The sequence below is a fragment of the Octopus bimaculoides genome, chromosome 5 (genome assembly GCF_046866305.1).
Source record: "Octopus bimaculoides isolate indiv1 chromosome 5, ASM4686630v1, whole genome shotgun sequence".
NCBI classification, from domain to species: Eukaryota; Metazoa; Mollusca; class Cephalopoda; order Octopoda; family Octopodidae; genus Octopus; species Octopus bimaculoides.
The window spans coordinates 108,067,193-108,128,140 of record NC_142932.1 but is presented as its reverse complement, the minus strand read 5'-3'; the positions used below and the strand labels follow the sequence as shown (position 1 = coordinate 108,128,140).

The window sequence follows — 60,948 nt, the reverse complement described above, 5'->3', positions numbered from 1 at the left end:
TGAAAACATTGTCTTATACCTATACATTTATTGAATTGTAAACGCACATGCATATGCATGTTTCTACATGGTTGTATTCCTGTTGTATCCCCTTGTCTTGCTCCAATTTATTATAAGCACCCTACCTTTTTTCTATTATATTTTGTCCCGCCAGCCTTTTCTCTTCCTTTTATCAAGCTTTTCTTCGGCTATATATTTTGCTTCTTTCTTTCCAAACCATCTTTCTCACTTGTCTCTGCACCTTTGACGCAATTTTTGTAATCAAGTACATGAATACACACACTATGATATAATAAAATATAACATACATACACACACACACACACACACATACATACATGGTTCCCAATTCAATCACACTCTCTGCTTCTACTACAGTTCTTGGTTGACCAACTTATTGTCAATGAAATTTGGTAGATGGAAGCTATGTGGCAGATAGCAGATACATGTATGTGTGTGTATAAAATCTTATTGGTTAGTCAGAAAAAGAATACAATCACTATGAGTAATACAGTACAGATCATTGAGACAAACAAGGCAGCTATAAGTAGAATGCTGCCAAATATTGAGTCAATTTGATCAACTGTTTCCTCAATAGAAAAAGATTATTTAGAAGCTGAAATCCTCCTACTTCTCACATAAAAAATGCTATATATCTCTGATCTGAATATTTAAGGTAGTGGACCTGTTATGATGTTCCCAATTACCACTTGTTTAACAATGTACCTTAAACCTCTTTCCAGCAGTTGATAAGGGTTACATCTTAACCTTTTCCTAAAAACTTACATCTGTTATGTATACCTGTTAATATAGTCACAAATTCGAATTTCAAAAAATTGCATTGGTGCTAACACGAAAACATTTATGTAAAATCAAAAAACGAAACAACTTTAAAATGGGAAATTTTCATAATGTGGAATGTTGGCCGGCGCAGACCATTGTTAGTTTCCTTGGTTTCTTATCTGTTTTTGAAAACATTATCGACGATCAACATTCGAAATCCGTTTTCACAATGTCACAAAGGCATTTCTTAATTTAATTATGATCTACAAAGACTATAGCAGTTAAAGTTAAACTAAAGGAAACTTCATGTTTATAATGTCATACAAGTTAAAAGATTCACGAGCTATCGTCTTCAAAGGGCGATGACGACAGCAACGATGACAAATAGACCCATGTACGACCATTTTCGATTATCAGGCCGTCACCGTTATATGTAATGGTAATTCTCAGCTCAAATCCCTTAAAGGTAATGTTGTAGTTTATGTTCCTAATTAAATTCACAAAATAAAGTTTTGTTTAAATAAAAAAAAGTTTCATGGTCTTAGACATACAAACCGATTACATACACAAACGCATTAATGGTCACTTCAGTGAAAATTTTTTGATTTTCTTTCTCGTAATTTCTTTCTTTATTTTATTTGCTTCTCATGCAATGTAAGACAAAACAGTATAATTGTTTAGTATCTGATGAGCTTTAATCAAAGGACCTATAAACGAACGCTTTCCAACCACATCCGTTTTTTTTTATTATTGTATATCTAGGATTACACAGAGATCGCGGAGCCCCCAATTTTTCAGTAAAACAATACTGAAGCACACTATCAATCGCTGGATTCATTAATTAGCATTAAAGCTTTCTTTGACATCTACTTTTCACTTAAACGTGCTTGTGACTAAGGTCGATTCATCTTTCAACATTAATGTACATTTAAATTAGCAAATTTAAAAGCCATAGATGTTATAAAATGGGTACTACTAAAGCAGCACGGTCCCGAACGCGCAGTCGTACAGTCGCGCGTTCGCGCTAGCTAGTCGTGAGTGGTCGACCCTAACCCTTAACACGTATTCATTTGCACACGCGGGTTAGGGTTAGGATCAACCACTCACGACTAGCTTGCGCGTTCGGGACCGTGCTGCTTTAGTAGTACCATAAAATGTTTTAAGTCTTCACTGCATGCTAACATTTATTTTATTTTATTAACCCTCCCACTCATAAAGAGCTCCTTAGTGCCTGCTACACTGTTAATAAAATGTTGGTATCAAATATTACTTATATCCTTTCCTCATTCAAGTTAACTTTCATTTTGTTTATTTTCGAACGTAAACTACAATATTATCCACAGAAATGATTGTTTTCAAGCTTATTACCACATATAGAAAACATTTCCAACGAATTCAAAAAAATATCTTCTTCATGAGTACCGAAATATCAATCCCACCAAACTCGTCATGTTTTTTCTACAGTCCCTTACTTCTCAAGATTAATACTTGAGGTGAAATAGTCACCAGATAAAAAATTCGAACCATGCAAAGATGGTCGCTAAGGAAAACTGTTTAGGTCCCAGAGCAGTAACTAAGGAAGTAGATAAGAAGCTTAAGAAATGCAAGAAAAATAAGTCACATGAATTATTTCCCTTATCACCTTATTACGTCATCTTTTAATTTTTAGTTCTTTTTGTTTGTTTTTGAGAGATTAAAGTCAGTAGAGACTCCTACACATTTTAAAGCTATTTCCGAGAAAAGATTTTGTCGGTTTTGGTATGATTTTGTCATTAATATTAGTTGTGTTTTGTTCAGCTGAAATAGATAGTCCTTCATAATACCGATAGTAATCCATTTATGTTGCAAATAAGGGAGGGGAACAAAAATGCCAGAAAATCTCACCCACCACCTATGTATGTAAAATAAACTTAGTGGTTTCAACGAATTTCAGTTGAATTCGTTCGTGGGAATTGTATCTGCACTATGCTTTGTTTCGAAAAATAATAACATTACAAAAGCAAGTGTGGGTTTAGTTAGGTTCTTTAAGTTCAAAAGCCACTTGAGTCTATATCTTAAATTTATGTATAACACCAGCAACTCATTTAACGGCAATGTTAAGATTTGCAATTGACACTAGAAAGGCAACATAAAATTTACTCAATCCATCATACTGTAAATAGCTACCATATGGAGGTATATAGTTTACCCATAAAGAACAAAAGCTATGTATGACTGATTTCTTGCATTGACAAAAGGTTTATACATTCGTAGGGTAGCAAAGTATTATAAATTGAATCCAACTCAGTACGGGAATGGTGCCTATATATACGCCTTCCCAACCCCTGAGATGTAGCACACAACCTCTTTCTCTTTTCCTGTGGAGCTTTTAGTTTATAAAGTAGAGGAACCATGTCAAATGGCTCTTTACTTCTTTATGATTAACAAGTGTTTCTTTAGCTGTTAGTACAGTGATATAATGTTGCTGTGAGAATGAAGTAAGCAACAGAATTCCACTAATGTAACTCCTTTTGAATAACATTAAGAGCTTTTTCACCGACACTTTAATGACATAATGGATTATAAAACATTAAGGAAACATATACAAGGAAACATATATAACAAGCTTCAAGGAACCCTCCTCCTCGTCATTTGTCATCATCATCATCATCATTACTTTTTCATGCTTGCATATATCAGATGGAATTTGTTGAGACAGCTTGTCTGGTAAGTGGATTTGGTAGACAGAAATTGAAATCTACTTACCAGACTTTAGACAGTCCTGAGCTATAGTAGAAGACACTTGTCCAAAGTGCCATGAGACCAGATGGCTGGAAAGCAAGTTTTTTAACCACACAGCCAAGTCTAAGCCTATCCCAGTCATGCTTGTGCTATTCACAGTCATACTTGTGCATATCATAGCCATGTCTCCACCTATTAAAAATAATAAGATAAGGCAGAAAATGAGTGCACTTTTACACAATAGTTTGACTAGCTAGGAATAGTAACCGAATTTCCCTCACACCATATAGTCTTGAAAGGGGAATAGATATTTGATGATGCAGTTCTGAATGTACACTGATGAAACATTGGCAAAACAGTGAAAAATGTTAAAAGAAGATGGGATGGCCAAGGCTGGAATACCATTTATTATAGATGTACTCAATCAGGGATAACCTGGGGCTAAACAACAACACAATTCAGAAAAGCTTTAAGGCTAATTGTTAATATATTTATCTAATGAAATTAAGGATGTACTTAGTAAGTCATGTGTGGTATGTGAATTTTTTTAATTTTACAGATTAATAACTAAGCTGCAAGTTGAAATTTATTGCATAATCCTCATCCTCATCTGCAGCAGCATTAGAATATTATTTAATGTGTTCAAACAAATTTTCTGAACAATCTTTTGTGTGGAATTTTTGGCGATTATTAACAATTCAGAAAAAGGAAAAGATCATTTAATGAACTATGTTTGGCCTGAATATCTAAATCATAAAAATAAGCACTGATAATCAATTAAAACAACCAATAAATAATGCATGAATCTGTTGACTAATATTGCATATTTTCTTTTATTTTACTGTTTCTTCAGAAAGACATCTGTCATTAATTTCAACACATGCATTTCTTCTTGTACACAAAATCATGAAATTGTAAATAACAAGTAAGTGTGAACTCTACTTTAATCAGTTGGTTATAAAATATAATTTATAATAGTATTTTATCAGAAATAGGTAAAGTCAAACATTACACAATAGACTTCTTATTTCATTGCCTTGTTTACTACCACAACCGGCATTTTGGGTACCTTTAGCAGAGCCCATTCTGTTGCAAGCAATTAGGTGAGGTTTCCAACTTGAGGATACCTTCCTTTCTTCCTCCCACCAGTTTCATAGACCCTAAAATGGATCATATGCTCTGTCCTTCTGACTAACTGATAAAAAAGAAATTCTCAAATAGCGGATTGACAGAATTGTTAAAATGTCAGACAAACTACTTTGCATCATTTGGTTCCAGACCTTTATATTCTGAGTTCAAATCTCACTAAGGTCATCTTCATCTTTCATCCTTCTTAGTTTTGATAAGATTAAAACATCAGTCAACTACTGGGATTGATTTAATTGATTTAATTGATTGAAATACATTTGAAGGACACTTCCTGAAGACTTGAAGAAGATAGTTACATTGACATGAAGCAAAGCTTCTCTTGGATTCATGACCACTACATTACACTTCAAAGGCTGTACATTTGTAATCCAAGAACAGGAGATTGCTACTAAATACTCAATCAACAAAAGAGACAGTAAAACCGTTGGAGCTCCAAAGTGCAATTGGAAATGTAGATTATGTCATGTGTCTGTGGAAGACATATGATAAGCAGCTGCCCAAAAATGTCTTCAAGATACTACCTTGTCACAAAAACAATATACAATGTCATTCAGAAAAAAAGACTGTTCTGGAATAAATATAGAGAATTCCTCTGTTAATGAATATAATGACAAATATCAACACAAGGAATACTGGTGGAACATTCCCATCAAAACATCTGTTAAATCTATACATAACAGGCTAGATATTGTTGTTTGGGACAGACAAGAAAAAATATGCACCATCATGGCGGTCAGTTGTCCTGCTAATGTGAATATTTCTTTGAAAATCAAAGAGAAAGAGGATAACTACGGACAACTGCTTTGAAATCTCTCACTTCTATATCCAGATTATAAATTGACATTTATACCAATAACAATTGGTGCACTTGGTTTTGTGAGTAAACATAAACACACACACACACACACACTTATACAACAAAGCTGTTGTATTGTTTATGTGAGTGCTTGTGTTTATGTGTGTGTAAGTTGACATCTCACTGGTTCACTTGTTATTGCTTGAATTAAACAGTGATATGATGTTTACGTTCCTTGTTGACTTTATACCAGATGCTCTGCACTTTCTAAGACCTGTGGAATAAGGAACAAGCAAGTGTTGGCAACAAGAAGAGCATCAAACCACAAAATCCAGTGTCAAATAAGTTCCTCTCCAACCCATACTAGCATGGGATAATGGATGTTATACAAATGAACAAATAAAGGACACTGTGTTTCCTAGGTTTCTTCAAACAATTGATTTCAGCTGAGAATTCCAAACAAATCTCTTTTGTTCTGTATTCACTGGAATAGAAGATGAAATGTAAATATCGATGACACTACAGTATTGTCATGAGGAACAGCTATTAACTATCCCTACGGCCAGACATATTTCTTGCTGGTTTGAATCAAACATCACTTGAATGATGGTGATGTTCACTTACAACCATCACATGGTGTCAAATCAAGGTGGGTGCTCACATACACACCCACTCAAAACACTCTCTCACACACACACACACAAACACACATATATATATACTTTCCACGCTAGCATGGGTTGGACTTTCAGCTTCTGTCTATCAAATTCACTCACAAGGCTTGGGGCTCTAGCAGAAGATGCTTGTACAAGGTGTTACACCATATAACTAAACCTAAGATCACATGGTTATGAATCAAGTTTCTTAGCCATGCAGTCATACCTCTCTCTATAAAATAACACTTTATAAAAAAAAACTTGTCATTTATAATGCTACTGCATATTAGAGCCATTTGATAAGAAACCTATTCAGGGCCTCACATTGCAACCATGTAGTTTTGGGCCCATTTCCACAGTACAGCACCTTGGGCAAGTGTCTTTTACTATAGCCCTAGGATAATCAATGCTTATGAATGAATTTGGTTGACAGGAACTCTGTTGAAGCTTATCATCTACATGTATGTAAACTGAACCACAAAAGAAATGCTGCGTATATACTAAATAGAAACTGGTTTATTAACAGAATGCCATAGCATTGATTGAAGAGTGCTAATTAAGAAACTGTTCTTTCCTAATGATAAAACACCATTTCCTGAAACATGTTTGACGTCACATGGTGTCACATGATGACGGAGTGTCCTGGATCCAAAGAGATGAACTCAATATTTCATGTGACCACCGTTAGCATTGATTACCACCAAGCATCTTCTGTATACTGAATGCACCAAATGATTGATCAAGGCTATGGGTATAGCAGCCCATACTCTGTTAAAACTTGCAGTGAGTTGTGCTGCAGTCGTTGGCATTGGACAGATGTCATTTAGCCTTCTTTGGACTTCATCCCACAAGTGCTCTATGGGATTCAAGTCCGGACTTAGGGCAGGCTATGGCAGAGTCTGGATGTTGTGCTGTTGGAGGAAGTCTGTTGTCAACCTGGCAGTATGGGTACGGGCGTTGTCGTGTTGGAACACGTGATTCCGATGATGGGTAAAATATGACACAATGTGAAGCCTCAACACTTGGTCGATGTAGTGAGCAGTGGTTACTCCATTGCCCTGGCTGCAAAATTTTTTTTCCTACAAGAGTAATGAACTCATTTGCATACAGCCAATCAGAGCTCACCTTGAAAATCCACATACTGTATACTATTAGAGTACAGCCAATCAGGCATAGAATGGTGTATGCCACTCTGTGAGTACAGCATAGCAGGTCTCACATAAGCACCACATTCCCACCACCCATCATTCTCATACATCAACTGAGCACCATCTCTATATAAAGATAAGTTTAGCACATTAAATTAACACATAATATCTTCAATGACGCTACCACTGAATTTAGGACGTTTTTATTACTTATGAGGTAGTCTATATTTTTCAGCTAAAGTGTAGTTTTGTCTCAAGGGGATGGTACAAACCTAGCAATATGTGTTCTATAGTGAAAACAATATTTCCATTCAAATGGCAATTACTGGACGATTTTCTGTTTGAGTATAACTGTTTTAAGTCATTAGGCATATGAATATTGTATAAATTTTGTAATTGAAAAATTTACTATATTTTGTACATATGAGTAAACTCTGCCAAATCAGACTGGAGCCTGGTGTTGCCATCCGGTTTCACCAGTCCTCAGTCAAATCGTCCAACCCATGCTAGCATGGAAAGCGGACGTTAAACGATGATGATGATGATGATGAGTATGCCAGCCTGCGGGTGCAATAAAATGGGCTCGCAGGTGCAATTACACCCATGGGCAGGAGTTTCCCCACCCTTGGAGTACAGGATTATCTCATAATCATGAGTTCAAGCTTTACTGTAGTCATTGTATGCTTTCCTGGGTGTGTCACGAGCCCTAGGAATCATAAGACAAGAGTTTAACCTGGTTTACATAGTGTGTAAGTGACTGAGATGACAATACTCCCCAATGTGTGGGTTATCAGTCTATTGCTGGGTTAACTCACCTGCTATTGCTGGGTTAACTCACCTGCTATTGCTGGTACTCCTTCATAGCTGAGTGGATGGAACAACGTGAAATGAAGTGTTTTATTCAATAACACAATGTACTTCCTAGTCTGAGAATCGAAACCTTGATCTTATGATCATGAGTACAACATCCTAACCACTAGGCCATGCACCTTCACATGCTTTTCTAGGCGAAGCACATAATTCTACTTTGCTCAGTTTGCCTAGCTGATAGTAGGTTGAATGGCTTGCGGTTGAAAGGGCATCTTGTTTTAAAACAATTGCTTCATCAAATATCTCTTGTACTTAAACAACTTAAACTAGCATGGAGAAAGTAGATGTAAAAATGACAGCAAAGAAGGCTTAGCAAGTAACAATATCAAGAAACTTCCAGGAGATAATTAATTATACATCCATATTTCAACAACTCATTGTATTTACTTACTAGAAGTGATAAGTGATATTATGTCAGATGCTGTAGATTTCTAGTGACCCTCATGCAATAAGTGATGTTTTAGTCATGCACTGTTTTTCACCAGTTTTATTTGCCAGTAAAAGGAAAATATTCCTGTAGTTTATTTGGCTGATAAAGCAGAAAGCCACATACAATGTCATATCTTTTGTAGTGGGTTTCATTTTGACTAACAATAGTATTTAACAGCCACTTATTTAACTGAATATAGAAACAAGAATGAAGGTGAACTCTGGCAGGGTTTGCCCTCAAATTATAAAGACACATAACTAATCATTGTTTTATATTAACCGACCATTCTACCAAGCCACCAGAACATTACCAACAATAACAATAATTGTTTCTAAGATAAAAGAGAAAGTTTGAAATTTGGGAGAAGGGGTATAATTGATTTTATTGACTCTAGTTCTTGACTGATACTTTAATTTATGGACCCCTGAAGAATGAGGCAAAGTTAACTTTTGAACATAGAACTGAAAATGTCAACAAATACTGCATGACTTTTTTTTTTCAAAGCTCTTATAATTCGGCCAATATATCCTCCTCAATGATATTTCCTGTCTTAAGTAGAAGACCTCAAGTTTGGGAGAGTGATTATATCAACTCCAATACTTGACTTTATTTCATCAATCCTGGAAGGCTGAAAGATGAAGTTGATCTTGGCTGCATTGGAAACCAGAATATAAAGAGCTGTTAAAAATAACAGTGCTCTAACAATTCTATCAATCCACCACTATTCTTGTTCCTGGGCAGTAAGTGTTATTTGCTAATTTCTTGTGTTGATAAAGTATAGAAAACCATTATTACTTCCTTTAAAATTTGCTTTTGTGATCTGGATAATGATAATTCGAAATTTACTAATTTCTTATGGGGAATTTGTACATTTTCATTTACATAAGGTTTGAAGGAGTGGCTGTGTGGTAAGTAAGTAGTTTGCTTCCTAACCACATGGTTCTGGGTTCAGTCCCACAGCATGGCACCTTGGGTAAGTGTCTTCTACTATAGCCTCAGGCTGACCAAAGCCTTGTGAGCGGATTTGGTAGATGGAAACTGAAAGAAGCCTGTCATATGTGTGTGTGTGTGTGCGTGTGTTTGTGTGTGTGTGTGTGTGTGTGTGTGTGTGTTTGTCCCCCCAACACCATTTGACAACTGATGCTGGTGTGTTTATGTCCCCGTAACTTAGCGGTTCGGCAAAAGAGACTGATAGGATAAGTACTAGGTTTACAAAGAATAAGTCCTGGGGTTGATTTGCTTGACTAAAAGTGGTGCTCCAGGTGGTGGTCAGAAATAAGATAAAGGATGACTCGTCCAAGAAAATAACATTCCTCCACTGCTCTAGGGACCAATTCTGTAGGTTTTTACTCCACTCTAAATGCTTTGCAACATTTGTATTTGAAAGTAGTGGTTTTCTGATTGTAGCCCTCCTGTAGATCTCTGATCAAATTGTTGAGGTATTTTTGGTTGTTGTGTAACTCCTTAACTGCACCTCAGAAATTGCGATCTGAGCCTACATTTTTCCCCATTCTGACATGCTCTCTGTTTCTCTGTCTCTGCCCCCACTCTCTCTCCTGAAGACAGCTGTTCTGTGGCAGACTGGACACAAGAAGCTCAGGGTAATACATGCATATAGTTGCATATCTAGACATGCGCATATATATTCAAATGATAAACTTCTGGAAAGTTTTACAGATTTTTACAATTCCAGTGATGGATTGGAGCTATAGTCCTTGAATTAGCTTTCTCCTTTCTGGTTTTGAGAAGCCTAATTTCTCAAGATTGGTATTTAAGCAGTGTGTTATATATGCCAGGGCCCCAATAATTACAGGTATAAACCTGAATTTGTAATCTGGATAGAGTAACTTCAGATTTCTCAATAGTTCAGCATCGGTGTTCTCTTTTTCACTGATCTTCAGCTTTATGTTAACATCCGCTGGGCAGCTAATTTCCATAATTGTGCACAGTTTCTCTTCTCTATCCCAAATCATTATATCAGGTCTGTTGTTCTTACATTTTATTGAGGTCTTCACTGGTACATTCCACCAGTATTCCTTTTTGTTATGAGCAACTATGGCTTCTACCATATTGTAAGTTCTTATTTCTTTGTCCGAGGGAATATCCTTCCGACGAATTTCATTATAGAGTGTCCTAGCTACAACATCATGTCTCATCGGTAGATAATACCATGATGACATTTTCGGACAATTGCTTATGATATGTATGTATGTGTGTATGTATGTATGTATGTATGTATGTATGTATGTATGTATGCATGTATGTATGCATGCATGTATGTAAGTATGTATGCGTATTTGCATCATTGTTTCTGTTTTGCCCCTTCCCTCACTTGACAACCAGAGTTGGTTTATTCACACCCCTGTAACTTAGCAGTTCAGCAAAAGAGATCGATAGAATAATTCCAGGTTTAAAAATATGTACTGGATTCAATTTGTTGGACTAAATTCTTCGAGATGATGCCCCAGCATGACTACAGACTGAAACAAGTAAAAGACCAAAGCGGGCAAAAATTATGTCTTAGCATCTAAAATTTTTTTTGCTGTGCTCACAGGTGAAATGAGATTTCCAGAATTTGCTTCCAAAATACCAAAATATGCCTTGTTGACTTCACACATTTTAGTGGATAGTGCCATAGAGTACTTTTTCATTCTTGTCTTGATAAATTGGCCAAAACAAAATGCGTCTGCCAGATGCTTATAACATCTTGGCAGCATTTCTGATAAATGCAGATAGCCTTACCCATTTAGGTAGCTAGAACTGAACTGGTGAGCTTAAGGCCCTTTTATTTGAATTACTAAGAAGTTCTTGAAAATTCTAGAAAGTTCTTGAAAGTTGTAGGAAATTCTAGAAATCACTTGAAAAATTCTCCAAAATTCAAGAAAGTTCTCAATCAGCCACTCAGCACTGAATCTATCTAGAATGTTCTGGGAAATAGGTAAATTTTAAAATATCGCTACTAAGGTCACGAAAGCATGTTTTAAACATATGGAGAAAGGAAATATCACTGCCTAGTAACAACAACAAAAAAGTAAACATTTTATTATATTTGTAATTGTTTCTAACACAGGTACAAAAGCTGAAATTTGTGGGGCGGGGTTGAGTCGATTTTATCGACCTCAGGACTTGACTGGTACCTTATTTTGCCGACCCTGGAAAGATGAAAGGATAATAATAATAATAATAATGATGATGATGATGATGATGATGACGATGATTATGATTTCCTTTTATTTTAAGACAGACAGCACAACATAATAACTGCTTCGATCGGTATTGAAAAATATAGCTGAATGTTTTTGTAAGGGAGTTAACTATTTGGGGGACGGGAGCGACCTAAAAATTTTTGTTGTACGCAAGCGACATATTACTGTTTCCTCTGGTGCAACTACACAACAATTTCATTTAGAGTTAATAGTATTTAACAAAATACATCAATGTGTATAATTCTACAGCAGTGTACTTAAAGCAGACATTACATTCATTTATAATATATCGCATGATAAACACGAACGTACTCTTGTTTATTTACATATAACTAATACGATTACAACAAAAATATAGGTACTGGTGACTTAATATGAAAAGAGGTGTGTATAAAACGTTTTGATGCATTTAGAGTGTGATGGAAGAAAGTGAATTCCTGCATAAGATTTCTGATGAAGACGAACAGGATCGTGATTACACTTGCCGGTTAGATATAGAGCCGATAGCAACGTCAACAACATCGCCGATAACAACATCAACAGCATTGCCATCATCACAAACAACATCAATAACACCAGATGTAAGTTGCAGCAAAGCGATTTTTCAATCATCACTTTCCAGCTTCGAAACTGATTTTGAAGACATTCCTGTAACACCTGCGGACTGTCAATTGTCATCTAACCATGATTCAAATAGTAAGACATTTGATGTGCGACAATCTGACTCTGAAAGAGTCCGAGGTGCATTGTGTCGCGTTTTTAGCCAAAATTATTCCGAAAGTGACTCGATTAGTGTCAACTCGTCACTGGTAACATCATCTTCATCATCCTCATCACGCGTCTCTCCGAAAAGAATGGCTAAAAGTGATTCATTCTGTGACTGCTATGCTCTTGGTCAAGAAAAAGAATGCCTGTGTGGAGAAGAAGATTCGTGTAAGTATACCTCAACGCTTACTCTACCACATGGCATATTTTAAAACCAGTATTGTAAATAATGATAGAATTTGAAAACTGGAAACATTTTTGTTTATCATTTCGATGAGAAATGTTTTGCTAAATTCGTTGTTGAATGCATTTTGTAGTAAATATGCAAGGGACGTAAATGTTATTTTTAATGGCTTTAGAGCATTTAAAGCATGAATCAAATATGCAGTTTTGGGCAACCTATTCTATTGTTTTTTATTCTCAATAAAATGAAATTACGTTTTAAAGAGTCATCAGTTGCGAAATTAATGATGATAATCATTATAAATGGATCTGTATAATTAGTTGTAATGAAAGTAACTGCATTTGCTTCTCTTACTCCCTTTACATCCCATTAACGTTATCTAAATATTTTTCTAAAAGTTCATTGTTTAATCGCGAGAAAACTTTTCATGTTGAGCTGTTGTAGAAATTTTTTTCTAATGAATTGTATAGTTATTAACGGTAAAATACAAACGGCAGGCTTTGAAGGAGCAATATTAATATTACCCCCATGAGTCATTATTGGTTAATCAAATTTTTGATGCTCTTAGAAAAAATGTAATACCAATGTTTATAGTTTCTGCAAAAAATAAACATAATGTTCCTTCATAACTATTATGCCTATTTACGTGAATTTTACTCTTGTTTACGATCTAATAGTAAACAAAAATTACACACCTGTAAAGAACCATTTACCTCGGTATTTGTGAAATTACTCTGTAAGAGGAATGACGATTAATTGTCACCTTGATCTTGGGTAAAATGCTAACTAAGCTCTGATTTACCTTTATTTACCAACTTGCTCAATTCGCTTTTGTTTTCTAAGTTGCCTTTTATTAATCATGTGTGTATATAGAAGGGCAGGCGTGGCTGTGTGGTTAAGAAGCTTGCTTCCCAGTCTTGTGGTCATGGGTTCAGTCCCACTGTGTGACACTTTGGACAAGTGTCTACTACTATAGCCCCTGGTTAACCAAGGCCTTGTGAGTGGATTTGGTAGATAGAAACTGGAGGAAGCCTGTCGTATATATATATGTGTGTGTGTGTTTGTGCCCTATCAATACTTGACAACTGGTACTGATTTGTTTATGTCTCTGTAACTTGGTGATTCAGCAAAAGAGATTGAAAAATTAAGTACAAGGCTTAAAAAATAAGTAATGGGGTTAATTTGTTCAACTAAAACCTTGAAGGCAGTGCCCCAGCATGGCTGCAGTCCAACGATTGGAACAAGTAAAATGTAGAAAGTAATATAATCTCTGTCTGTTGGAAATTTTTATAGATGGAGCCTACTTCTGTCAAATGTATATGTTTTATGTCTTTTAGTTTTACATTTAGGTGGTACCTGAGCTAAATGATGTTTGTTATCTGAGATGTAGGTATTTCTACTTGAAAATTCTGCATATTATTATTATTTGAATATTATTTTTAATTTCAGTTTTTGACTGGGTCTGGGATGAAGATTCTAAATCTTCTGCTTGCCTACTGAAGCAAGACCACAGAGAAGTATTATTTCACATGGACTATAGCTGTGGCACAGCTGCCGTACGGGGTACTACCCCAATGAAAGACAATCAACATTATTGGGAAGTGAAAATGACCTCCACAGTCTATGGCACTGATATGGTAATGACATCCATTTACTTTTGAATCTATATCTTACATTACCTTTATGATTTGAATGATTTAATCTTATTCATTTGGCACAGCTAATTACATTAGAAAAGCACAGAATTCTAATTACATTTAGGGAATTAACTTGCATATTTTATTCAGTACTGGTTTTATTTTTTTAAACCTAATCAAAGTCAGGTATATTTGTGGGAAAAAATAAATTGAGAAGTTGTACAGTAAATAACTCTTCTTGACGACTCTGTATTAGTCAGTCTTGTTCAGAGGAACATAAGCTGTTGCAGTTTATTAGAAGAGATGAAGAGAAGGCAGAAGTTAAAGGATACTAAGAAGAAAAGGTTTACAGATAAGTCGAGTGGTATTTTATTGATTTATATTAAGAATATCACTAACTGATGGCAGTTCTTTTCTGTAGTTTCAGTGTTTTCGTTTCAGAAATGATTTAGAACAGAGACAAGTATTAAAGGAAGCTCAACTCATCTATTGTAACTACTTAATTAGCTTAATATAACTGAGTCTGTTAGTTAATATATTTGGTTGTCCAGAAAGTTCATGCCGATTTTTAGTCGTTCATGTTCCAACACGTTAGAACATGTCAAATTTATTGACACATATGCTTACATTTCCAGTTAGCGCACACTTCAAACTATCTCTTGAGAAGGAAAGTTTAAAATTACTTAATTCATGTCAATTTTGCATCCCTATGAAAATGGAAGATTATAAGGTGTATTTTAAGCACTTGATGTTTTTTTTTATGACTGTAAAGGCAAAAATGCCTCACAAGCAACAAAAAAGATGTGCTGTGTACAGTGAAATTGCTTTAGCTGACAGAACTGTACAGAAGTGGTTCACTAAGTTTAGAGTTGGTGATTGTAGCCTTATTGATAAAGAATGCTTAGGCAGACCCCTCCCCACTACAGATGATGACCAAATCAAGACATTGAAAATAATCTGCATTACACAACATGGAAATTGGCAGAAACACTTCCACCATCTATGTGCGCTTAGGTACTCAAATTGCTACGATGTTTGGGTACCACATGATATGAATGAAATGAATCTTTTGGATTGCATTTCTATCTGTGATTTGCTGTATTAATGCTATGAAAATGCACCCTTTTTGAAGCAAATTGTGATAGGTAATGAGAAATGGATTGTTTACAACAATGTTCAGTAAAAAAAGATCTTAGGGTAAGCGATATGAGCCACCTTTAGCCACCCCAAAAGCAGGTCTTCATCCTAAGAGAGTCATGCTTTGCATCTGGTGGGCTTGGAAAGGAATCCTGTATGACGAACTTCTGCCAAGTAACCAGTCATTTAATTCTGAGAAGTACTGCTCACAACTGGACGATTGAAAGGCAGCAATTCAAGAAAAGCACCCAGAATTGACAAACAGGAAAGGCGTTGTTTTCCATCAGGATAAAGCCAGACCTCACTTCTTTTTGGCAACTTGTCAAAGATTGTTGCAGCTTGGCTGGGATGTGTTACCCCACCCACCATATTCAGCAGACATTGCTCCTTTGGATTTTCATTTATTCAAGTCCTTGCAAAATAATCTCAAAGGTAAAAATTTTAATTCTTTGGGGTTATAAAAAACCACCTTAATGAGGTCTTTGCCAAGAAACCACTGAAATTCTGGGAAGACAGAATCTTTAAGTTGAAGGAAAGATGGAGAAAGATTGTGCAACAAAATGGTTCGTATTTAGTTGAATAAATATTTAATGGCATAATTTTGTTTTTTCTTTTAATTTCCCTTAAAAATCGGCATGAACTTTCCAGACAACCCAATAAATATATTTATGGTCTCAAAGAAACTTCAGTGTTATCAACTCTATGGGAGTCATTGACAGAAATTTAAATCATTTCACTATTTGATAGAAAACATTGAAATATTCTGGCAGTTACTATTTCAATGACAGCATTTCACTTTCTGAATTAAAATAATATTAAAGTGTTTTGCATGGATAAATTTGAGGAGGTTTTGCTTAATACATAGTGGCTTTTTTTTTTTCAATAGACAGTTTTTTTCTCTTGGCTGCATATTTATGTAATTGTGCATACATTCATGCATCCTTACCTGTATTTATGTGCGTGTGTGTATCAACAAAATGCAAAATTTACTATCCTGTCTGTTGTATTCTGCTGAGACTACACACAGTGTATCAAAATGTTGTTGAGCTGCCAGTTATGCCATTTACAATCTATAGTGAACATTTCTTTGTGAGACCACATCTTTGACCAGGAGGTTTTGCAACATGCAGACATGCCTGATGTTGAGTCTATCTTCTTGGAATTGCAGTTTCACTAAGTAGGAGATATGGTCTATGTAGAGAATACTAGAATCCTCCAAGGCAGTGCTCTGAACTGTGCTGAAATGAAAGCCATTGAAGAGAGTACTTATAATCTTTTCAAAATCTTGCAGCACACCTGAACTAAAAATATAACTAAAAGTATAGGGAAAGATTATATTCTGTTATAGTGATGCCATCAAATGATATCCCAGTGAAGTGAGTGTCCTCATTGCAACTGCAACTGATTGCAAACAGTGGTGGAAGGAAAAAGCAAATGTTGCTGAGCCAAACCAGATAAAATAACAAGAAGACGAAAATGGAAAAAGGCTAGAAGATCCTTACTCTAGACCAGTGCTCCACAACCGGTATGCCGCGGCACACTGGTGTGCCACAGTGTAACCTGAATATAATTTTTCTCCTATACTTTTAGTTATATTTTTAGTTCAGCTGTGTTGCAAGATTTTGAAAGGATTATAAGTGTACCACAAGTGAAAAAAAGGTTGTGAAGCACTGCTCTAGAACTATCAAGAAAATTCTGCAATACCTGTAGTCAGGATTTTACCAGTACCTTCAGTTTACAATTCCATGAAAGAAAAAGACATTGTTGTTAAAGTGCCCTTTGTATGTGTATATATATATATATATATATACATATATATATATATATATATATATATATATATATATATATATACACTCATATATATATAGGTGAGTTAAGTTAGAGGTTATAACAACCATCTAAAGGATACTTGTATCCAATGAATCAACTGGTGTATTACTTATATTTGATCATGAGCATTACTTTAATGCTTAGAAATGATAAGTAAGGATAAGAATAAATGGAAGTTTACCAATATTCAAGGACAACAGGAAATGGAGATAAAATTGATGAATAACAATTGATCTACACCATTTGTAATTAATTACACAAAGACAGAGAATCTCATCTTACAGCTGTTTCTGTTAGCGGTAACGGAAACAGCTGTAGGATGAGATTCTGTTGTTTTGTAATTAATGAATAAATGATAATTAGTGTAGATCAATTGTTATTCATCAATTTTATTTCCATTTTCTGTTTTCCTTATACACACACACACGCACACATATATGACTGGAGCCAATGAGCCTGAGAGATGCATCAGGTTTCAGTCTGATTTGGCATGATTTCTACAGTTGGATGCCCTTCCTAAAGCCAACTACAGGCCAGTTACTGCAGAATTTGTTCTGAGATATGCCTTATGGACTTGTTGTGTTAAGAATGCAATAAATATCAAAAAGAAATTAAATTCATCCCAGCAGCTACAGAGTGCACCAAATGCATTTTGGCCTTTTGGGGCCTTTTACAATGGTGTGTACTTGTAGTAAGCCACATACTTCTCTGAGCAGCAAATCAATAAGAGATGTTATCTCAGGACAAATACTGCACTAACTGGCCCACACATTTACTGCAGTATTTGTCGTGCTTTAAGTATGATATATAAATGGCTATTTTAACCCTTTAGTATTCAGATTACTCTGCTAAATGTAATGTTTATCTATATACATTGCTTTGAATTGACCTATTGTGTAGCTTGAAGATTTTGATAATGTGATTGTATGTTTTTAGAATAGCATGGTAGGATAGGTGTGAGAGGGTGAATGCAGCCAGTTTGAACATAAAATAGGTAGAATATTTCGGCTCAATATGGCTGGTTTAAATGCTAAAGGATGAATTAAATACTGCTTCAGGTGTGTATACCAGATTTTTTTATCAGCTGAGCAGGTAATCACAACACCAGGAGTGTTTTATTCAGTTTATCCTATAGCAAAGACTGAATTCTTGTCTAAGCATGTGGCTTACATGATGTTTTCATTAATTGTATATCTGTTTAAAATTAGCTTGTTCTGTGTCCTACTGTCTTAAATAAAAATTGTTACTTTTCTTTTCAGATGGTTGGAGTTGGAACACAGAGTATTGACTTGGACAAATATCGTCATGCATTTTGTAGCTTGCTGGGTAGAGATGAGGACAGTTGGGGTCTGTCTTACACAGGTGTCACGCATCACAAGGCTCAGAAAGAACTATACACATCTAAATTTGGCCAAGGAGATATCATTGGGGTCCATCTTGATATGTGGCATGGAACAATGTCATTTTATAAAAACAGAAGACCTTTGGGTAGGTTTCAGTTTTTCTTGCTCATCATCATCATCATCGTTTAATGTCCGCCTTCCATGCTGGCATGGGTGGGACGGTTTGACAAGAGCTGGCCAGGCAGAAGCCTGCACCAGACTTCTGTAACTGTTTTGGCAGGATTTTAACAACTGGATGCCCTTTCTAACACCAACCACTCAGCTGAGTGGACTTAGTGTTTTTTGTGTGGCACAAGCACAGGTGAGGTCAGTTTTGGCAAGGTTTTTACAGCTGGATGTCCTCCCAAATGCCAACCACTTTTCAGTGTGGACTAGGTGCTTTTAAGTGGCACGTGCACTGACAGGGTCGCCAAGTCCTTGCAAGACAATAAAAAAAAGAAAAAAAGCTCTTTTGAGAGGGGAGGGGGCATTGGAGGAGGTGATCTTGTGTCAGATGATGATAGGTTATAGTGAGGCAGAGAGATAGGAACAGGTGTCTTGCTGTAGAGGAGGTACAAGGTTATCTGGTCGGAGAGAGAGAGAGAGATCAGGAATGAAGACAAACAGGTGCTGTTGCAAAAGAAATACATATTTACCTGACCTGAATGAAGTGCAGGAGAAGGAGAGAGAGAGAGTGGGAGACTGCAGGATAGAGATGGTGGCAAAGTACCTGACATATGCACTGATACCGTGAGACAGGGCATGGGTGGAACACAGGCTGGAAGCTAGCAGAGAGCAATGATACAGTAGCACAGGACCAAGAGGGCAGGATTGGGGAGTGAGAGGTAAACTGAGTAAAGGGTAGATTATTCATGATTATCACTACCATCAACTTATCAACACCATTATCACTATCAAAGTACTAGCTCAAAGGGAAAGAAGTTATTGTAAGATTTAGAAGAGAAGAAAGGACATTGTGTTGGCAGGCTAGTAGATTACTGGGTATTGAGCTACTTATTACTGCCTCAACATCTCCATACCAGTCAGGTCCATCTTGGATGTTTATATATGCAGCAGTTGCTTTGAACCAGATATATGAATATTGCTCTCTTGTGAGACACACATGTACCTTGTACAAGTTCAGAAATTATTCCTGGGAACTGGAGTGGAAGACTATCCTTTGAAAGTTTTCAGCAGTTTGTTGTTCAGTAATAATAGGGTTTATTACTGTGATGTATGTGTAGTGACTATGACTTGGTGCTGATGGATTAGATTAGCTATTCATATTTCCATCATAATTTAATTTCTATTAATAGATTTTATTCATACCCAATGAGAAATGCTTAGGTTTATATGTGGATGAAAGCTGTAACCAAAAACACCATTAATTAGTAAAAAGTGGTATAATCTACAGAGGTGTATATGGATAATGGTAATAGCCAGCGTTTCCTCAATGAACAGAATGAAGAGTGTCTGAGATATAATCACAGCCTGTGCCATGTATGACTTAGATATTTCTTATATGAGACTAAGTGGTTAGCTAGCAGAATCATTTCACATCAGACAAAATGCTTAGCAACATTTGAGTTTAAATTCAACTAAGGTCGACTTTGCCTTTCATCCTTTCAGGTCAATAGAATAAATGCCCGTCAAATACTGGGGTCAATGTAATTGACTTATGCTCTCCCCTAAAATTGTTGGTGTTGTGCCAAAATTTGAAACTATTATATGTTGGACCGGTCTGGCAAGAAACCACCAATCTAAGACATCAGTTGGATTGTGTGAGATGTAATCAGGGTATGAGTGGTATAAAGAGTGATATATTTGTTTTACCATAGTAATTTGGGTCAAGAAATGTACTTTGTGTGACACAGAAGAGCAACTCTTTGGGAGATTTATCTACCATTAGCTCATCTTTAATATCCTTTTACCCCACAAAATGACTTTGTTTTACATTTCATGAAGGTCTTCTAGGATCCTAGCTGATAGATAATAGCTGTTAGCTGATTCCTTAACTACCTAATATAATAATCAGACTTGGTTTTCATTATACATAGATGATCTTTCTGATAATCATGTATAACTATCATAGAACATTTTAGAAGAACCAATTGAGTTGTCTCCACCTTAATTCTTGTTTGCTTAGATATTGCAGTGGAATATTTAGTTAATAAAAGAATGGATGGACGTCGGGCGAAATGCTTAGCAGTATTTCGTCTGTTTTTACATTCTGAGTTCAAATTCCGCCGAGGTCGACTTTGCCTTTCGTCCTTTTGGGGTCGATAAATTAAGTACCAGTTTCATACTGGGGTCAATCTAATCGACTGGCCCCCTCCCAAAAAAATTTTGGGCCTTGTGTCTAGAGTAGAAAAGAATAAAAAAATGGATGGAGAATAGTTTGAATGTATATAATAGTTCGTGTATATACAGCATTAATAGGCCAGTTACTATGGTATTCATCCTGAAATAATACCTCTTACAGATGTGCTGTTAAAAAAGTACTAAATATTAGAGGGAGACAGAAATTCGCCCCAGCAGCAGCCAGCAAGAATGCCAGATTTTGGCTTTTTGGGGGCCTTTTCAATGTAATGTTCTTGCATCTAACCTCATGGAATTTTTGCATGATTATTTTCCTTAGAGTAATTATTTTTGTGTTTGAGTGTTACCTGGATTTGTCAAATAAATCAACACAGAAATAAAAACACAAAGAAAATGGTATGTATTGGAAAAACACACCCCTTAACTATAGATTGTATTTTTTGACAAACAAATTTACAAAGATGACATATTCTCTCTACATAACACTTGCAGAGTTGGAATTTAATAAAATTCCATTTGTATGTGAACATAAAACAACAAAAACTATGTTAAGAAAGTTAATATGTAAATCTAAAATTTTAGTGTTAGCTAAGGTGGTGAGCTAGCAGAATCGTTAGCACACTGGGCAAAATACTAAGCAGTATTTTGTCCATTTTTACATTCTGAGTTCAAATTCCACCAAGGTCAACTTTGCTGTTCATCCTTTTGGCATTGAAAAAATAAATAACATTTCAACACTGAGGTCAATGTATCTGACTTACCCTCTCCCCAAAATTGCTGACCTTGTATGAAAATTTGAAATCAGTATGTATATCTATATACTGAGGAATTGAAAAGTTTGACCAAATCTTGAATTAGCAAACCTAGATCTTTCTTAAATGATAATGGAATTACTTGAATTGTTAATCTTATTTTTTCATTAAAAAAACAAACACTGCATTCTGGATATAGTTTAATTTCTTTTTGTTATTTGCTGTCATATATTTGTTCATGTGATTAGGTTCAAACATTTGTAGATATATTAATGTACATATGTTTTACAAATATGTGGTATTTTACAGAAAAATGCAATTGTCAGTCCAAAAATTGTGTCCTTTCTTGAAAGACTTTTACATTTTCATATTTCATTCTAAAATAAAATGAAGGCTTGTAATGAAATGTCATCATTATTGAGTATAACTTTATGCATGTTTAATTTGACTACAAAGTAAATGAAAATTAAAGTTCGGATTAAATAGATGAAACAATTCTAAATATATTTTATCTGAATGTGACCAGTTGTATGAAACATTGTTTTATTCTGAAGAGGTTTTGCATGAATTTTTGATTAATTGGGAAATTGTTTTAAAATGATTTTAAAGTATTGTATTTATTTTCTATATCTATAGGTATTGCATACAAAGGACTTCAAGGAAAAAACTTATACCCAGTTGTATCCTCCACAGCTGCTCGAAGTGGTATGAAAGTGGTCAGATGTCAGTCATTTCCAACATCTCTTCAGTTCATGTGTTGCCAAATCTTACGCACACATATCCCAAGCCACATGGATGTTTTAGAAGTTGTAGATTTGCCTCCTGGTTTGCGAACTTTCCTCCACGACAAAGTTGGTTGGTTACTGCAATCCTGTCGTTTATTTGTCAAAGATGTTGTAACTGCTGGTTCAAAACGACCATGTCAATCTCCTTATGGATATTATGAAGATGATGATCGGCGGAAAAGGCGCTGCTTATGGCCTGTTAACTCATTGCCAGAACCATCTTAATATTAATTTTGTGCAGTGGGTAAATGAAATTTGAAAATTTTCTTTAGAATCTTCTATTGGATTGATACAAAAGAAATAGTTATTGCTGTGAGAGCTAATGGACTCATTTGGACCATCAATACCTACCACTGACTATGAAGTGGAACCGAACCTGTGATAAAAGTTATTTTGCATATGGATGTTTTAAAAGGAATAACCGATTCTCTAAGATAATTTGTGTGTGTACAAGTCTGTGTTTAAATACACATGCATTCAAGAATATATTTATATCTCTTCTTTTAATTACCTGTTTGTGAATGTCAAGGAAATTATATATGTGTGTATGTGTACATTAAATGTTGTATGTGTTTGTTTTGAACTATACACACATGTATGTTATAGAGCAAGTATTTGTACATTTTTGTAGATAAGACACCCCTCATTGAAATGTCCATCGTCCATTACAATACCAAGAGGACATTCCATGCATTTTTAATCTGTTTGAAAACCCATTTCACATATATAAAGGAAATTTTCAAACTTTCCTTTGAAAATATTTGGCACATTTGTGAAATAGTTTTTCTGTACACTTTAAACAGAAACCAGAATAAATATTTCCAACAAATTTTCTTTTTCCATTAGCACAGGGAAGGCTAGAAGATGTGGTATTATCATTTCATTCTTGAGTGAAGAATGGACAGTTTTTACTGCATTTTTACCTTTTTATTTCATTTTATCCAATAATAACAATTTTAATTCATAAGATATGCATTTTGCCTTCTAGAGTTAAAACACAAAATTAGCAATCAACATAACAAATGCTTGAAGTGGTTGGCTGACCAACTTGAGACCTCTAGTTAATTGATTTTTATTTATTTGTTTCTTCAATGAAATTGCATCAAAACTTTAAAAGATTGCTGTGCGGATATAATATTTTTAAAGATTTTTAGATTAAGACAATAGTTCTGATTTTTTGGTGATTTTTTTTTCCTGCTTGTTTGGTATCATTACATTCTTATCAATTAGGAAAACCTCATAGGAAATAGAGTTCTCTAAATTTTTAATAACAAGGAAAATCTGACAACAAAGAAGTTATGGAAAACATTTGGAATTCCAATTGTAAATTATAAAAGGAAAAGCATTCGAGATGCTTTTTTTTTTTATAATTTAGTTAATTTTAACATGATGATAAACATTCTTGAGCTCTTTTCCTTATGATTGCAATGTTTTATTCCCTTCACTCCTCTTTTGACTTCTGCCTTTATATCTGTTATGCCTGCTGCATATTATTACTTTTTGTATAATATCTGGCTTTCTTCAGACTAAAGGCTTTGAAGTTTGTTTTCTTTTGTGAGTGCGTGTATGTGTGTGTGTGTGTAGAAGTATATGAAAGTAAACTGTATTATTCTGGTGTACATAATCTCAGCTGACATCACATTGACGGTATCTTTTGACATTAAATTACTTTGTAAAATTTTTTATATAACAGTTTTTATTATGATTTCTATACTATCTTTTAATTTCAACTGTAAGGCAATTTTTAGAAAAGGTACATGTGATATTGGAAAAGTGTATACACAGCTAATAAAAAGAAAATTTATAATGGACTAAGCTGTTTCCTAATATTTGGTGGGGTAGGAATATATTAATTGTTTATCCCTGTTTTTCTAATAATAAAATTCATGTTTCACCATTCTCACAATATTTTGTCATTCACTGTTCTACACAGGCGCGAAAGAAGAAAAATAATATAGTTATCTCCCTTAAGTATTTATAGTGAGACAATCCAAATAAGTAATTCATTTTCCATATATATATATATATATATATATATATATATATATATATATATATATCCATATATATATATATATGGATATTTATAACTTAGTGCTACAACTATGTTATATATTTGTTGGCTAACTTGACATTTTGTGAATAGTGAACAAAAAGTCTGCCTAGTTCTCTTAAAAAAATACATCTATATAAATATATTATTAGATTTGCGGTGCTGTTCTGGAGAAATAGAAAGATATAAACAAATGTTCATGAGACTAATGGCTTTGTTGTCTGTAATTATGTCCCTTCCTATTCAGAATTCAAATAAATGTCTTCGTCTTTGATCTATAAGCATCATTCTTATACTTCGTTCAATTTAGCTGACTGTACTCTTTTCCCTATAAATATTTAGCCTTATGTCAAATGAGGGAATATTTTGTAGTATAATAGTAAGGCTCTGAACAGTAAAGGATTAGCCTTTACTGTAGCAGTATTAAATTTTGTCTTCATGTTCTAGGTTCAGACCACACTGAGTCCAAATTTGCATTCCCCAAAGTCACTAGAATATGTACCAGTCAACCATATGGTCTTGTGCCAATGTGGATTAGCAAATCTGGAAAAGCAACATTTTTCTCCTTCCCATTTTATTTTTATCTTTCACTTTTAACAGAAGGCATCCAGAATACTAGAGACTATCTCAGATATCAATACATTAAACAGTTTAGAGGTCTCAGTCTGTCTTCCTCTCCCTCTTCCCCTCACCCCTATAAGAATTGGACATGAAGCTATTGAAGTTTTGGGCATGGACGAGCTGTTGAAGTTTTGAATATTTGGATGCAGCACTGTGTTCTGCTTCTGACCATACATTTTTTTTTTTACCATTTAGTGAGTTGGGCCTGTATTACCACAATACCTATAAACATATATGGAGTGGGGCTCAGCCTGTTAAAACTCCTTAAACATTCCTTACAGGGGGGTAAATTGTGTAATTTCTACATCAGGACATGTACAATTGAAAACCCTCACACCATAAAATTCTCACCTGTCATCCTTCATTTTTATAAAATATTGCTACTTTCATAAATAATTTTTTTTCTCTCATATCTTTAAAGCTGCTACAACCTTTAATTCCTCTTCAGCATCACTATAATTTCTGTATCATTTATTTCATATTACAATAGCACTGTAATAATACAAAAGTGACCATCGTGTGTCTCTAACTCACTACTGAATGCTTAATTTTATTCTTATAGCTTGAATGGTACTTGAAAAATCTTTCATTTTAACATTTTTTTTTTATCCACTACATAAAAAGAAAATATTTAACCGTTCTTTTAAACATACTAGCAGAAGGAATGTTTGTTTTAAATTTTATTTAACATTCTGTCATCATCGTTGTCATCATTATTTAACATCTGCTTTTCCATGCTTGCATGGGTCAGCCTGCATTTGTTGAGGCAAATTGCTTATTGTTGGCTGTCACCAACTCTCACCTGTTTTCAAGCAAGGTAAATATTTCTCCATGGTTAGAAATGATTTTCGTGAAAGACTGGAAACGGACAACTTCACTTTGATGATGATGATGATGATGGTGATAGTGATGGTGATGATGATGATGATTTTATAACCATCACATGCTATGTAGACAAGGGCATACACAACAACAGGCATGCACACACACATTATATATGATGGACTTCTTTCAGTTTCTGTCTTGTCTGCCAAATCCACTCACAAGGTTTGGTTGGCATGGTCCTATAGTAGAAGATACTTGTCCAAGGCGTCATGTAGTGGAACTGAATCCAAAACTACATGGTTGGGAAGCAAGCTTCTTAACCACATAGCCACACCTGCAACAAATATCACTGTATTGACCAGGCTAACAGATATTGTCACAAACCCATGCCAGCATGGAAAGTGGACGTTAAACGATGATGCTGATGATGATGATGACTGCTGGTTACCCTGCACTTCCTTGCAGTGTCTTAGCATCAGCATATTGGGTAAAATGCTTAGCGGTATTTCGTCCATCTTTAAGTTCTGAGTTCAGATTCCGCTGGGGTGAACTTTGCCTTTCATCTTTGCAGGGTCAATAAAGTATGCACCAGTTGAGCACTGGTACATATTGAGCACTTATCCCTCCTCCAAAATTACTTGCCTCATGTCAAAATGTGGAACCAATATTTTAGTGTTAGGTATATTCAGTAAAATGTAACAATAATATATAATAGAAACTGTCATCTATTAGAAAATTATCTTGCACCTTGATTAGTCAGGAGGGTTATTATGTCAATAATATACACATGCTGGTTCTGTTTCACTTTTATTTTATTAGTCAGTTGAAGGTGGTGAGCTGGCAAACTCAAGTGAAAACAGTATGAAAAAAGATTATCAAGTTATACCAAAGCCATGAACAGCCATAATTGCAATGACTGACTACAAGAACAAGTAACTGTATTTCACAAAATCAAAGATGGAACCCACATATAAGTTTATGTGTACTGTGGGGGACAATGGTCCAATTCACCTAGCATAAACATAAGTATGGTGAGAAGCAGAACTCTGGGCTGCATCTAAACACTCCCATACTCAAAACTGCAATAGTTTGGCATGTTTTTCAGAGAGAGAGAGAGAGAAAGATATTTCTGAGCTGCTTAATGTCATGATACTTTCAGATAATCTCCAGTATTCTAAAAGCCTTCAAGTAAAAGTAGTAAATAAAATACAAAATCCTGCTTCTCCGGGATAATAAAAACTATTGGTAACCCATATTGTTGATTGGTATGCACTTTGAGATGTGCCATAGAGGTAGATCAAAGAAGACTTGGAATGATGATTAAGATATGATTGTTGACATGCTTATAATTCAGACCCATTCAACTTATGACAGTGTAGAAAAATAGGTTAAAATGACAGCGAAGATGAGAAGGATGATGAATGTATAGAGGCCCTATTTGGTAATTATTAACTGAGAATGAAGATGTGAATCAACTTCAGAAGGATGCTGCTGGTGTGTATTGTAAATTTGTGTGGGATGGGTTGAACTAAAGAGTTGCTCCTTTAAAGGCTTTTAAAATATGTATTTAATTATTCAGGCATGTTCTTCATGGCTATGCACTCTCTACCACTTCACTCCCTCTCTCAGCCAAGAGGTTCTTGTCTTAGCACCTGTGCAGGTGCCACATAAAAAGTACTCGTGTCGGTGCCATGTAAAATGCACCCATGCCAATACCACGTGAAAGCACCCATGCTGGTACCACATAAAAAGCACCTGTGTGGGTGTCATGAAGAAAGCATCTGTGTCAGTGCCACATAAAAACACCTACTCTGTAAAGTGGTTGGTGTTAGAAAGGGCAGCCAGTCATAGAAACCTTGCTGAAACAGACAAGTGGAGCCTGGTGCAGCTCTCTGGCTTGGCCAGCTCTGGTCAAATCATCCAACCCATACCAGAATGGAAAACATGTTAAATGATGATAATGAAGACGATGAGTTCCGAGACATTAGTGAATAGAAAAATAGCATTGAAAGTTTATTCCCAGTCAGTCAGTTAACTGAATATTATTATTCATTGACTGCAAACATTGCTTGGCACTCCGTCGGTTATGACGATGAGGGTTCCAGTTGATCCGATCAACGGAACAGCCTGCTCGTGAAATTAACGTGCAAGTGGCTGAGCACTCCACAGACACGTGTACTCTTAACGTAGCTCTCGGGGAGATTCAGCGTGACACCGAGTGTGACAAGGCTGACCCTTTGAAATACAGGTACAACAGAAACAGGAAGATAGAGTGAAAGAAAGTTGTGGTGAAAGAGTACAGCAGGGTTCACCACCATCCCCTGCCAGAGCCTTGTGGAACTTTTGGTGTTTTCGCTCAATAAACACTCACAACGCCCGGTCTGGGAATCGAAACCGCGATCCTACGACCACGAGTCCACTGCCCTAACCACTGGACCATTGCGCCTCCACGACTGCAAACATAATACTCTGGTAAACTTGTAATTGCTAGAAAAGGATTTGTAATTTGCTGACTGTAAATATTAACACTTGATAAAATATAAGAAATCAGTTTATAATTGTTAAAACATATCAACTAATAAAATAGAGACAAAATAATATACACATTAATAAAAAAAAAATTGCCACCCAAGTAAAAAAAAAAATAAGAATAATGAAATCTAAGAGCTGATGATAAAATCCAACAAAGTTGTGAAAATGAATTTTTTTTCTTTTTTAATTAGATTTCTCTTTTATCTTTTTATCAATGTTTTATCTTTTATCTTTTGCTTGTTTCAATCATGCTGGAGGGGGGCTCCCTTGAAGAGTTCACTCAAATACCCCCAACTCCACCTCCCTATTTATTTTTTAAAGTCTGGTTGGTCTCTAAGCTAAACCACTGTTACAGGGATGTCAACAAACCAACAGTAGTTGTCAAACAAGGGTGGGAGAAGGGCAAATACAAAGACACACATACACACACAGAGACACACACACACACACACACATGATGGGCTTCTACACAGTTTCTACCTACCAAATTCAATCACAAAACATTGGTTGCTCAAGGTGCTGTGCAGTGGGAATGAACCTGAAACCATGAGGTTGCAAACCACATAACCATACAGTTGTTGTTAATTGAATTATTTGGATAAGATTATTATTTTATTGTAACATATAATAAAACTAATGAATGAAAAATAAAGAAAAACATCTGAAATTTTGAGCAGAACTTGCTGATTAACTGTAATAATATTGTTATAATGATTTGAGGACAGCTGCATAAAGAAGTGCCAATCTCTAACTGTGGAGGGAACCTGTAGAAGAGGTAGACCCAGGAAGACGTGGGATCATCATCATCACCGTTTAACGTCCGCTTTCCATGCTAGCATGGGTTGTACGATTTGACTGAGGACTGGTGAACCAGATGGCTATGCCAGGCTCCAATCTGATTTGGCAGAGTTTCTACAGCTGGATGCCCTTCCTAATGCTAACCACTCCAAGAGTGTAGTGGGTGCTTTTATGTGCCACCGACACGAAGGCCAGTCAGGCGGTACTGGCAACGGCCATGCTCAAAATGGTGTATTTTATGTGCCACCTGCACAGGAGCCAGTCCGGTGGCACTGGCAACGACCTTACTCGAATGTCTTTTCATGTGTCACTGGCACAAGTGCCAGGAAGGCGATGCTGCTAAGAAATATGATCTTCAGATGCTGTGTTTCACAGAAGCAATACCAAGCAACTGAGACTTTTAGTGATTTGCTGTGCTTTAGAAGACCTATCAAGTTGGCTGAAATTGTAGTTGTGGCCAGTGCCAGGGACACGTGAAAGGCATCTGTGCCAGTGACACATGAGAGGTACCTGTGCCAGTGACACGTAAAAGGCACCCAATACGCTCTGTGGAGTGGTCGGCATTAGGAAGGGCATCCAGCTGTAGAAACCAAGTCAAAACAGACAAGCTTAGTGCAATTCTCTGGCTTATCAGCTCCAGTCAAACCATCTAACCCATGCCAGCATGGAAAGCAGACACTAAATGATGATGAGGATGATATTACTGATGATGATGATGATGATGATGATTTTTAACTTTAATCCTGGCCACATATTTTGGTAAAAAAATTAGTTGATGTTATCAACATTGGAAAGAGGAAAAGAACAACATTGTTCTTTAGAAATATTGGTCTTGAGTACTTAATCATTACTATCCAATTAACATCGGTTGAGTAAACAATTAAATATATGAATTTGCTGCTTTAGAATCAACAATATCCTACAATCGGTTGTCTGAGATGAAGAGCAAATGGTTAACTCACTACATGTGATAGCCATTCTGTTCTTGGATAGTGTCTTCTGTATTAAATAACAGTGACTGTTATAATCAAATAACTGCAATAGTGAAATTCTGGTAATTTGATCAGTAGACTATTATAGGTATCAAATTGTTGATGTGATATTTAAATTATATATCAGTTGCTATCACTTTCTCAACAGTCACAATATATGTGCTAAAATGCTCACAAAGCTTTTCTACAATACTTTCACTTTATTTATTTAATCAATCTTCTTTTTTTAAGCTGATAACAGTCCTTCAGTATTGTTATGACCTATTGCATGAATATACATACATACATACATAGATACATATAAATATATATATGTATGTATATACACTGGGTGAAGCATATACATTTATATACACTTACCATTATTCAAATTTCAGCTGAGGAAAGATTAGGGGCAATGGTGAAAGTAAACCATGGCCATTTTAAATTGCAAATATATGTAATATATTGTCAATACATTTAACATATATATAACAAAATGAATAATGGGCAAATATACATATATATATATATGCTGAATAATGTGTAAATATCATCATCGTTTAATGTTCGTTTTCCATGCTAGCATGGGTTGGACGGTTCGACTGGGGTCTGGGAAGCCAGGAGGCTGCACCAGTCTCCAGTTTGATCTGGCAGTGTTTCTACAGCTGGATGCCCTTCCTAATGCCAACCACTCCGTGAGTGTAATGGGTGCTTTTTATGTGCTACCGGCACTGGGGCAAGGGGAGGCTGGCAACAGCCACGATCGGTTGGTACTTTTTACGTGCCACCGGCACAGAAGCCAGTAAAGGAGGCGCTGGCATCGGCCACGTTCCGATGGTGCTTTTTACATGCCACCAGTATGGGTATCACAACTACAATTTCCATTTGATTTTTATTTTGAGGTTGATGTACTTGACTCAAGGTCTCCTCAAGCATAGAAGCTCGCCCTACGATCCAAGGTACTCGAATGGGCTGGGGCTGAATGGATAAATATATATGTATATATATATATATATATATATATATATATATATAATATATATATATATATACATATATATATATATATACATATATATATATATATATATATATATATATATATATATATATATATATATATATATATATATATGCTGAGTGGCTGAGTTCCTTTTGAGCATTGGGCCTCACGGAGGCAATGACTGAAACCTTTGGCATTATGTCATGCTTGAGAAGAAGACCCATCAGGCCAAGCAAAATCGCAGTTGTGGCAGATACCAGTGTCACGCAAATGGCACCCATGCCAGTAGCATGTAGAAGTATCCATTACAGTCTTGGAGTGATTGGCGTTAGGAAGGGCATCCAGCCGTAGAAAACCATGCCAAATCAGACTGGAATCTGGTGCAGCCTTCCAGCTTCCCAACCCTGGTCAAACCATCCAACTCATACAAGCATGAACAATGGATGCTAAATGATGATGATGATGACAATGATGACGATGATGATGCTATACCAAGTATATACATCAAGTATACATACACCCTACTAATTGGAAAATGCATGGAAATCACATAGAGATATCTCTTAGGAATAAGGTTAATGTAGCTCTTCTCAAATCCTGAAAAAAAAAAAAATGAAAAAAAAACATTGTGAATCAGAAAAGAAATAATTGGTTGTTTCAAGCACATAAGCAAATTAGTGTTACATCAATTTATAATGTCTGTCCTTGGGGAGCATATAATTAATAGAGATTACTTAGCATTGAAGAGAATGCAGTACGTACATGATCTTACTTGCTGTGGATTAAATATTGGCTATTTCAATGAGAGGGAATTGTCAAATTTCAGCTTGCGGTTAAAGCAACAAATCATGTTCTGTCTCATTTATGAAATACTTCTGAATTCAGGTTTAAGAAGCTAGGTGCTCCTTCATTTTTGGGCATCTAATTAGTTCAAACATTCCTAGAGAATAGCTTTGACTGAGTCCTAATTAATCTTATTAATGATAGACTTAATTCAGTCCTTGGTTTAACATATAACGAAGAAGAGTAAATGTGGGAAATGTAAAATGATATATAACTTGAGATGAAATGAACTGATAAGCGATGATTTATTCTCCATTATAAAATACAATGATTGCTGTACACAAAATAAAATATCATAACAGGTTACAAGTATGTGTGAGAGACTTCGTGGTTAGGTTGGACTGTTGATCTTGTAGTTATAGTTGATGTACTGTTTGGTGGTGTGTAGAGGCAGCCAATGGTCTGTTGGTTGTGTAGTGTTCATACAGCAACGATGTAGGCGGGCATCTGGTAGAGATGAAAGTGGAGACTGGCTAGTGTCAGATACATCGTTGCCAGAGACGAGTTGCATGTGGTCAGTGGTGTGTGCCAAAGACCTAGAGCAGTCGAGAACTACCGTCTTTATAGAGAATAATAGGTTCCCAGGAGCTGGTGATTAATTTCCCATGTAAGGAAAAATGAACTTGCACCAACACGATTGGACAGCTGGAAGCCATCCAATACAAAGGGTTTGTTTAATCATGAGGTCATGTGACCTGCAGGAACAAAAAGGCTTGTGGAGCTGATATTTGGGTATTTAAGCCTAGATAACCCATAACAAAAACATCTCAAACATAATGACAGTGTAAATCACTTCTGCTACAAAAAAAACCACCTGGTCCTTGAGTGTTTCAATTGGGGTACATTCTGTTGCAAGTATTCAGGTCAGCACTCTGGTCTGAGAATAACTTTCTCCCTTTCTCCCACTAGTCATGGGGGTCCTGAAATAAATCACTGGCACTGGCCTTCATTTTCTGACTAAATCATAAAAACAATGTTTGTTAGATCAAATATTCCCAGAGAGCAATGTCTGCCAAACTTTTTTACTTTACAATACACTGGGCAAGGAAAATTTATTTTGTGGCACACCAAATAAAAATCCCCCAAAAATTGAATATATTTTATTAGCATGAATAAAAATAAATAAATCCTTATTATAGTAACTGTGCTGAAAGTGTAGCTGCTAGAATAAGAATAGCCTGGGCAAAGTTCAGAGAGCTCTTACCTATGTTGATGACAAATGGCCTCTCACTCAGAGTAAAAGGCAGACTGTATGACGCATGTGTACGAACAGCCATGCTACATGGCAGTGGAACATGGGCCGTGACTGCTGAGGACATGTGTAAGTTCGCAAGTCAGTATGCTCCGATGGATGTGTAATGTCAGTGTGCATACTCGACAGAATGTAAGTACCTTGAGAGAAAAGTTGGACCTAAGAAGCATCAGTTGTGGTGTGCAAGAGAGACGATTGCGCTGGTATGGACATGTGGTGAGAATGGATGAGGATAGCTGCGTGAAAAAGTGCCACACCCTAGAAGTTGAGGGAACCTGTGGAAGAGGTAGGCCCAGGAAGACCTGGGATGAGGTGGTGAAGCATGACCTTTGAACATTAGGCCTCACCGAGGCAATGACTAGTGACTGAGACTTTTGGAAATATGCTGTGCGTGAGAAGACCCGGCAAGCCAAGTGAGACCATAACAGGGTGTAACCAACCCACTTATGCGTACCTTTCCTTCATTGGACACTAAACTCTGCTTGTGAAGACCTGTTGGGGCAAGTGAAATTGAAATCGAAATTGAACCAAATTCAATGACTGGCACCCGTGCCAGTGGAGTGCTAACAGCACCGTCTGAGTGTGACCATTGCCAGAGCAGCTGTCTGGCTTCTGTGCCGGTGGCACGTAAAAAACACCATTTGAGCGTGATCGTTACCAGCGTTGCCTTACTGGCATATGAAAATACATTCGAGCAAGGTCGCTGCCAATGCCGCTGGACTGGCTCCTCTACAGGTGGCACGTAAAAAACACCATTTGAGCATGACCGTTGCCAGTACCGCCTGACTGGCTCTCGTGCCAGTGGCACATAAAAGCACCCACTACACTCTCGGAGTGGCTGACGTTAGGAAGGGCATCCAGCTGTAGAAACTCTGCCAGATCAGATTGGAGCCTGGTGCAGCCATCTGGTTCACCAGTCCTCAGTCAAATCATCTAACCCATGCTAGCATGGGAAGCAGACATTAAACGATGATGATAATGATGATATTACCTATATATATAGGTAATATATATATATATATATATATATATATATATATATATATATATATACATATATATATATATATATATATATATATATATATATATATATATATATATATATATATATATATACATATATATATATATATATATATATATATATATATATATATATATATATATATATATACACACACACACACACACACACACACACATATATGTATTATATGTATATGTATGTATGTATGTATGTGTATATATATATATATATATATATATAGGGAGAATTCACAAAAAACAATAGACGAACACAGGTGGTGTAGAAAACAAATAGATGTATTAGTATAACGCTCAGGAATTGAGAAAGTCTTTAATGTTTCAAGCCTACGCTCTTCCACAGAAAGGAACACAGAAAGAAACAAGGAGAGAAAAAAGTGAAACCGGTCAAGTGAATAAACATCTTTAAAATTGCATTTTCAAACCTTCTTTCATATATATTTCTACTCGTGCAGTATCTTACAACTTTATATATATATCTGGCTTCCGTAGGATTTTCGAACGAGATCGTTGCCAGTGCCCCTGGACTGGCTTGTGCGGGTGGCACATGAAAGACACCATTTCGAGCGTGGCCGTTGCCAGTATCGCCTGACTGGCCTTCGTGCAGGTGACACGTAAAAGCACCTACTACACTCTCTGAGTGGTTGGCGTTAGGAAGGGCATCCAGCTGTAGAAACTCTGCCAAATTTAGATTGGAGCCTGGTGTTGCCATCCGGTTTCACCAGTCCTCAGTCAAGTCGTCCAACCCATGCTAGCATGGAAAGCGGACGTTAAACGATGATGATGATATATACACTCTGATTTAAGTGGAGCAAGTTAGTAGCAGCACAAGTCTGAGACTAATTAATAACCTGACATGGACAATGGAAAGAGAATAATATAACACCATAAATGGGTTTGATTTGAAGTTTCCAGAATGCTACCCAATATGACAATCACCTAAACAAGGCAAGAGGTTCAACAGTAATATGTTATGACAATAACAACTAAAATAAAGAGACCAGTCACTATATCTGTACAAAATTGGTAAAAACTTCAAAGCTAGAGTTTATAGATTTTAATGTAGTGAACTAGAAATGAAATTTTAAAAATCAGCATTTTAAGATACTAATTTAATCAAGGATTAGATGTTATTTAATAAAGCAATAAGGCAGTGAACAGACAGAATTGTTAGTATGCTGATAAAATACTTAGAGGTGCGCAAGGTGCCATGCAGTGGGACTGAACCCAGCACCAGTACATAGTTTGTTGGGTTTTTTTTCATGCTTCTGGGAGAGGCTGATCATATAAGCTGTTCCAAGCTCTCATTCAGGTACTTCTGTGACATCAGTCAGCTCTAATAATCATAGTGATGGTTATTCAATAACAATAATTACTGTAATGCTTCATGATATAATGTTTTTCATTAATAAAAATAATTGAAATGGAAAGGAGGAAACTTTATAATAAAAAATATATTTCGACTGTGGATGACAGATCAAGCAGCAGAAAGATAATGTACTTATTTAATTCATTCACTATCAGGAAGGAAAACAAGAGACCTTGTACAAGTCTGCCAATGCATAAATTATTAAATGTAATAAAAGAAAGAACAACAGAAAAAAAAAGACAGAAAAGGAAAGGAAAAAAAGACTACTAATTCTAATTCACTGAAACGGAACGAGAGAATATAGATTTTTGTTTCACTTTAGGGATATTCAAAGAAATAAAGTGTGAATCAGACAGATACTGATCATGAAACTTTTTAAGTCCTCAAATAGATAAAAGTGAATAATGTTTGAATAAGTAACTATAGAAAGTAGATTATTTAATAAGTTTTGAACAGAATATATTCAGGGAATGAGAATAGCTATAATATAAAGATAATGTCATTGTAATTATTGAACCTTTCCATATGTCCAAGACTACAGACTTCTGAAGCAGAACATATAAGATTGTTACACTCATTGTTCAGAAAGATATCTTGAAAGATTAATTGAAATGGTTACAATCAGAAACAGAAGGTGACTAGTTGACTTGGTTCTCAGGGATCTATAATATATTTACACTTTTGATGCCCATCTTATTTCATTGTAATTTCTGATTCAGCAAAGTCCAAGATTTTCTTCCTTCAATACACTTGTACAAAGAAAAAGGTGATGGTAGTCCTATTTATCTACTTCCCAAATTTGTAACAATTACAATATTTTTATACAGTGTCAACTAACTTGTTTGTTGTTTAAAGTATTACACAATTCTTAATGCATTCTTACACCAATGCCTAAGCTACAAACTGGATGAACAATACCAGTTATAAATTGGATGTACACAATCTTGGCTTTTTAATTAATTACTGTATGTGATACAGTAATTAACAAAGTTTTTTCTGTCTTAACTCAACACTGCTAGTTATTGAATTCATGAATCTCATTTCAGTACTATCAGTTAATGGAATCATGACACACAGCTCAACATTAATGGTTAATAATGTCAGTTAACAAGGCCATGAACTTCAGTTCAACTCTAATAGTTAATGAACTCATGTATCTTAGCTCAACACTGCCTGTTAATGAGGTCATGAATCTCAGTTCAACACAGTCAGTTAATGCAGTCAATTCTGTTGCTTAAAAAGATACATGGGCATATTAGATGCACTCCAATTACAACAGTGCATATTCAAGAAAAAGTGAGTGTCAGGGACAAAATTAGCTTATGGGTGATTTCTTTTTGCAAAAAAGTGCATCATATATGCCATTATTACATATTAGCTATCGTGAGTAATTAACACACAGTCATACTTTTCTAACTCTTTGCCCTTTCAGAATCATCACCAAAGGTGGTGCTCCAGCATGGCACCAGTCAAATGACTGAAACAAGTAAAAAAATAAAACAATAAAGATTCAATGGTTCATATGTTATCAGTAGCACAGTCTTTGTCTACCTTTCAAACCTTTTATTAAACACACTTCACACTCATCACCATCATCATCATCATCATCGTCATCATCATCATCATCATCATCATCATCATCATCATCATCATCATCATCATCAGCATCATCATCATCATCATCATCATCATCATCATCATCATCATCAATGTTTAATGTCTGCCTTCCATGCTGCCGTGAGTTGCATGGTTTGACTTGAGCTGGCTAGTCTGGAGCCTTCACCGGACTTGTGTGTCTGTTTTGGCACGGTTTTTACAGCTGGATGCCCTTCCTTGATCAACTGAATGACTTGCTTGTTCAATGAACATAACTGAACTTTCTACAGATGCATATAGCCTTTACATAATTCTAAGGCAGAATCAGTGTAACATAGAGTATAACAAAGCTATTCTTTGAATCATACCTACAATCTTCCTGGCAGACTTATGCAGTTTCCATCTGCCTAGTTGCACTCAAAGGCATGAGTTGATCCAAGGCAATGGTGACACTTACACAACAGAATCAAACCCAGAACCTCATGATAGTGAACTATCATTATTTAGCCATGCTGCATCAGCTGTTGATAAGTAACATGCATAGATTGAGTTTGTGAATGTATTCCTTAGTTCAGCAACTTAATGAAACATTAATTGATTAAAAATAAAAATAGAATTATATTAATAATTGTTTGCTGCTTTATTAATTGACAGCGTTGAGCTGAGATTCATAACTTGATTAACTGGTAGTGTTGGTTCATGTCTTCATTAACTGAACATGGAACAGATTTTCATGATTTAATTAACCAACAGAATTGACTGCATTAACTGACTATGTTGAACTGAGACTCATGACCTCATTAACAGGCAGTGTTGAGCTAAGATACATGAGTTCATTAACTATTAGAGTTGAACTGAAGTTCATGGCCTTGTTAACTGAGAGTGCTGAGCTAATGTTCATGACATTATTAACCATTAATGTTGAGCTGTGTCATGATTCCATTAACTGATAGTACTGAGATGAGATTCATGAATTCAATAACTAGCAGTGTTGAGTTAAGACATAAAAAACTTTGTTAACTGCTAAAGTTGAGCAGAGGTTCATAATTCCCTTAACTGTAGTGTGTAACTGAAGTTCATGTGTTCATTAAGTAATAATGTTAATCAGAGGTTCACAACTTTGTTAACTGATTGTTTTAAGCCTAGGATCATGACGTCATTAAGGAATAATGTTCAGTTCATGTTCATGACTTTGTTAACTGATAGTAATGAGCTGATAGTATTGAGCTGAGGTTCATAATTCAATCAGCTAATATCAATGAGCTGATTTTCCAAACTTCATGAACTGACTATGTTGGGCTAAGTTTCATGACATCATTAACTGATAATATTGAGCTGAGACTCATGACTTCATTATCTGATGGCAGTGAGCTGATTTTCATGACTTCATAGACTGACTGTGCTGAGCTAAGTTTCATGACATCATTAAGTGATTGCATTAAACTTAAGTTCATGAATTCCTTAAGTTCATCAAGTCATTAAATGATAGCATTCAGCTGATGTTCACAAACTCATTATTTGAAAGTACTGAGCTGAGGTTCATGACTTCATTAACTGATAGTCATGAAATGAGGTTCACGACTTTGTTAACTCCGATTTTGTGTGTAACTAAAGTTAATGTATTCATTAACTAATAATGTAGAGCATTAACCGGTAGTGTTGAACCAAGATTCATGACTTCATTACCTAATAGCAGTGAATTCATTTTTGAAGCTTCAGTAACTGACAGCATTGAGCTGAGGTTCATGGCTCCATTACCTGATGATGTTGAGAGTGGTATCTGGTTTCATTACTTGATAGCACTGAGCTACCTTTCATGACTTCATTACCATTCTCAGTGAGCCAATGTTCATAACTTTGTTAATTGACTGTTTTGAACTGAGGTTATGACATCATTATCTGGCAATGTTGAGCTAAGTTTCATTCGTTAACTGATAGAGTTGAGCTGAGGTTTATGACTTCATTGACTGATAGCATTGAGCTGATATTCATGAATCTATGAATTCGTGTGTGTGTGTGTGTGTGTGTGTGTGAGAGAGAGAGAGAGAGAGAGAGAGAGAGAGAGAGAGAGAGAGAGAGAGAGAGAGAGAGAGAGAGAGAGCATTTGCAATTTGAATGATATTTGGCTGCTATTCCTAAGAAGCTCAGTGACCCTGTATCATTGCCTGTTCATTGGTTTCCTTTGGCATTTAATTCCTTCATTTTCTTTCTGATGCAGTCTATAGGATGAATAATAGCAGCCACAGTAGTATTCTAGCTAATTGTTAACATGTTCATACATGATATTCTGGCTGATCTGAATGTGAATACCTGTCCATTTACTATTGTTTGTCATCAAGGAACACTTTCCTCCTTTAAACAATGTGTATTCATAACATATGCAATCCACCTGGTTACCACGTCAAGGAGACTTGGACACACTACATAATATTTTGACTTTGTCCTATGTCTCCTCAGGTAAAGCTATCCTGTTGGGATGATGATTCTTACATATGTACGAGCTGTATCTGCATGAGCTGTATCTGTATACAGCTTACTACTCGTGCCAAACAGTAAAAATCTAAATAGTAATACATCTATTCATTCTTAATATGTTTTGGCAAATTCAAAACATGAATATCTGATCACTGTTGTTTGCTTGCTGCTGGAAAATGTCTTCCTCCTTTTAGATGATGTATGTTCATAACATACAGGATTCACCAGATCAGTTGTGTAAAGGAACTTTGAGACACAATAATATTTCAACCAAGTTGTATTTCCTCAGTCAAAGCTACCCCACCAAACTGATGAATCTGACAAAAGTAGAGCACTTATGTCCCCTTCACAGATGAATCCTGTGTTGTGAAAGGGAGGAAGGCACTTTCCAATGACGAACAAACAACAGCAATCAGATATTCACATTCAAATCTACCACAGTGTATTATATATAAATTTGTTTGGATTGTTATAAATGATGATGATGATGATGATGATGATGATGATGATGATGTCCTTATTCTGCATGCACCCTGTGAATTATTACTTCTTTGGCAGACATCAGCATGCATCAGCAAATAATTTGTTGATTCCAATAAAAATCACTCATGTTCTTGTCAGATTCATTGATCCAATGGGGTAGCTTTGATAAAATGATATATGTACAGCTTTGGTGGAATACATAACACAAGATATTTTTATTTGAATGCACTAGTTTATCCATTTTCTTGTCCATACATACATCTCTTGTTGAAAGACACACACACACACACACACACACTAGACTGGCCATGCTGGGGCACTGCCTTCAGGAATTTTTAGTTGAACAAATCAACCCCTGTACTTATTATGTTTCATAAACCTGATACTAATTCTAGCCATCTCTTTTTGCAGAAACACTAAGTTATGAGGACGTAAACACATCAGTACCAGTTGTCACAAGGTGATGGAGGACAAGCACAGACACAAAGACACACACACATATATATACATGTGTGTGTGTGTGTGTATGTGTGTGTACACGTGTATATATATATATATATATATATATATATATATATATACTGACTTTGAATCAACACTGATTCAAAGTCAGTGACCAGCTGTGGCGAAACCAGTTCTGAACAATGAAGATACTGTTTTACTGGTTAAATATGTCCCAAACACACACACACACACACACATACACAGATATATACTTTTCCAAGATGCTGTCTCACATCACAGTAAATTGATGTGCTTTCCTAGGATGCTACCCTGCAGAAAATTGACATAGAAACAAAACACATACAGTATGTACATGCAGCCAATAATGCTTACATTATTAGAATGTTTTTAATTCAAAATATATATCTTTTTATCGGTTGTCGAGCACACACACACACACACACATGATGGGCTTCTTTCAGTTTCTGTCTATCAAATCCACTCACAAGGCTTTAGTTGGACTGAGTTTGTGTGGTCTGATGAATAAGTATCTGAACTGTTACCATAGTAACGAAGCTAAAGCATGTAGAGTAAAGCCACTTGGTACATATTGACCTTGAACTCTGCACTACATGCACACTAAGTTTCAACATTCTAGCTTGCTTCCACTGTTTACAGCAGTGCTTGGAAGGAAAGTGTGTAGCGTGTGATCGTCGCATTGACCAAATTTTCTCTGTCATGGTCAATGCTTGGCAATACCTGCTCAGAGGCCTATGCAAGTTTTCGAAAGTTTTCAAAAAGTTTTCATTGTTCTTGACAAAATCAAAGAGATCTTGTGCAACTGAAATCTTGGCAGACATGCGTCTCATAGCCAAATCTTCTGTGGTAATGGACTGAACTGAACTATAACTAATCTGCACATCCTATGATAACTCACAGTTAGTGATTTGACGATTTCCTCTCACAGCTGCATGCACATCTGTGACGTTTTTCTTTCTCTTGGTTGTGGACCTCCCAGAACATTTGTCAATATCAACATTTTTTCTGCCATCTTGGAAACGTCTGAACCACTTGTACACTTGTGTACAGCTCATACACTCCTCTCCATACACTTTCTGAAACTTTGCATAGGCCTCTGAGCAAGTATCACCATGACAATTTTTTCTGTCATGGCCAATGCGATGCTTACACGCTACACACCTTCCTTCTGAGCACTGCTGTAAACAGCAGAAGTGAGCTAGAATGTCAAAACTTAGTGCACATGCACAGCAGAGTTCACGGTAAATCTTTGCCAAGCAGTTTCACTCTGCGTGCTTTAGCTTCATTACTATGGCAACAGCTCAGATACTTATTGATCAGACCTTGTATAATAGAAGACACTTGCCCAAGGGGCCATGCAGTGGGGCTGAACTCAGAACCATGTGGTTGGGAAGTAACCTTATAATATATATGTCTGTGTGTGTGTGTGCATATGTATGCATGTGCGTATATGTGTGTGCAATGTACTTCCAGTTCTCAAATATCACTCACAGGGCATTGGTCAACTCAACTTTATTCCTGAGGATACTTGCTCAAGCTGTTGTGCAGTGGAATCAGATTGTGAAGATACCTTCCTAACTATGCAAACATTCCTGCACACATAATCATCAGGTTAATCTGGTTCAACTGGCTTTAATTGTTACTTATGAACCCAGATGTGTCTGTCTCTACTACATAAACTACATCATTTAAAATCAAAAGCTAAGTTCTATTTATATTTAGTATTTCCTGGTGTAAATTGCAATATGTAAGGTGAAAAGAAGTTATCAGATTGATTTCAGGTTGTTTTTACTGTATTTTAATCCAGCTGATTTTGAAATTAAGATTTTTCATAGGTGCAGGAGTGGCTATGTGGTAAGTAGCTTGCTTACCAACCACATGGTTCCGGGTTCATTCCCACTGCGTGGCATCTTGGGCAAGTGTCTTCTACTATAGCTTCAGGCCGACCAAAGCCTTGTGAGTGGATTTGGTAGACGGAAACTGAAAGAAACCCGTCGTATATATGTATATATATATATATATATATATATATATATATATATATATGTATGTGTGTTTGTCCCCCTACCATCGCTTGAGAACCGATACTGGTGTGTTTACGTCCCCATAACTTAGCGGTTCGCAAAAAGAGACCGATAGAATAAGTACTAGGTTTACAAAGAATAAGTCCTGGGATCGATTTTCTCGACTAAAGGTGGTGCTCCAGCATGGCCACAGTCAAATGACTGAAACAAGTAAAAGAGTAAAAGAGCAATAGTTATCATTGCCATAATCAACATTTAGGTTAAATGGAGCAGTAGAAATATCACATTTAGTTACATAACTTTACATTTTAAGTTCTGACTTCAGTTATCAACTGCCTTCATAATCATCATCATCATCATTGTCTTTTCATGCTTGTATGGCTCAGATGAAATTTACTGAAGTAGCTTTTCTACAGTTGGATTCCCTTCTTGTTGCAAACATTCCAAGCAAGGTAATATTTCTTGAAGGCCAGGCGTGTTTTTTACAGAAGACTGGAAATGAATGGCATTGCTTGTATGATGATGATGCTCATTTGCAACCATTATATGATGTCTAGACAAGAGTATAGACATACACACACACACAATGGGTTGCTTTCAGTTTCTGTCTACCAAATCCACTCACAAGACTTGGGTCAGTTTAGAGTTATAATAGTAGAAACAGTGGGAGTGAACCCAAGGCCATGTAGTTGGGAAGCACACTTCTTAGCCACGCAACCATGCCTGTGCCTCCTTAGGTTATTAAAATATATACCAGTAATATATTGGGATCGATTACAATCAACCAAAGCCTTGACATAAACTTCTTTGAATTATATCCAAGTCAGAAATGATCTTAATCATCATTAATTTATTATCTAATTTATTATTAGTATACATTGGGTGGATCAGTAAACTGCTCTATGTTGCTTTCTGCTTCATGAAATCCAGTGAGATCCACAGTTTTCAAACCTAGATTTGTTCTTTTTGGAATACTATGATAAACGTTCTTGTTAGTAAATAATATCCTTTCACCTGGTGTGTATCCTTCATTTGCATTTGTGTATCCATATCAGTGTAGATGTCTCTCTTGTAAATATTAGCTAGCATCTATGATGTTCTGCTTGTGCTTGATCGTCTTTGAAACTATTCAACAAACCCTGCTCAACTCATTTCTCACTAATCACTGTTAATCTTCCATACAGCATCATACAATTATTAAGTTACTGAGTCAACACTAGATTGCAGGATTCAACACACCAGACATCTTTCTTGGATTGTAAATGGACACACATGGTTACTTACCACCTTGTGGTCAATGATATGATTGAACAATCCCATCAATAGTTGAAATCTGCTCTCAAACCTACAACAGTAGCTGGATAAGTTAAATTTCTTTTGTTCTTCTGGGTATTTTAACCATAGATAAGGACAGAATTGGTTGTGTGTCAGATAAATTTGTCTATGGTTAATATTTTCACAATATATGGACACATAGTTGTGTGTGTCTTTTCTCAAGATATTCAAGATCCAACAACCTATTTATAGTGACTCCAAATTTACATGTCCAGTCTACCATCCATTGCTTCTCACTTCCAGACAATTCCCACTCATGTACTGACCAACATTCAGTAACAGTCAGATGTTTCCATAATGATATGATTCAACAACCACTACAAATGCCATCTTCCAATCCATTTAAAGTACTTCAAACAACCCCTCAAGTGCTTTTTATTGATATGCACAGAAAAAGCATTAGCAGTATAGATTGAATGAAGCAAGCCTGTTTGGAAAATTAATGGAAATTTGAAACAATATTTCATCAGGTTAATGCTACTCCATTATTCTATCCTTTGTCTTGTAATCTTAATTCTTCACTAGTTCTCATAAAAACACCAAATTTGACAGCTTGTCAGTCCAGTTTAAAACCACCGTTTCTTCCACTGACCAGTATTCCTGTTTCTCCACCTCATGTTAAGACCAGAACTGGTTGATATGCACACTGACGTAAATACTATGTACAAGCCTTTGATTAAAAACCCCCCCAGAAAAACTGTAGGTTTACACATATATATTCTACAGGTTTTATATCCTGATCGACCATGTTTGACTTTTCATCTAGAAGAGGAAGCAATGTAGTGCATCTCTTATGTTCTCTTCTTCATCTACTATTAGTCTACCCTCATCGCTTACTAACTTATTCTTGCTCCTTTGCTTCTGAATGTTAACTCTACCTCTCTTTTATGTAGACACACAAGCTGATACACATATGCACACATACAAATATATAACTCACTATTGCATTCATTTGCTATTATCACATATCCTAATTATGGTACCATTAGGAACATTGTTTGTCACATGACCTTGTCACTCGGATATAGGGGAAAACAACATTCTCAAGAGTCTGTCACATGACTATTTTCACTGGCAGGTTTCAATGTGCTCACTGTTTGATGAATAATTGCTAAAGCCCACTTTTCTCACTATAAAAAGCTGTTTGCTAAGCAGAGAACAAGAGTTAAAAAATAAATCAATAGAATTGTACAACATTTAGAACTTACAAACTAACATACACATTCTCTCACCTATGTGCATATATGGTAATATTCCCATAAATCCATTTGTCTTGCCACACATGAAGTTATTCTATGCAGTCAAACTTACATAACAAGATCTTGAATTAACAATATATCTCTTAACATTTTATCTTCAATATTTCATGAACCATTGCTAAATTATCTTTCAAGCTGTTTCATTTTAAATTCCAAATACTAATTCTTGTACTGTTTCTACAAGACATGGAATTTAAACAATGAACTTTTTGATGTGCCATGCAAAAGATTTCTGAACTTTTAAACTGGAAATGCTCTGCCTGATTTCAGACATTTTCATACAAGTGGTGATGGCATAAAGTTCTTAAACTTACTATTTTAGCAGCAAGATTCATTAAGATCTGGATTTTGTCGTTATTGACAAACAGAAAATGAAAGGAAATAATACAATCAATTTTAATTGTTACATTTATGAATACAAATTCTTTTAAATTTCCTAGAGATAAATTTCTACCACATATTAATTATTCTATAAATGAATTAGTAAAGTTATGCATTTTCTGAAATAATTCAAAGTTGGCTATTATAACAATCATATTTGAAGTAGGTATGAATTGAAAACAAAGAAAATAGTGTTAGTTGTTATATTTCTTTATTGGTTTATTTTTTCTTCTTTTTTTAAATGTTGGGAATATTTTGACTTCTGAACACCACTGAAATAAGCTAAACTTAGCTCTCTCTCTACATATGAGCTCAGTCATTTGTCCAATACATAAACAAAGCAAAATAAATTGCTTTTACTCTCTTACTCTTTCCTTTGTTGATAGAAGCTTTATTGTGGTGAAATGGTTGGGAAGAGGGAAATGAATTTTCTGGAGGTCTAGTGAAGAGACCACAGGAGAATTTCATGAGATTTTTCATTTACAGTGGAAATAAAGTTTTTTTTTTTTAAATTGGAACAACAAAAATGAAAGTTGGAATGAATGAAAGAGAGGAAGAAGCAGATGCAAAAAAAACATGTTTTGATGATAAGTGGTGACATCTCTTAACTAGAGCTCCTCCTGGAGAATGAAAACTTCAGAATTTTATTATGTGATATGCACATGCATGCACACATGCACTTTCAGTAAAAACTTTAAAAAAAAAACCCAAATAAAAACAATTTTCCAGCATATTAATACAAACATAGTTATGAGTTTATTAATAAAAAAAAAAACAAAAAAACAAACAAACAAACAAACAAACAAACAAAAACCAAAACATTCTTTTTTTTAATAAAGGATACAAAGGATATAATGATATGTGTGTTATGTTAGGTTATGTATGCATCTGTATGTGTGTGTTTGTGTTTACTGATGTCGAGAAATAAAAAATACAAAACTCTGCAAAAGTCAAAAAGTGAGGGAGGGAATAAAACTGTAAATGGTGAGTGAGGAAAGAATATAGATAAATGGGCAGGAAAAGGAGGGGGGGAGTAGAAAATCAATTCATAATACAGGAACAGCTGAATTTCAGAACAGTTACTGTTTTTTTATTGTGCAAGTCTTTCACCACCAATCTGCTGTTGCATAATTTCATCACAGTTCAATCAGATAAAAAAATAGACTACAGACACAGTGAATAGGCCACAGTAGCGGACATTTAATCTTGATACCTTGAGAGAAATTATAGGGGGTTTCTTTCTTTTGTTTACCTCTTTTTTTTTAAATTTTGACTTTTAGTTCTTTTTATTTTATCTTTTTTTCTTTTTTAAAATACCTTATAACTATTTGAATGTTTCTCTGAAAGTGCAGATATATCTATCAACCATTGAAGCAAGATGTGTCAATGGTTCAGCTCTGTTGCTGAGGGATGATTTACTAGACTTTGTTCTTAGTAATGTTCCAAAGACACAAAAATATACAACACTGCATGATGTTACACTTTTGCATATAAATATGACATTTTGCAAAAACTTTGTACATCACAAACAACATGGTAAGAGAGGAAAAGAAAAAGAAAATATAAAAGAAAAATGAATGTAAAAATTGGTTACATGTTTTAAAAAAGAAAGAAAAATTTACAAAGAAAGAATAATCAGTAGGATCATTTTAGTAAAAAAACACAGGTTTTTGCAATCAAAGATAGACTTCTTAAAATTTATATAAATGAATTTTTTTTATTTTAGTTTTTTGTTTTTTGAAAAAGACATCACAATGATATAAAGGTTTCATTTGAATACCCTCCAATGATTTCAATGTATTCAGACAAGATGGTTAATATATAGGGCATAAAAACTTTTAGATAGCTAACTATTGGACAATGATAACTTTATAAACATAGTTGGCTATACAGAGAGGCTTTAAGAAAAGATGTTCACAAAACTACAGAGCATATTGAGATGTGGGTGGAATATCCTTTCTATAACATGACTGCATGACATGCAGGAACTTAATGTTTGCAGAATGGGGTTAAAAAGGACATGTGAAAATAACGATGGCAAATTGTGAAACACTGAATAATATCGTTTCAAATTTTGATAATTTTTCTTTGCTCTAGTAAATTTGAAATTGTTGTTATTTCTGTTATAAGCATTTACTGGAATGATTTCAAACTACCACTGAAACAAGACAAAGTCTGCAATTTCAGAGAGAAACAGATTTGAATATATTTTGTCACTGGAGAAAAAACATGAAATATCTATCTGATAGTTATTTAATTTTCAATTTATTTTTCATGAATTTTAATAATAATAATTCTAACTTAGAAATATTCTAAAGTTGGTCTTGGCTTTATAGAGTAAATTACAGTATCATATTTATTTTACCTTATTCAATTCCTAGTCAATATAAATATCACATCATGAAATGGGTTGAAAAATAATTATGAACCTTTATTCTGCTGTTTTTAAAGGTTTTAATATTTATATTCAGATTAATTTTTATTGTGAATTTCTGATGAATTTATAGGTTTTGTATAGTCAACCAACGTGATTGTTTACAATCATATTAAGATGGCATAATATCTTACCTAATGCCAATTAAATTATAAGTGTTCTATTGTTATTTTCATAATACACTATTATAATTAGCAAAATTTTAAGAGAGGGACATTAAGAAATATAAATAGAGTTAATTTCATTAAATTCTTCTCTCTTCTGAATATTTTCATTTTTAAAACATCCTACGTATAAGAGCTGTAATAATTATATTATGTTGTCAGAAGTGACCTTTAGTTTTAATTATTCATTGTCAAAAAAGTAATTAAATGACATTTTCAGTGGACATAGTCACAAAATGATTACTTTATTCCAGTATGAAATCGATTGTACCTTGTCATTAATCAAAAAATATTCCACGTTCTGATGCAAGAAGCTTCCATTTTAAAAAGTTTGCTGAGTATACAAAGGATTCAGTGAATAATTCGTTAACACTTAAAGGAACATAACACAATTGCAAATTATTTAGATGTATTTGTTATAACTTACTTTCACAACCAAATACATGTTAGATGCAGTGGCTAGCAGTGTAAATCACTGCATCTAACAGTGCAGTGTTAATAGGCAAGAAGAAACCTTGATCAGTTGTTTTGAGATATATGTCAAAGCAGGTGATCAAACTCTAGTTTGGAGCATCAATGTAAATCCAAACTTTATTAATTAACCATAATGAACTGATCACACAAGCACCACACTTTTACATAAAATAATGATTATATATATATATATATATATATATATATATATATATATATATATATATGAAGAAGCTTGGGTTAAATATTTACAGAATTAGAAGATAATTTGCTAAAAATATGGTACCATTAAATATTGAGCAAATTACTTGGAAATATAAAGCAACATAACTGTCAAAAATGTGTTTCACCTGAAATAATACATTTGAAGCTTATGACATTTATGAAAGTTATTACTAGAAACGTTTATGATCCCAGATTCTAGAGTTAATGTGTATGTACCTCTTATCTCTAACACCGCAAAATAATTCTATCTTAACTATTGAGCTTCACATTATATTCACATAATTCTATATTGATTATCACAGCCAACTGGCTTATTTCTTTAAACTGAAAGAGGAAAGTAGTGAAAGAACTGTTAAGTACTGAAAATTGTCATTCTAAACTTTAAGATATAACCTACGTAAGAATTATGTAAATGTATCTTCTAAAAGCTTGACTGACTGAAATTGTGTCAATCCTTATTAATCAATTTAGTAGATAATAGCAAAATAATTGACATGGCGTTAACACCTTCCTGCTGCAATGGTTAAAAGGTGTGCCATAATACAATTCCATATCTAAACTTACTTGTATCTGAGAAAAGATACCATAAACACTAATTTGCTGTAACAATTACACATGACAAAAGATACAGTTTTATAGAAGCTGTTATAACAATCCATCATGTAAGACACCTTTTTTTTAACATTTACAAGAGGTGTAGAGGGATACACACACACACATATACATATATATATTTGCAACACTTACAGGTATAATGGCAAAACACCATTTAACAATAAAATTCCTGTGACACATACACACATATATGTATAGATACATATCATTTTACAACATTTACAAGGAATATGATAGACACAATTTTTATGGCAATTGTTAACTAAGCAATTAACAATACAAAATTTCAAGATATGATTTCAAGAATTAAAGGATGTTTGCTAGATTATTTTGAATTATTTGTTAACTGTGTAAATCATTAGAATTAAATGAAACAGTAATGCACATATAATCCCCACCCCAACCAAAAAAAAAAAAAAAAAAAATCATACATTTTATTTGCGAAAAAAAAAGAAGCTAAAACTTTATATATATATATAGATTAAAAACAAGAATTCTTCCTAGATTAAATTTACAGAATATAAATAATAATTATTCTTGTTAAAACTAAATAAATGAATAAACTCAAGTGATAATATGAATTTCATGTCTTTTAGTCACTGGACTGTGACTTTTGGTTCATAAGCAAGAGAGACAAAAAAAAAAAAACCCATTCTATTTGATTTGGAGTTATTCAAAAAGTTATTATAACTATTATTGTTATTATTATTATTCATAATATTTATCAAAGCTTCACAAGATGTAGCAAATCATGAAAAACATTTTTATACTATCAATGACAATATTTAAAAGTCCATGTCTATACTACTGGTAGTTAAACTAGTTTATTGATGACAATAAATTTCATGCCACACATTTAACTAGAAAGTTACTAAATTTTAAAAATATATTGCACAGTCTATAAGAGATTCAAACAACTGTAACTTAAGTTTCAAAGGTTCATAAGACTGGTGCATAACACCCATTTCCTTTCATTTGTTTCTTGTAGGTTTTCTTTTTCTTTTTCTTTACCCTTCAAACTATTGTTACAATGGGAGGACCACACATAACTAAACCTCATATTACTTTGAAAGTGTTTGAAGTAGGTGTGTTTTTTTTTTTTTAAATTTGATATCATCTCAATTATAATGGGTCAGGGAAACCAACACAGAGACAAACAACAGAACTAGGTATGAAATACTAATGTAACTTTTCTAACATTTTGGGAAACATGAAACATTTTGAAACAGAAAAAAAAAACAAAAAACAACAAACAAACAAAAACCACAGTACTCCTCAAATGATACTAATTTTACCAGTTCAGGTAAACAAGTTTTGTAGTTTAAAAGATAACCTGATATGATATAGGTTTCAAATAGACATTTTTTAAAAAGTATCTCATATAATGATGAACGGGCATGAGATTCCTGCATTCTTTTTTCCTTTTCTTTTTCTTACATAAGTACTATACAAGAACGATATTGTTCATTAAATGGATAAAATATATCATAACATTTATGTAAGACATACAGCTGAACCAGAGTCAAACACATAAGAGAGACCTGAGCAAATATACAGACAATGTTAAAAATAAGATAAAGAAATGCTGGTGATATTTAAAGAAACCAGTAGATTTCATATATCTGACAATTTGAGACAGTGAATGATTTTAGTTCATCCATCCTGGTGAATACCATTTTTAATAGATTTTTGTATACATAATTACACACACACGCGCAATAAAACAATCAGTTGACCATAATGTTACATAATATATATTATAAAGAAGCACTAAAATGATGAAATTTCATCCATTTGCAATTTCCCTTAATTCAATAATACAGCTACTGTCTCTCTCATTCTCTTCATAGACAATATGACCTTCAACAGCATCATCTTTGTCTGGTTCATCAACAGAACTGTTTTGTACTGAATTGGTCATATTACTATCTAGAGCAGGACTGCTGGTTCCAGTAACACCCCCTACATTATCATCAGAGAAGTAAGAAGCTTCTTGTTGGGCTAGGTGGGATAATAAGTTGATTGGCTCCCCAAAGGTGCCGATATCTGGTGTGCTGGGTTCAAGCTCAAAAAGTTCTGGAGACGATAGGTGCCCAACATCAACATAAGGGACTTCTTTAGTAGCTTTGATAATTCTCTGACAATAGAGATCTTCAAAGTTAATTGGATATTGATCATTTTCCCTGAGAAAAAAAAAAAAAAAAAATTGAAAGAATTAATTAGTGTAAGAATATAAAAAAAAAAATCTGAATAATTTTGAAAATAACATAAAGCTGATTTTATATTGTTGAAAAAAATCATTTTTTATTTTAATTTAAAAAATTTTTTTTTTATAGATTACCACCTATTCTGGTCAAAACGATAAATTAGAAAAATTTATGAAAATATTGACCAGGATGAAGATATCATTAACTATTGACCAGGAAGAAGACAAACAACCACTGATTTAAATAATATCTGAAACTGTTAGTGTATTTCATTTTACTTTTGAACACTGCTGTCATAATTACAACTTAATTGAGATTATAATTATAACATAATTAGAATCTCAATATTTTTTTTACATACTTTATCTGTCTACATATATTTGTCTAGAATAAAAGTCAAGTTATCCACTGTTTCTTCAGAAAAAGTAATTAACCCTTTTGATACTATATTGATACTGTTCAAATACACTGCCTTTGTTTCAATCATTAAGTTTTAAAGTAACGAAAAATTTAATGAAATAACTTTATCATTATTAAGCTGATGTTTGGAACATAAATTAACAAAACATTTTGATGAAAGGTTTTAATTTAGATTACTTTAAGACAGAAACTTTGTATTATAAAATCAGATGTGGTCTCAGTGAGGTTGGTATCAAAATGGTCGCGAATGAACTTCAAGAATATTTTTTCTATTTCTTTCTTTTCAGTTAGAACACTGATCACACCAGTAGATACCAACCTATCTATTCAGTATTCAATGTCTATAGTTATCTATTTAATGTATTCTTTTTGGTATTGCTAATACACTTATTTCATCAAGTCATCTTTCAGTTACTTATCTCCTCGAATATTCATGTTTTATTTAAGGATGTGAACATTAGGCTGACTTCTTTTTGCTTTAGCAATGCACAGGGAAATATTTGATCTCAGCTCTAAAAGGTTATCAAAACACAGTCATAGAGTAGTGAATTGCATTGCTTTCTGCTGAGCATTTTCTGCTAAGTGAACAGGGTCATTTAAATGTAGATAGGATATTTTTATAACTGTGTGGTCTATTGGAGAAGAGATAGATGTCATCAATACTATCATCATCCAAGACATTTTGCAAATGTTTCCCTGACGATTCACCAATTTTTACATGCTATCAAATGATAACAATTAATAAATATTAATACAATATGGATCCCAGCTCTCTAACTGTAGTCAGTTGATCAGTTTATTGCATGCAGTGATTGTCCAACAATTTAGGACTCAAAGCTAAAATTTAAGATAAATGGATTTTTTTGAGGAGAATGTGAGCAACTACTAGTTTAAAAAACAAAATATAAACAGACAAAAAAAATTGCCAGATAAATTGAGATATGACAACTTGTAAGTCTATATATCTTAGATGTACTAAAAAAGAAATTTAACACACGACAAACACACACTTTTCATCTCGACCCCTTAGTGTGTACATTTAACTAAAAAGATGACTGCAAGAAATCTTGATCTAGATGATAACAAAAATATACTAGAAGTGTACACTTCTAATATGAGAGTGTATAGTGCATTTTTATGCTTTTGTAGTATAAAATAAATAAAATCAATATATAATATATTTATTTATATATATATATATATATATATATACATACACACACACATACATGCATACAGTGAGAGAGAGATGAGAGAGGGAGAGAGAGATGAGAAAGAGAGACAGATGGAGAGAGAGACAGATGGAAAGAGAGAGTAAAGAAATAGGAGATGAGACAGATAAGAATGTGATGAAAACTGCAATAATGGAATAAACAACACATATTACTATTTTAACCCAAACAATGTGATTGTTATACAATAGAATAAACAATAAATAAAAGATGAATGTTGAAATCATAGTGAGCCAGTCATAGATGTTATCTAATCTAGTAAACATTAACAAACTTGGCTACAGGAAATCAAAGTTGGCACTCCAGACAATAAACTTGGATAATGGTTCTTAGTAATTCGTTTTGTAATTGTTTTTCACAAGATAGCTTATATACTTATATTTAGAGCCTTTTGATTTGAACTACCATATGTAAAATGGTCTATCTCAAAGTTAAATTGTAATCAAATTACAAGTGCACTTCAGTTATTATTGATAAATAACTAGGTGGCCAGAAAGTTTTACCTTGAGAAAAAATTAGTAATTAATGGGTATAATAAGCTTAGAATCATTGACACAGTTTTTATCATTATAATATTCTTGTTAATCAGAATGTAAAAAAAAAACAAAAAAACCATTAGTTTTTAAATTTTTGTTTGTTGTAATTTAGTTGGTGAATAAATCAAGTTGTTGAAATTGTTTCACTCTCTTGAAAATTAATCATTAATTGTTTCAGTATAAATACATGAAATTGAATGAATTAATTAATATTGACTGGAGGCTAATTTTTACTTATAAATCCAAATAGAGTAATTAAAATAAACTATTAATGAAAAGTCTGGGGATCATAATATGTATAGACTACTGATTAAATTTACTTTGTCATCTGGTAAATGCTGAATTTGTAATGACTAATATCAGGTACTAATTGAGGTAATAGCATGACAAAAATATAGAATATTTAGCAGTTATAGACTGAAATCTTAAATCTTTGTGTGATATTTATATCACACAAATAATACCAAGAAATAAATTTTAAATGATGTAAAAATGTTAAAAGAACATAATGGAGAGAAAATTTTAAAGCAATTTGTTGAGAAATTTCCATGTGCAATATAGAATCATACAGAGTTAAACCTACCTGTTATAGATAGCTAAAGCAATGCTTGCCGGATGTGGAATTGGAAGAGGTATTTGTAGTTTATCAAACACATGAGGCGTATGGTCTTTTTTCCAAGGGCACATCTTTTCTCTGAAAGAATAACATAATTTCATTGTCATTTTTAATACTAAATTTTTGAATTTGTATTAAAAAGAGGGAAAAAGAAAAAAGAAACAAATTTGACATTTGGAAATTGGTGTTAAAAATAATCAACAGATTGCATTGCTTTGGACCAAGATGCATAAAACAATTCTTTCAACCAATCCATGTTAGGATAGGAAAATATCATTAAAATGACAATGATGATGATGATAAGGAGGAGGATGGGGGAAGGAGGGATCATAGTTTCAACAGCATTAGATTAGAAAACTGATTGTAACTGCTTAATGTAGGAATTGGAAATAAATTTTACCAAAATATTACTTGCAACATCATTAGCAGTGATAGCAGCAGCACCACCATATTTTAGTTTAAATCTTGTAAAAGTCAATTTTATTATTCCTCTCTCTCTCTCTCTCTCTCTCTCTCTCTCTCTTTCTGGGTCAATAAGTCACATACCAGTAATATACTGAAGTTGATTTAATTAATTGTACGTCTAAAAATTATATAATTAAGAAATTGATATTATGTAATAAGAAAACTACAAGCAGGAAAAACTCTTGGTTTCTATTCAGCAGAATTATTGAACAGTAAGGTGTAATTTCTATGTTTAACTGTTAAGATTGTTAAAAATAGTCATAAATGGAAAGAAATCATTCATTGGAAATAAGAAATTTATTACAACTGGGTGGACAACAGTGAAACCTGTCTACCTTCAAAGAAATCATGCAACAAGAGAAGCAACATTAGAAAATCAATAATGTACATTGTGGAGAGATAGTTGCAGCTGACTGAGTTGATAGTTGATAAGGTTCCAACCTCCTAGGCAAAAGGTAAACAAATTAGTATCTTATCCCCAGTATTGTGAAATTTCCTTATCAGTGACATTTAGCTGTAAATTGGTACCATAAGGAAGTACAGTGTGACTGTTTGTAAGTAGTAGAAGCTCTGAGTAATTTTGTTACTTTGTTGCACCAAGCTAAAAGTCTCCCATAAATTTAGAGAAAATAATAAGAAAAATCACTACAGTGGTATGTTTTCTTTGAAATATTACATGAAAAAAATAACTTCAATGAGAACAGAATGGCACATTAAATTATGAAATTAATTATAAAATATTCTAGATATAAATTGAAATCACCATAGAAAGAAGATATTTAAGTAACAAGACCTGAGGAAACATGATAAGAAAGATGATAGAAATTAGTAATATTTTGAGTTGTTATAGAGAGAATGTTCACAAATAGCTCATGATAAATGTTTAATATAAATATAATAACAACCATAATTGTTTAATATGGATTTTTTTTAAAGTTTGAAAACTCCTAATATTGTGAAAAACATATTAGTCAATTACTATGAAATTAGCCTACTTCATTTAGTTTACAACATACACTTAACTCAATATATTAGAAGCAAAAGTTTTATTTTATTCATTATTTTTAATTATCAACTTTCTTAGCATGAGCTTGGCAGGACAAGAATTGAGAATAACTACTTTTAAAATATGAAGTCAGTTAAAGGCTTATAACTTGATTTGATGTCTTTGTCTTTTCACAGTATGTCTAAATAAAATCAGGTTATAATCACAGGAAACTTTGAACTCAATATTGCAAGTTAATAAAACATATGTAATCACAATTCTTCAACTACTTTTAATAATTGACTGTTCTTCCCCATGATAACTATTAGTTACCATGGGAAGTGCTGGATGAAGAGTACAGTGGATAGGGCTACATAGAGTATATGGCAGGCTAGAAAGAATAGCAAAAATATGAAGAGCAGTAATGACATTAAAAAGCTAGGCAGTAAGCATAAAACTAAGTGTATCTTGCCAAATATGAAGCTATGTAGACAAATGTTCTGTACAGTGATGAAAGATGTAGTGTTCTGAATTGCAAGGCAGTGTGTCTATGAATCAAGACATCATTTGTCAGTGGAGTATTCAAAGTGAGATTTTATTCTAGTAACAGTGAAAAGAAAGAACTATGATAATACTGCTATTAGAAATTGTTAAATGAAGAACAATAGCGAGATAGTGATGGGCAACTTCGCATGGAACCAACAGAAGAACTTGTAACTGAAGTTAGCCTTAGTATGGTTAGTAAAACTTTTAAGAGATGAAGACAATGAAAGTGACAGTTCATCAAAAGAGTTGTTGAGATGTTGAAAGCACTAAGTTTAGGTAGATACTATTCTAATAGCTCATTTAGATAATCATATTGTACAGGAAGGTGTAATATCCTTTGACTAGCATATTAGTATTGTAGCAAGACATGTTAGCACAAATCATCCAATCACTGCTGGCTGTAGAAGGATACATGTGACCCAGCAGTGAAGTGTGAGTTTTGAAAGGCAAAAATCAGTTGCTGAGAGAACACTGAAAAGTAAACATCTAAGTTGCTGATTGTTCGTCCAGATGACAAGACACATTGCTGATTTAACACCGATTAGTAAACATAATGTTTATGGCTATGGGACTACTATCACGCTTTCCAACTAAATTACACTACACATTGGATTTGTACATCTATAAACATCTTGCAGCTATTTGAATCTAACTACCTGGGATGTTTATGGAGAAATTAACTCATGTCTCACTACATCCTGTTAACCTGAACACTTACCTCATGATGTGCTTACTACTACAAAAAAAAACATTGCCTTCTGATATTTCTTACATCTGCTTATATGTAGAATCTTCTTACATACATACTACCCTAGCCAATGTTATATTGTCCTTCTAATTTTGTTCTTGTTACAGTATTATCACCAACTGATACAAGAGTGAAAACAAGTACAATCAAGAGAAGAAATTAAGAAATGACAGAGTCCTCTAATTCATGAACCAAGTGCTTGAAAGTAGTTGGGAGAGTTTGAAAAAGACTTAGCTCAGGATACGGTTAGTTTGGATAAAATGTAGTTTGAGCTTATATAAGGGAGCAGAATGATTTCAAACAACTGCAAGAAAAGTTCTTGTTCAAAAATAAACCATTCTTATTTGCATTTATGGAAGATCTTCAACAGTGTCCCATGTGGATGTCTAGTTAATAAGCTTGCTTCCTAACCATGTGGTCTGAGATTCAGTTCCAATGTGCAGCACCTTGGGCAACTGTTTTCTACTATAGCAACCAAAGCCTTGTGAGTGGATTTGATAGACACAAACTGAAAGCAGCTGTCATATATGTGTGTGTGTGTGTGTGTGTGTATAGTGATGATCGTGATGATGATGATGATGATATATATATATATATATCTTTTATCTTTTACTTGTTTCAGTCATTAGACTGCGACCATGCTGGGGCACTGCCTTGAAGAATTTTAGTTGAATGAATCAATCCCAGTATTTTTTTTCTTTTTAAACCTGATACTTATTCTAATGGTATGTTTTGCTGAACTGCTAAGTTACAGGGATGTAAACACAACAACACCAGCTGTCAAGTGGTGATGGGGGATAAACACACACATACAATGGGCTTTTTTCAGTTTCTGTCTACCAAATCCATTCGCAAGGGTTTGGTTGGCTTGAGGCTATAGTAGAAGACACTTGCTCAAAGTGCCATGCAGTGAGACTGAACCTGGAACCATGTGGTTGGGAAGCAAACGTCTTTCCACACACCCATGCCTGCACCTATATATATATATATATATATATATATATATATATTGAGAAAAAAAGTCGTCAGAATTTTGGAAAAAATAATCTTTTTATTTCTTCATTATTATTAGCGCTTTCGTTCGTTTCTTGAACTTGTCAAATATATATATACAAGTAAAATCTCTTTCAATTTGCTGATATGTATAGTTTTTCATTAATTCACAGATGAAATAATGAAAAGCCAAGATGATTGGTGATATTCTGTACATCAAAATTGTTTAACTCATGTCAACATGGACAAAAATAAATATTCAAAGTACTGATTTATATGTCATTACTGATGTAGCAAACCTATATTCCAAGAAAGAAGATATGTTCAAATCTTATAAAACAGTTAAATTTCTTATCCTCTATCTAATAACGAAAAGTTTGGGAATAAATATAAGATGTCTAACAACCTGTACTTCTAAAAAGGATATTAGAAAGATATCTGATAAATAAACTACGCTTTGAATAAGTTCTTTTTTAAAAATTTTATCACTGTCTATTTTTACAAACATACAGTCATTCACATATGTATACAAATTCTCATTTGATTATTGGTTATAAAACAGTTCACTGTTGTGAATATTGTAGTTCCATTGATAAATATTTGCACTACAGAAATTAATTTCCTTTAACATATGTTGCCCCACCACCACCAAAAAGAAACTTTCTGCTTTTATGATCACTACTATCATCATGATTTTCATCATCACCAACAGGAGCACCACTACCACCACCATTTTTAACAAATGATTTCCCAAGGAATCAGTCAGACAGCTTTGCCATTCATCACTTTCTCAAGTATTTTTATCCTGTGTCATCTCTGAGGCTTACTGTTTGTTCTCTTATCTGACTTCTTCCCCAAGTCTTTCACAGTACCAATGTTACATATACACCACAAATACACACTCAGAGTGTATAATATGCGTGCATTACCTGTCCATACTGCTTTGTCTGTCTCTCTTTCTCTCCTTCTACATTCATCTGTGTCTATACATTTAACATCCTACCATTTTTAAAAACTTCTTTCTACTCAACATTCCACATCAGCTTAAAACCATACATCCAGCTATCTTTACGAAATTTATTCTTTATACCAAACGTTACAGATCCTTTGCAATCATAGTTCATGTGATAAATAAACAAACAAATTTAAAAACGAATATATGTAACAACTGTAGAAGGTAACAATATATTTTCAAAACTTTTCTTGTCATTCGATGTCAAGTTGACATTAAATAGTTCTACACCTGCAAGATATTACTGATCTTTATTCAAACTTCAAAGTATTAGTGGGTCTTATTGATGTTGATCATGTAAGTTATTGATCACTATTATGCTTGGAAGTTTTATTGAACTTTGATATGTCTTGCTTAGCTCTACAAAGGAGAAATAAGAAGAAATATTCTTGTGATTTTCTTCAAAGAATTATATATATATATATATATATATATATATATATATATATATATATATATGCATGCATACACATATAAGTATTAAAACTTTCTGTTAAAAAATAATTTCCAGCTTAACCCTTTTGTTACTATAATTCTGTTGAAATACACTGCCTTCATTTTAATTAATTTTTAAAATAACCTTGTATCTTTTATGTTTTACTTGTTTCAGTTGTTGGACTGTAACCATGCTGGGGCACCACCACAAAGAATTTTAGTCAAACAAAAAAAAAAACAAAAAAACAAACATAGGTACTTAATTTCTTAAATTTAGTACTTATTCTATTGGTCTTTTTTACCAAACCAATAAGTTGTGAAGATGTAAACAAACTAACACTTGTCAAGCAGTGTGTGTGTGTGTGTGTGTGTGTGTGTGTGTGTGTGTGTGTGTGTGACAAACACATATACATACTCACACATATATGACAGGCTTCCACATAATTTCTATCTATCTATTAAGGCGGCGAGCTGGCAGAAACGTTAGCATGCCAGGCGAAATACTTAGCACTATTTCGTCTGCCGTTACGTTTTGAGTTCAAATTCCGCTGAGGTCAACTTTGCCATTCATCCTTTCGGGGTAGATTAGATAAGTACCAGTTACGCACTGGGGTCGATGTAATCGACTTAATCCTTTGTTTGTTCCCTCTATGTTTAGCCCCTGGTGGGCAATAAAGAAATATAATTTCTATCTATCAAGCTCGTTCACAATGTATTAGTCAGCCCAGAGCATAGTAGATGACACTTGCCCAAAGTACTGCACAGCGGGATTGAACCCTAAATCATGTGGGCACAAAGTGAACCCCTTAATCACAATAGCTATACCTTAAGTAAAAATAACTTTGTCATTATTAAGCTGGTGTTTGACACATAAATTAATATGAAATTTATGAAAATTTTCCAACAATAAGATGAAGACACAACTAACAATCACT

General features: G+C 34.3%; 2 protein-coding genes across 9 annotated transcripts in view; one reads left to right on the top strand and one right to left on the bottom strand.

Annotated features, from left to right (window-relative positions):
- The first annotated feature begins 954 nt into the window (after positions 1-954).
- Positions 955-24,452, top strand: LOC106883083 (SPRY domain-containing SOCS box protein 3). Of its 7 annotated transcripts, none has more exons than XM_014933969.3 (6): positions 955-1,249; positions 4,358-4,429; positions 12,118-12,692; positions 14,158-14,345; positions 18,575-18,803; positions 22,405-24,452. In XM_014933969.3, exons 3-6 carry the CDS (start codon positions 12,179-12,181, stop codon positions 22,776-22,778), a joined length of 1,305 nt encoding a protein of 434 aa, XP_014789455.1. In that variant the 5' UTR covers positions 955-1,249; positions 4,358-4,429; positions 12,118-12,178; the 3' UTR covers positions 22,779-24,452. The 7 variants fall into 7 exon arrangements, with proteins under 7 accessions (XP_014789455.1, XP_089209027.1, XP_089209026.1 ...); XM_089352901.1 differs by having other exon boundaries at positions 965-1,249; positions 4,362-4,429; positions 12,173-12,692; XM_089352900.1 differs by having other exon boundaries at positions 965-1,249; positions 4,362-4,429.
- Positions 24,453-50,792: 26,340 nt separating this feature from the next.
- Positions 50,793-60,948, bottom strand: part of LOC106883080 (uncharacterized) — a 439,153-nt gene continuing 428,997 nt past the window's right edge. For both annotated transcript variants that reach the window (XM_014933964.3, XM_089351816.1), the window contains exons 32-33: positions 54,797-54,907; positions 50,793-52,001 (exon numbers count right to left, since the gene is read on the bottom strand). In XM_014933964.3, coding sequence (XP_014789450.1) covers positions 51,605-52,001; positions 54,797-54,907 — 508 coding nt within the window. In that variant the 3' untranslated portion in view covers positions 50,793-51,604. The remainder of the gene's footprint in view (positions 52,002-54,796; positions 54,908-60,948) is intronic.

Coding starts and splice junctions, on each gene's coding strand:
- LOC106883083 (XM_014933969.3), top strand. CDS start 12,179: ATGGAAGAAAGTGAATTCCTGCATAAGATTTCTGATGAAGACGAACAG. Junction 12,693..14,157: donor GTGTGGAGAAGAAGATTCGT/GTAAGTATACCT, acceptor TTTTAATTTCAG/TTTTTGACTGGGTCTGGGAT. Junction 18,804..22,404: donor TAAAAACAGAAGACCTTTGG/GTAGGTTTCAGT, acceptor CTATATCTATAG/GTATTGCATACAAAGGACTT.